The sequence below is a fragment of the Lolium perenne genome, chromosome 6 (genome assembly GCF_019359855.2).
Source record: "Lolium perenne isolate Kyuss_39 chromosome 6, Kyuss_2.0, whole genome shotgun sequence".
Classification (NCBI taxonomy): domain Eukaryota; kingdom Viridiplantae; phylum Streptophyta; class Magnoliopsida; order Poales; family Poaceae; genus Lolium; species Lolium perenne.
Window position 1 is genome coordinate 233,689,574 of NC_067249.2, and position 72,089 is coordinate 233,761,662.

At 44.2% G+C, this 72,089-nt stretch overlaps 1 protein-coding gene across 1 annotated transcript; it reads left to right on the top strand.

Annotated features, from left to right (window-relative positions):
* Positions 1–21,948: 21,948 nt before the first annotated feature.
* Positions 21,949–25,809, top strand: LOC127306010 (homeobox-leucine zipper protein ROC8). Its single transcript, XM_051336614.2, has 7 exons — positions 21,949–22,600; positions 22,708–22,825; positions 22,955–23,143; positions 23,250–23,717; positions 23,809–23,907; positions 23,999–24,763; positions 24,852–25,809. Exons 1-7 carry the CDS (start codon positions 22,503–22,505, stop codon positions 25,188–25,190), a joined length of 2,076 nt encoding a protein of 691 aa, XP_051192574.1. The 5' UTR covers positions 21,949–22,502; the 3' UTR covers positions 25,191–25,809.
* The last annotated feature ends 46,280 nt before the right edge of the window (positions 25,810–72,089 follow it).

Consider the following 72,089-nt stretch of genomic DNA (forward strand, 5'->3'; position numbering starts at 1 on the left):
AAATCTCCAATCAAGACATCAACACGCTGAAGAGGCTCGGCCTCATGACGAAGGAGGACGCCATCCGCTTTCCTAGCGAAGAAAGCTACCCCAAGCCTCCAATGGAGTATCGGGTTAGTTTTGTTGATCACCTGATCCGCGGCCTTTCAACCCCAATCCACGATTTCCTCCGCGGCCTTCTTTTCGTTTATGGGATTCAACTGCACCAGTTGACTCCCAATTCCATCCTTCACATTTCTATTTTTATCACACTTTGCGAATGCTTCCTCGGAATCCCTCCCAATTGGGCTCTGTGGAAGCGCATTTTCTGCCTCCGCCGTAATGGCTCCCACAACGTCACTTATAACATAGGTGGCGTTGTTATCTGTGTTCGGACTGATGTCGATTATTTCGACGTCAAGTTTCCTGATTCTGTCCAAGGGTGGCGCAAAAAGTGGCTCTACATCCACGAAGAAAGCGCCAATTCTGTGGAGCACAACATAGTTCCTTTTGACGGAAGTGCCAGGATTCAGCGTCGCCGTTCCTGGGATGCCGAAGCTTCTGAAGACGAGAAAAAGGCGACAGAGGCGCTCATGGCTCGTATCCGTCATCTTCAAAACACTCGAGGCAAAGAGCTATCTGGTGTTCAAATTACTGCCTACTTCCTTAGGATTAGAGTGCAGCCTCTTCAGGCTCGCAAAAATCCCCTTTGGACGTATTCTGGTGAAAATGACGCCAACAGAATCTCCAGTGATCTTTCTGTAAAGGACTTGGAAAAATTGGTTCGAAGAATTTCTCGATTAGGCAAGAAGGATCCTATTCCCTCCTCCTGTCGAGTGGAACCATACAGTGCTTCCAATCCTCTTCCCGAGGTATTTTCTCTTCTCGAAGTTCTATCTTGTTACGAATCGTTCCTCGCATCTTATTGCAGTGGTATCTCACTTATTCTCTTTTGTCACTATTTCCTTGTAGAATCATCCTACTATGGCTTCCCTTCCTCCTCTTCCTGAGGATGGAGAGGTCGAAGAAAGAGCCGTTGTCGATGATGTCAGCCAGGAGACCCCCTCTTTTGTGAATGAACCCGCAGATTCTCGAAAATCTGCGGGATCTACTGAGAAGGATGCTGCCTCTGAAGATACAACATCAGCGCAATCTCCTCCTCCTGCTGTTTCTCCGAAAAGCAAAAGGAAAAGGAGCAATGCCGAAGATTCCGGGACCTCGAAACCCGAAGAAACTGCTCCTGCACCTCGAAGAGCAGCTTATGATCCATACATCGAGAGTATCATCAGCTCGTAGGTTCCTTGCTCTTTTCCTTTTTTATTTGAAGAATTTTATTTTGTCTTGCTTTTATGCTGCCACTATTTTGTCACAGTGATGATGAAGAAACACCAACTGTAGATGTGGCTGCTCGAACGAGCACGTCACATACTTTAGTTATTTCAGAAAAACCAGTTGAAGGGGAGGAATCGTCGCCTCCTCAACAAAATGTTGATACATCTACTCCTTCGAGCCCCCGTGCCCCTTCACCAAAAAGGGCACGGGTTGAAAATATTGTTGATCCTGCCCCTCAGTTGGGCAGTTCGTCGCCCCCGCTCCTAGATGATGTAAGTTTGTCGACATCTATATTTTCTTTATTTTGTTTCTTCACATCTTTTTTTTTTTTTTTTTTTATGCCGATGTTTCTCTTACTGTGTTCACGTTGAACAGCCTATGATCAAGGATCTTCTCCGCATCGGTTCCCAATTTATTGGGTACCGTGAATATGCTAATAGAGCCGAAGGTAACGACTTTCATACTTGACGTTTTTCCTTAATTTGTCACTCCTGTTACTTGCCGCGATTTTTTGATCTTTCTTCTCTCTTTTTTCCATATCTCGACAGAGAAACTTGCAGATGCTAACGAACGCGCCGACGCACTGGCTCAAAAACTTGAGCAAAGTGAGGCGGCTCGCAAGAAAGCCGAACTCGCTGCTAGCAAAGCCAAGGTCGAAGCTGATGAAGCTAAGGCGAAAGCTGCTGGTGTCGAGGAACTACAGAAGAAACTTGAGGATGCGACAGCTGCCTTGGATGAGCACAAAGCTGCACAAGCTTCTCGTGACGAAGGAATCCTCAAGCGTTTGAAGTCGCAAAGTCGACGTACTCTGAGTAATATTATCAATCCCTTTTATTTTACTGCACTTCCTGTTTCTTGGTTGTTGACTGATGTCTTGTCTCGTGTGGCAGCCCAAACAAACCAGGATTTTGATCTGGATAATCCTGTCAACGATCCTCTCCTTGACGCACTTTCTCTTCTGGAGTTTCACGGGCGCGAAATTCGTGAAGGCGTGGCGAATGCTAATGCAGGATTGTCAGCGTTGTTCCCTTACTTCTTCCCGAAGAAAGAAGAACCCGCGACTTTCCTTAATCTTGCCAAGATGTTCAATACGTCGGAAGACCTTGGACTAAAGGTGCGCCAAGAGAATATGAAGGTTGCCGTTGAGAGCACTGTCGCATTGGTTACTGACAGTCAACAGTCTATTGACTGGATGAAAGTTGGCGACACCGAGCAGATAGAACAATCACGGTGGAGGTCGCTGATTAAGGCAGCCAAGCCCAACACAAAGAAGATCTTGGCCTATCTGGGGATCAAGCCAGCTTCGACTCCTAGCTCGTCAAGGCCGGAGGTCTAGTTGCATGCCTCTGTTTTTCTTTCTGTTTCTTTTGATCTTGTCGCCAAAGTAGTCATTTTGGCGACACGTACTTCCTTAGCTCCACTGTAATGCCCTTGTAATTACTCCAAGAAATTAATGAAAACTTCTATCCTTGCTTGTTGTTTGATGTTGTCTTGTTTAAATTTCAGTTGATATTTGATAATTATACTCCATCTTCCGCTCCTTCGAATGTTTCGCCTTCTTCTTCCCACGCGAGGAGGGCTTTTGTTGATACCGCTCCTGTCGACGATACCTTGTCGCAAGAACTGGATGAACTTCGGCAGCAACTTCAGTATGCGAAGAAACAAACACTTGTGATGATGGAGCAATCTCGTAAGTCATCTGAAGCCGAAAAAGTTGCGCTTCAGCAAGCTCGCGAAGCCGTGGCTGCCAAAGAAATTGCTGCTTCTGAAGCTGAAAAGGCGACTACTCGAGAAAATTTCATGCTCGAATTAATGAATGAAGCCAGTGTAGATATGTCGGGTATGCCTGTTTCATCCTCTGATATCTTCCATCTTCATGCTACTGTCTTTTAAAGGTTTCCACTTCTTTGTTTTGATAGGTGCCTTTGCTGATGCTGCTGCCGAAGAAGAGAGGGTAAATGCTAGGACAACCCTCCTTGTTAATCTTTCCCTGGACCATGGTTCTTTGTTTTGGGCTACCCCGGAGAGGACCCGCCAAATTGTCAGATTTCAAGATCGCGCCTCTCAAACTCGCGATTTCCTTGACTTCGTACCAAGTCCTTGTCCATGGTTTACAACTCCATGTTTCCTCGGAACGTCCAACCAAAAACTCTTCCTGAATTGATGGAAAGGTTCAAGGATGCGCGCGATATCCATGATTTTGTCAAAGCCCAATTGGTAGTCTGGCGCGCATTTGCTCTTATCATGCTCCAGATCTGCCACTCGAAGCTTGACCTTACCCAGGTTGTCGAGAGGGTTCATCAAAAGGTAAAACGTCGGAGAGTTGGTATTGACAGGATTAACACAAAGGTTACGCCTATAGCCGAAGAAATGATTGAGGACCTGCTTCGGATGGATGCCGACTTTTTTGCCGATGGCCATTATGCCGATTTCCTTGGTGCCGCTCCTGAGGAAAACAGAATTACTCTTGATGACATATTGAATCAAGACTAGTTATTTTCTTCTTGTAGATATTTCTTCTTTGTAATCCATGACTATATTGTAAAGCAATCATTATATTTCTCTGTTTGTTTAGCCCCCGAGTGTTTCGGTGACTCTTTACTATATTTGTATGTTTGCGAGGTTTTGAACCAAGGCATTTATATTTTTAAAGCGAATATGATCCCCCGAGCTTTTTATTGAGTACTATTTTGTATTTTTGTTTACTCACGAGGTATCTGAATACCAAGGCAAGGTTTTTCTTTTGTCGATGAACTATATTGAAATTCGTCGGAGCGAAGACTTTGGTCATGTCGATAAAGAAGAAAAGTTATATTGTCACTATCTTTATTATATTGCAGCACCGCGAGCCCGCCTCATTAAAAACCTTCTCCGGCCCCACTCGGTGCCCCGAAAAAGGAAAAGAGTGCGTCTGAAAACTCGCGGGCGTTTCAGTACATTGAAGCTTTACAAAGACTATATTTTGACTCTAGGCGTAAAAACGCCTAAGTTGCGCCACGTTCCAGGGGTTTGGCTCCTCCACCCCTGTCCTCTTGTCCTGTATTCTGTATGCTTCTCCTCCGATTACTTCCGTGACGATGTAAGGGCCAAGCCATGGTGACTCGAGTTTTTCATGACTTTTTTGCGTGAGTCGAAGGACTAGGTCTCCCACCTGAAAAGATCTTGGCCGCAATCGTCGGCTGTGGTAATTTTTCAAGTCCTGCTGATATTTAGTTACCCGAGATAATACTTCATCTCGAGCTTCATCAAGTGCATCGACGTCATCTTCTAGCGCTCTTCTCGACGTTTCTTCATCATATTCAGCGACACGTGGAGAGTTGTGCTCTATCTCGATTGGTAGTACTGCCTCTGCTCCATGAACCAGGAAAAACGGTGTTTCCTGCGTTGCTGTGTTTGGTGTTGTTCGGATGCTCCACAACACGCTTGGTAGTTCTTCTGGCCAGGTATGTCGAGCTTTTTCCAGTGGTCCTAACAAGCGCTTTTTGATACCATTGCAGATGATGCCATTGGCTTTCTCGACTTGCCCATTGGTTTGAGGATGTGCGACTGACGCAAAGTTCAGCTTAATACCCACCTCTTCGCAATAATCTTTGAATTCATGGGATGTGAAGTTGCTGCCGTTGTCTGTGACGATGCTGTGGGGCACTCCAAATCTGAAGACGAGGCCTTTTACGAATTTTACTGCGGATGCTCCATCTGGTGAATTTATCGGCTTCGCTTCTATCCACTTTGTAAACTTATCGACAGCTACTAGCATGTACTCCTTTCCTCCTGGCCAGGATTTGATTAACTTACCCACCATATCAAGTCCCCATTGAGCAAAGGGCCAAGACAATGGTATTGGTGCTAGCTCTGCTGCTGGAGAGTGAGGTTTTGCGGCGAACCTTTGACATGCGTCGCAAGTTCTTACTATGTCCTTGGCGTCCTCGATTGCTGTCAACCAGTAGAATCCTGCCCGAAAAACCTTGGCTGCGATAGCTCGACTACTTGCGTGGTGGCCACATATTCCTTCGTGTACATCCTTCAGGATTATTCTTCCTTCTTCGGGTGTAACGCACCTTTGCAAGACGCCTGAAATACTTCGCTTATACAATTCTCCCTTGACCACCGTAAAAGCTTTGGAGCGTCGAATTACTCGCCTTGCTTCAACTGGATCATCGGGTATTTCTTTCCTCATGATGTATGATATGTACGGCTGCATCCACGGTATCTGTATCACCATGACCAAGTCCTGATCCTCTTCTTCGTCCTCTTGCTTTTCCTTGGCAGCCCCCGAGGGTTTCTTCTCCTTCTTTTTTGACTTTGTTGGCTTAGTGGATCTCTCTGTTATCTCTTCCCAGAATACACCTGGCGGGACTGGAAGGCACTGTGACCCGATGTTTGCAAGAACGTCGGCTTCGTCATTGCTCAACCTGCTAATATGATTTACTTCGCATCCATCGAATAACTTCTCAAGCTCGTTGTACACCTCCTTGTATGCCATCATGCTATCATTGATTGCATCACATTGGTTCATAACTTGCTGAGCCACCAACTGTGAGTCGCCAAAGATTTTTAATCGAGTTGCTCCGCAGGCTTTTGCCATCTTCATCCCGTGTATGAGAGCCTCATATTCTGCTTCATTGTTAGATGCGTTAAGGAACGTCATCCGGAGGATGTACTTCAATTTGTCGCCTTCAGGTGATATGAGTACTACTCCTGCGCCAGCTCCTTCTAGTCTCTTGGACCCATCAAAGTTCATGGTCCAAGTTCTCGATAAATCTGGAGGTCCTGTATTTTGCAACTCCATCCATTCTGCGATGAAGTCTGGCAGTATTTGCGACTTTATTGCTTTTCTTTTTTCATACGTGATGTCCCGAGGGGAAAGTTCTATTCCCCAAAGGGAGACACGACCCGTAGCTTCTGGGTTATTCAGTATATTTGACAAGGGAGCTTCGTTGACCACTATGATCGGGTGTGCCGAAAAATAGTGGCGCAATTTTCGTGCTGTCGTGAACACTCCATATGCTAGCTTTTGGTACTGAGGGTACCTTTGTTTTGAAGGTGACAAGACTTCGCTCACGAAGTATACTGGCCGCTGCACTCCATAGATTTTCCCTTCTTCTTCTCTTTCGACAACTAATACTGTGCTAACCACTTGGGGCGTGGCTGCAATATACAGCAGGAGAGGTTCCTTTTCCTTTGGAGCCACCAGGATTGGTGGTGTCGAGATTTTTCGCTTCAGATCCTCGAAAGCTCTGTCGGCTTCTTCGTTCCACTGGAATTTATCTCCTTGTTTTATCAGCGCATAAAATGGTAACGCTTTTTCTCCTAACCTGGCGACGAACCTGCTCAAAGCTGCGACTACTTGATTAGCTGCTGTATTTCTTTCAACTTTGTTGGCTTTCTCATTGTTACTATGGCTTGTATTTTGTCGGGATTTGCTTCAATCCCTCTTGCTGAAACTAGAAACCCCAGAAGTTCTCCTGCTGGGACGCCAAAAGAACACTTCGTCGGGTTCAGTTTGAGGCAGAATTTGTCGAGGTTGTCAAAAGTTTCTTTGAGATCCTCGATCAATGTTGTCCCCGTTTTTGATGTTATGACGACATCATCGATGTATACTTGCACGTTTTTCCCGATCTGTGTTGCTAAACACTTCTGCATCATCCTCTGATATGTTGCTCCCGCATTTTTTAAACCAAAGGGCATTGTCTTGTAGCAAAACACGCCGTAAGGTGTAATAAACGCTGTCTTGGCTTCATCATCTTCTTTTAATCTGATCTGGTTATAACCAGAGTATGCATCCAAGAAGGAAAGACGTTCGCAACCTGCCGTGGAGTCGATAATTTGATCGATCCTTGGGAGGGGAAAGTGATCCTTAGGACAATGTTTATTGAGACACGTAAAGTCGACGCACATGCGAAGGACTGTCGTGTTTTTCTTCGGCACCATCATCGGGTTAGCTACCCATGTGGCTTCGTAGATATTTCTCTGATAAAACCAGCTTCTTCGAGTCGATTTATTTCTGAAAGCATGGCTTTGCGGTTTGGTTCCGAAAACGCCGCAAAGGTTGTCTCGATTGGTTTCGCTGTTGGATCCAAATTTAGGTGGTGCTCGGCAAGTTCCCTGGGTACTCCCTGGCATGTCAGCTGGACACCATGCAAAGATTTTCCAGTTCTCACGGAGGAACTTGACGAGCGCGCTTTCCTATGCGATATCCATATCGTTTGCGATAGATGTCGTCTTTTTGGGATCTGTCGGGTGAATCTGCACCTCCTTAGAATTTTTCTCTGTGTTGAAAGTTGATTCTTTATTTGGCCTTCCAGCGTACGCGCAAGACGTCGTAATCAGTCATGCTTTTTGACGTCAAGTACTCGGCTTGCATCCCGAAAGTTTCGCCAACCTCGTGAAAATCCTTGTCGCACTTATCGGCTAAGGCAAAGCTTCCCTTGATCGTGATTGGTCCTCTTGGTCCGGGCAACCTCCACAACAGGTATGTATAGTGTGGTACTGCCATAAATCTAGCATATGCTGGTCGTCCCAACAGAGCGTGGTATTGTGATGGAAAATCCACGACTTCAAATTCGAGCTTCTCGATTCTATAATTTTCTCGGGTCCCAAATTGAACATCGAGATTGATTTTTCCCAATGGATAACTTGGTTTCTCTGGTGTGATGCCGTGGAACCTTGTGTCTGTTGGTTTCAAGTTTGCTAAGGATATGTTCATCTTCCTCAATGTATCTGCATACATGAGGTTCAAGCTGCTGCCGCCGTCTATGAACACTCGAGAGACATCAAATCCTGCGATAATCGCCTGGCAGAATAAGTGCTGGCTGCCCTGGTCGAGGAACTTGCTGCGGATGATCTGCTATTGTGAAGCCGATATCTTGTCCTGACCAATTAAGGTACTCAACTGTTGGTGGAGGCATTTTCTCTGCCATAAACACCTGTCGTGAGATTACTTTTTGAGCTCTATTGGACGGCCTTCCCTTCTGAATCATCAACACTGCTCCGTTGGAGTTAGGATCAACATAGGGTGGTGGTGCAGGTGCTGCCGCTATTCTTAGCTGGTGTCGATTATCCTCTGTAATCGCGGGAGGTGGCGGTAGATGAACCTCGCTCCTAGGCTCCCGAGGGTTTCTCTGTGCTGCTCGAGCGTGAGCATTTTCTGCGTATCTGAACATTGCCTGAAAATTTCGACAGTCTTTCTGCAGGTGCCCTGACTGTCTTTTCCCGTTGCTGTCGAGGAAGAAGTGCATCTGGCACGGTCCGTTCAGCATTTCCTCGGGGGACACGAAAGGTCTTGGAAACCTCGGCCCACTATTTTGCCTGTTGCGTGAATCATCCCTATTATCACCTCGCTGTTCACTGCTTCTCTGGTAATCATCTCTGTTGCCTCCTGTATTTGTCCGAAAACCTGCCGAAATTTGTCCTGGGGCGTCGTAGTTCTGGTACGTCCGAGGAAATCTTCGCCTCGGTTGATAGTTTCGACCACGGTCCTCCTCTGGCGACCTGTGTCGTTTGTTGTGGACAGCGTCTTCTCCATCTGCCCATTTATTTGCTATCTCCATTAACGCGGATACAGTCCTTGGATTGGTCCTTCCCAAATCCTCGACAAAGTCTCCACGCCTGACTCCTGCGACAAACGCATCTATTGCTCTCTCGTCAGATATGTTTTCTGCCGAGTTTTTGATGATATTCCACCTCTGGATGTACTTTCTCATTGGCTCATCTGGCTTTTGTCGACACGCTCTCAACTCCTCTAATGATGCGGGTTTTTTGCACGTGGATCTGAAGTTCTTGACGAACACGTCCTCGAAACTTTCCCAGCTGTCGATGGATCCTGGAGCGAGTTTCTTTATCCATGATCGTGCGGCACCACTCAGGTGCACCTGGATGCTTTGCATGGCTGTTGCCCTAGTTCCTCCCGTCGGCTTCACCGTCTCCACATAGTCGACTATCCAATCCTCTGGATCTTGAAGGCCGTCGAATTTCTTGAAATTATCGGGTAATTTGAATCCCGAGGGGACTCGCGTTTTTCGTACTCTCCTAGTCAAGCATGGTAAGCCGCACAGCTCTTCGTCGTTAAGTTCTGGGGATTGCCGATGATCCCTTCTGCTTTGCCGCGCTCTGTCGACTCTTGCTTGTGCTGCTGTGTCTCTTGCTCCACTTGGCCCTTCAGGTGCTGCCGCTGTTGCTGCTGCGGGTCGCGGACTATTTTGCCTTGCCACTCCTTCGGGAGGCGTTGATATAAACGCTGTCCCCATAGCTCCAACTCCTGCTACCGCCATATTGTACAGTGTTTCCCTTGGGTCACCCGGAGGTGGTTTAGATGCAAGGATAAAAGCATGTGTCGCCATATACCCAGCCTCTGGTGTCTTAGGGATGATGTTTCCTCTTGTATCTATCGACATAAAGGACATGTCGAGGTTTTGAACCAAGTGTTCTCTTTCCGCTTCGGGTATGTGTTGCGCTTGACCTTGCTCGTTCCGCGCCTCCCGATGGCTATCACCCGTAGTTCTAGATTGTCGACTTAGATCTGCCCTTCTCCTGCTGGATGCAGAAGCTGCCTCCTTTCTCCTGTTCAACTCAGCTGTCTGTTTTTCCAATTCCCTGGCAGCTCGTGCGAGCCTATATTGATATGCTTGCAATTCTTCTGGTGTGGCTGTGGTAGCCATTGGTTCTGTGCCGTTCATAGCTCTCGCAGCTCTGTCCCACGCTGCTTGTGAAAGTTGAACTCTATCTCGCGGCTCTGGCCCGACGTATTTGTTGCCCAAGCCTTGTCGCAGATTGGAGGGATCGACGTATGGATTTCCCAAACTGTCGAAAGCCTCAGATGTCTCTTCTTGATCTTCAATGGCGTAAATCTGATGATACTTTGTACTCAGATCTACGTTGGGTTTGGTGACATCATCGTTAAGATTGATGAAGACCTTGCCCACTGTGAGAGATTTGTCGATGAAGTCATGACTGTCGACATCGCTTGAGCCATCGCTTATATACGAGTCCGCAGATGACTCAAACGATATGTCGTTGAAGATCTTGGCGAGTTTCTCTCTTGCTCTGATGCTGACGTAGCGTGTCGCCGAGGTTTCTTCTTCTCCTGACTCGTTTGACGATGCATAGCTTGAAAAATCGGAATCGGCCACTGATGATCCCGACGAAATCGGAATCTCGACACGATACGATCCTTCCTTCTCGACGCGAAAGTGGAACCTTCCGAACGTCATCTCCATGGGCTCCGCCAGATATGCATATGCATCCAAACGGGAGGGTGGGTGAGGAACAAAATCGACAAGACCAGTAGCGATCTGTTTACCTCGATCCATTGTGTTGCTTGCGGTTGACGATGTCGAAGATCTTGAGCGTGCCATCGAGATCAGCTCCTTACGCCTCTAATTCCCACAGACGGCGCCAATTGACAAGGGATTAACTTGTCAATGCCTATGGATTGTAGGCTAGGGTTTAGTTAGAAGTAGAGGGCAAGTAGATCTCGAAGGTTTCAGCCGAAAAGTACTCGACGATTGTGAAAACTAGGGTTTGCAGACAATGATTCGATTGATCCTTTGTCCCTCGACTCCCCCTTATATATGAGGTGAAGCCGAGGGATTCGTGCTATACAAGTTTACAGAGTCCGGGACGGTTTCTAACTCATCCCGCCAGATTACAAACAACACTTCCTATTACAACTCTATCTTTCCTTAGTAAATCTTGGGCTCCCGAATCTTCTTATTCTTCGGGTATTGGGCTTCCAGTAAACCCCGGGTACCATCTTCGGCAGGCCCATTTGGGATGCCTATGTCAAATGGGTACACTAACTACCTCGCCAACCGGACTTTCAAGAGCGGCTCCCATGAATTATTTGCATATTTATGTGGCACTCCTTCCAACCTTTCTTACACAAACCATGGCTAACCGAATCCTCGGGTGCCTGCCAACAATCTCATACCATGAAGGAGTGCCTTTTTATTTTATTTTTATTATGATGATGACACTCCCCCCAACCTTTGCTTACACAAGCCATGGCTAACCGAATCCTTCGGGTGCCGTCCAACAATCACAAACCATGGAGGAGTGTCTATTTAAGTTAATTAATTTGGGACTGGGAATCCCATTGCCAGCTCTTTTTGCAAAGTTATTGGATAAGCGGATGTGCCACTAGTCCATATGAGAGTCCGTCAAAAGTAAATGACAAGGTTGAAAGCTAAACACCACATACTTCCTCATGAGCTATGAAACATAAACACAAATTGAGAAGCATTTTGAAGGTTTTAAAGGTAGCGCATGAGAATTTACTTGGAATGGTTTGAAATGCCATGCATAGGTATTTATGGTGGACACTTTTGGAACAACTTGGTTTTCAGGTGTTTGGAAGCACGAGCAGCGTTCCCGCTCAGTACAAGTGAAGGCTAGCAATAGACTAGGGAGCGACAAATCAAGAGAGCAGTAACTGTCATAATCATGCTTGCGGCAAAATAAATTAACGGTGGCATAAAAGTGATACAAGAACTCTGAAGCAATATAAATCATCGAGGCTTAATTGACTTTTTGTTCAGTCATATGCATGCGTGAGCATGTGCCAAGTCGATATAAATGAAATATGCAGAGGAGGATACCACAATGCCATACTTACTTATGAATAAAACAATGCAAGCAAACATCCATGACATGCTACTCATATTAATAGATTGGAGCTAATCATGAGAGATCATAAACTACTAGACTTTCTCAAATAACATATACCTCACATGAACCAACTAAGCATGCTCACATGGATGAGTATATGTACAAAAATGAAAACAAATAGAGTTCATACCAGCCTCTCACCACAATCCAATTGTCGTAGATCGTCATTATTGCCTTTTCACTTGTGCAGCTTGGATAATATGAAATGAAAACCACGCTCCAGCCACCGAAGACCATTGAACTCATAAAGAACTTTACAAACCAAAGAAGAACAGCAAATATTTTTGGTGTTTTCGAATTAGAAACAAGAACAAAAGGAAACAAACAAACAAAGCAAAATCTTTTTGGGTTTTCTTATAACAAACTAGCAACAGCAAATAAAGCGAAACAAATGCAAGAAACCAAAGCAAACAAATGGTGAAGAGAAACAACAGAAATATTTTTGGTCTTTTTGTGTTTTGGGAAGGAAACAAAACAAAAACAAGAAATAGCAAACTAAAAGAAACACATAACAACAGGATGACAGAAATCTGCCAAAACCTGACAGCAGTACAGAAATCGATTTTTACAAAAATCTTACGTTGCTCAGCTCGAAAAGTGTTCAACTAATGAAAGTTAGATAACAACCTGGGGAACCTGCACAAAAATTGGCAGCTCAAAATAACGCTCTGGCTGTGCGTACGAATTTTTCTAGTAACAGTCCAGAATCTGTTTTCAGGCAGCACTTCCCCAAATATTATCCTCCTCTCATTAGAAAACCACTCAAACGAACAAAACAAGTATGTGCAAGTATCCAGCAATCATAATATGCAAAGAATGAGTGATGCCGGTATACCTCCCCCCAAGGTTAGGCTGTTGGCCTAAGTGGAATTCAACCCCAACGAGGATCGTTGTTCCTCGCCGGTGGGTAATTCATGGAGTAATCATAGTAAAGTTCCTGTGCAGAAGAAAAGCGTGGAGGCTCCACATATCCAACATGTTGATGCGAGGAACTTGCTGCATCAGATGATGAGTCGAGGTGCTCCTCGACCTCCGTGTCGTCTCTTGCATGTTGACCTCCTCTCTCTATGTGTGCATCCGGTGCACCTTCTGTGACCGACCAATCTCCCCTGGAATCAAGGTTAGACAAAACAAGCGCAGGCAATCTTACTAGTTTCTCAGTTTTTTTAGTTATTCTCCAGACTTTCTTATAAAATGTCATCTTGTAAAACAGGTTACCCAAGTTGGAGGAATCTGAAACAAATTCATGTTTAATCATAGAGGCTATGTCAAGTTTTTCTATGGGGAATGGAATATCAAAATGATGAGGTTCTACATTATGAAAAGCTAGTAAACGAGAGGCGATGAGACCTCCACAAATTCCACCTTTCTCACGGTTAGTAGCAAGTCTATAAGCTATCAATGCCCCCAAATTATAGGTCCTACTACTTTGCAGTGCCGCAGCTAGAAAAGCCAAATCCGGGATAGAAAGTTTACCACCAATCTTTTTAGCAAGAACGCATTTGGTAATAAAATAAGCAAAGTAGCGGATAGCCGGGAGCTGAATACTAGTGATTTTACCATTATCCCCTGAGAAACTCCTTCCATCGCAAATCATCTTGAAGAGGTCCAAGAGTTCTTGCGGCGATCCCCTTATCTTCTCGCATGACCCCCATTGCGGTACTCTAATTGCTGCACAAAAATCACTGAATGGCAAGTTGACAGCTTTATTGTAAATTTTATACTGGACCGTGGGGTTAGATCGCGACCAATTGAACTTGAAGTCCTGCACAAAAGACATAGTTAATTTTACATATTGTCTTGGCTCTCCTTCAACAAAGTCACTCAGCCCTGCACGAGAAATTAGACTTTGAACATCTTCAAGTATTCCCGCGCTTCTCATGAAATCCGCAAGACGGGTAATAAGAGGGGTATACTCCCTCTTCACGATTGACTCTCATAACTTGTTGGACTTCCAATTCTTGCTGGTTCAAGTGATATCTATTCCACTCCATTTTCTGAAATTTCAACAAACAATATAAAAATTTGATTTGGTGACATATAATCAAGGGAAACTACCATAGGAACTTACTAGAGTACTAATCATGCATCAAAACTAGTTTCTACCACTTAGAACAAGCATGCAAGCTCACTAAACATGTTACCTACAGCAGCAAAATATTCAAGATATACTCAACCAAACAAAATTCTGCTTGGATGGGTGGAAGAGTCACATACCAAGGAGCAAATGTGCCAAATTTCAGCAAGAAATCTGGGCTGAGCAAAGAGATCGAAAAATCTGGAGCTCTGGAGCAAAAACGCGAGAGAGAGGAACTTGGTACGAGTTTTTTCGGGAGAGAGAAAGTGCTGGGAGAAAGAGATGACAAAGTGGGGCAAGGAGGGGCCCACACCACATGGTGGCGCGGCCACCTCCTTGGCCGCGCCGGCCTGTGGTTTGGCGCCTCTCGGTGCCCCACAGGTCATCCTCTCGGTGCTCCTGTGTGCCTCGTCGAAAAATAGGACCAACGGTATAATTTTTGTGAATTTTTGAAAACTTTGAAAAATGCACATTTCTGGGTATTTAGTTTATTATTACTGGCCAGGAAAATTTTTGAAATCTCCAAATAACTAAGGGACTTTGCAAATTAAAAATGCTACAGCAACTAGAGCAAGTGGAGGAAGAAAGAGATGTTGTTTACCTCCTCTATGCATATAAAAAGTATTCGTTAACAAGGTTGATCAGGTCTTGCCACCAAATAAATTTTACATAGCATAAGAAGAAATAAACCTCAAATCAATCATGTTACCTTGAATTGTATTGATATGGATCCAATCACGAGAGTTTGATATTCTTCTTTAGGCTCATATATAGGACAATCAATAGTTCCCACTTTGATAGTTCTCACATTAGAAATAGTATTAACTCCACACGCTTTCTCAATCCTCTTGGGAAAATAAATGGTATGCTCCCTATCATCAACATTGAAAGTAACCTTTCCTTTATTGCAATCAATAACAGCCCCTGCGGTGTTAAGAAAAGGTCTCCCAAGAATAATAGACATATTATCATCTTCAGGCATTTCCAACACAACAAAATCAGTTAATATCAAGCAATTAGTAGTAACTTGAACAGGAACATTCTCACATATACCAACAGAAATAGCAGTAGATTTATCAGCCATTTGCAAAGATATATCAGTAGGTATCAACTTATCTAAGTAAAGTCTCTTATAAAGAGAAAAATGCATAACACTAACACCGGCTCCCAAGTCACATAGAGCAGTTTTAACATAATTATTCTTAATAGAACAAGGAATAGTAGGTATACCTGGGTCGCCCAACTTCTTTGGAATTTTTCCATTGAAAGAGTAATTAGCAAGCATAGTGGAAATTTCCTCATTGGGGATTTTCCTTTTGTTAGTAACAATATCTTTCATATACTTTGAATAAGAAGGCAATTTAATAGCATCAGTCAAAGGGATTTGCAAGAATAAAGGTTTCATCCAATCACAAAATTTATTATAGTGTTCCTCTTCCTTTGATTTTAGTTTCTTAGCAGGAAAAGGCATTTGCTTTTGCACCCAAGGTTCTCTTTCATTACCATGTTTCTCAGCAATAAAATCTTCTTTAGTATACTTTTTATTTTTAGCATGCTTTTCAGGTTCTTCTTCAACCTCTTCTTTATCAGGAGTATCATTCTTATCATTATCTTTATCATGTTCATTACCACTTTCAGTTTCAGCATCAGAAATAGAAATACTATTAGGATCATTAGCAGGTTTAGAGGATTCTACAACATTTTTATGCTTCTTCTTCTTTTTCTTCTTAGAATGAGCACTAGGTTCAATGTGTTGAGAATCTTGTTCAATTCTTTTGGGATGCCCTTCAGGATATAGAGGATCCTGGGTAGAGACACCACCTCTAGTTGTTACTTCATAAGCATGTTTCTCTTTAGAATTATTCCCTAACAAGTCACTTTGCACTTTAGTGAGTTGATCAATTTGAGTTTGAATCATATGAAAATGTTTAACAAGCATCTTAACATCATTGGAGGTTCTCTCCACAATATCATGCAATTCACTAATAGCTCGAGAATTTTCCATTAAATGATTCTCTACTCTCATATTAAAATTTTCTTGCTTAACAATATAATTATCAAACTCATCTAAGCATTGTGCAGGAGGTTTAGAATACGGAATATCTTCCCTAGTAAATCGTTGAAGGGAGTTTACCTCAATCATGGATGAAGGGGGAATTATCTCACATACATCTTCTATAGGAGGTAGATTCTTCACATCTTCAGATTTAATACCTTTCTCCTTGAGAGACTTCTTGGCTTCCCTCATATCTTCATCATTCAATTTAATTAAACCCCTCTTCTTCAATATTGGCGTTGGAGTTGGTTCAAAGCGTAGTCCAATCATCATGATTCCAGCTTATTTTAGCCAATAATTCTTCAAATATTGCCCTGGAGTTCTTTTCCTGAAAACACAACCAGCACAACTATCCAGGTATGCCCTAGACTCAATGGTTAGTCCGCTATAAAATATATCAAGTAAATCATGCTTTTCCAAATCATGATCAGGCCGAGCTCTAATAAGAGAGCAAAATCTCGCCCAAGCCTCAGGCAATTTCTCTTCATCTCCCTGGTCAAAATTATAAATTCTCTGCAAAGCAATATGTTGAGCACTAGCAGGAAAGTATTTGCGGAAGAAAACATCAAGCAATTCTTTCGGACTTTTAATAGAATTAGGTGGCAAATTATTATACCAAGTTTTAGCGTCATCCTTTAATGAGAATGGAAAGATTTTAGCAACAAAGTAAGTACGCATCTTGACATCATCAGAAAACAAGCTACTTAGAGTAGATAACTCAGTCATGTGTTCAACAGCACTTTCTTTTTCAGTACCACAAAAGGGTGTTTTCTCAACAATAGCTATATGAGATAGATCAAGAGAAAAATCATAATCTTTATCCTTATTGTTTCTGGGAGATGTGGCAAATTTAGGATCAGGAGACAGCTTTATATCTAATAAAGCATGTTCTGCAAGCAACTTTTTAATTTTTCTTGCATCAGTAGTAGCATTGCATTTTTCAATAAAATCATCATTAAGCTCCACATAATCTTCATCAGGATCATCACTAAAATAATCAAGTTCAGGTGAATTAACAGGTGTAGTAGCATTAGGAGTTTTAGTATTTTCAATTTGTCTAGACCTAGTAATCGTAGCGTCTAGAAAAGATCCCAATGAACCACTATCATCAAGCACAGCAGAAATATTATCAATATTATGAGAGTTTTCAGATTCAGCAGAAGTACCCGCATGTGAAGCATGCGGCGGTGAAACAAGTTTATCAATCACAGATGGTGAATCAAGTGTAGCGGAGGTATTCAGAATTGTACCTTTTCTTGTAGTGGATGGTAATATGGCGATCTTAGTATCACGAGGTTTACCCATGATGGAGAATTTGCAGCGAACAATATTAATCCAAGTGAACTTCCAAATAAAGCTATGCTCCCCGGCAACGGCGCCAGAAAATAGTCTTGATGACCCACAAGTATAGGGGATCGCAACAGTCTTCGAGGGAAGTAAAACCCAATTTATTGATTCGACACAAGGGGAGACAAAGAACACTTGGAAGCCTTAACAGCGGAGTTGTCAATTCAGCTGCACCTGGAAACAGACTTGCTCGCAAGAGTTTATCGGTAGTAACAGTTTTATAGCAGTAGCAGTAGTGAAATAACAGCAGCAGAGTAACAAAGACAGCAGTAGTGATTTTAGTAAACAGCAGGATTAAAATACTGTAGGCACGGGGACGGATGAACGGGCGTTGCATGGATGAGAGAAACTCATGTAACAATCATAGCAGGGCATTTGCAGATAATGATAAAACGGTATCCAAGTACAAAGCAATCAATAGGCATGTGTTCCATATATAGTCGTGCGTGCTCGCAATGAGAAACTTGCACAACATCTTTTGTCCTACCAGCCGGTGGCAGCCGGGCCTCAAGGGAAACTACTGGATATTAAGGTACTCCTTTTAATAGAGTACCGGAGCAAAGCATTAACACTCCGTGAACACATGTGATCCTCACATCGCTACCATTCCCTCCGGTTGTCCCGATTTCTGTCACTTCGGGGCCATCGGTTCCGGACAGCGACATGTGTATACAACTTATAGGTAAGACCATAAACAATGAATATCATGATGAAACAATAACATGTTCAGATCTGAGATCATGGCACTCGGGCCCTAGTGACAAGCATTAAGCATAACAAGTTGCAACAATATCATCAAAGTACCAATTACGGACACTAGGCACTATGCCCTAACAATCTTATGCTATTACATGACCAATCTCATCCAATCCCTACCATCCCCTTCGGCCTACAGCGGGGGAATTACTCACACATGGATGGGGGAAACATGGCTGGTTGATGTAGAGGCGTTGGCGGTGATGGCGGCGATGATCTCCTCCAATTCCCCGTCCCGGCGGAGTGCCAGAACGGAGACTTCTGGCTCCCGCGACGGAGTTTCGCGATGTGGCGGTGTTCTGGAGGGTTTCTGGCGACTTCGACTTCTCCCCGTGCGTTTTTAGGTCGAGGCCGATAAATAGTCCGAAGGAGGGCGTCGGAGGCCGGCCGAGGGGGCCACACCACAGGGCCGCGCGGGCCCCCCCTGGGCCGCGCCGCCCTATGGTGTGGGGCCCTCGGGCCTCCACCTGGTTCGTCCTTCTGGCTCCATCAGTTCTCTGGGAAAATAGGGCCTTCTGCATAAATTCCGAGGATTTTCCCGAAAGTTGGATTTCTGCACAAAAACGAGACACCAGAGCAATTCTGCTGAAAACAGCGTTAGTCCGTGTTAGTTGCATCCAAAATACACAAATTAGAGGCAAAACAATAGCAAAAGTGTTCGGGAAAGTAGATACGTTTTGGACGTATCAATCCTCAGCCTATGCATGGCTTGCATGGTGTTCCTGCTGCTGCCTCGGGATCTGCGCCTGTGCATGGCGTGGAATCCTCCGCAGCGATGCGCCCGCCCGTCGCTGACTCGAGCTGCTCACCTGACTCGGCTCCCTCCACTCCAGTATCTGCACGTGGTCACGCGGACCCGTCCTCTGACCCGCTGGATTCCTCGCCTGGAGCGCCGTCTCCTCTGTCGGCTACTGCTCCTGCTGGTTCGCCTGGTGCACCACCTGGTTCGCCTGTCGCTGCAGCGCCTGCTGCTCCCGTCAACCCGACAGTGGCGGACCCGTCTGCTGTTGCCGCCACCGGACCTACGACGCGCGCCCGGCGTGGTATTCATCAGCCCAAGATTCGCACGGATGGGACTGTCACTTGGAGTGCTATTTTGTCCGCACGTGATGCTTCTAAGGACACTGTTGAACCCTCGGATTATCGTGCAGCGCTTCGTCTACCGCACTGGCGTGCTGCTATGGAGACAGAATTCTCAGCCTTGCAGCGCAATGGCACATGGAACCTTGTTCCCCCTGTCTCTGGTGTTAATTTGATTGACTCTCGGTGGGTGTTCAAGGTGAAGCTCCATGCAGATGGTTCCATTGAGCGGTATAAAGCTCGCTTAGTGGCCAAAGGGTTCAAGCAGCGCTATGGTCTGGATTATGATGAGACATTCAGTCCTGTGGTTTAGCCTGCGACAGTTCGCTTGTTGTTGTCTTTGGCTCTCTCTCACAGATGGCACATTCGTCAGCTGGACATTCAGAATGCTTTTCTTAATGGCTTTCTTGATGAGCAGGTCTATATGCGGCAGCCACCAGGTTTTGTTGATCCTGACAAACCTGATCATTACTGTCACCTTGTCAAGTCCCTCTATGGTCTGAAGCAAGCGCCTCGTGCTTGGCATGCTCGTCTCAGTTCTGTTCTTGGCTCATTGGGCTTCTTGCCATCGGTCGCTGATACTTCACTCTTTATACTTCAGCGCCATGATCTTACCATGTATCTGCTGGTCTATGTGGATGATATCATTGTTCTCAGCTCGTCTCCTGGTGCTATTCCTAGGTTGATTGCTCAGTTGAGGTCTGAATTCTCTGTCAAGGATCTTGGTGTGTTACATTATTTTCTGGGCATTGAGGTACAGTCACCGTCACCTGGATGTCTCCTTCTTCGCCAACGCAAGTATGCTCTTGAGCTCTTGGCGTGGGCCGGCATGCTTAAATGCAGTCCTGCTACTACTCCCATGTCATCCTCTGAGCGCTTGTGCAGTGTTGATGGTGATGCTCTTTCGTCTGAGGAGGCTACTCGCTATCGCAGTATTGTTGGTGGCCTTCAGTACCTCACTGTGACACGTCCAGATCTGTCCTTTGTTGTCAACAAGGTGTGCCAGTACCTTCATGAGCCTCGTACTCCTCATTGGTCTGCTGTTAAGCGGATACTTCGCTATGTGCGTTACACCATTGACTGTGGTCTACAGTTTTGGGCTTCTCCTTCCACATTGCTATCTGCCTTTTCTGATGCTGACTGAGCTGGCAATATGGATGATCGTCGCTCCACGGGGGGATATGCTATCTTCTATGGGGGAAATCTTATTGCTTGGAGTGCTCGCAAGCAGTCTACGGTCTCCAGGTCGAGTACGGAGTCTGAGTATAAAGCTCTTGCGGATGCTACAGCAGAGCTTGTCTGGGTTCAGTCGTTGCTACGAGAGCTTGGTCGTCCTCAAGCTCAACCGCCAGTGTTGTGGTGTGATAACATTGGTGCTACATATTTGTCATTGAACCCAGTTTTCCACGCGCGAACGAAGCACATTGAGGTGGACTTCCATTTTGTTCGTGAACGTGTGGCTCGGAAACAGCTCCAGATTCGATTTATTTCCTCCAAGGATCAAGTTGCAGATATCTTCACCAAGCCTCTTCCCTTGCCGTTGTATGTACATTGTAGGCGCAATCTCAACTTGTCTCAACCGGTTGAGATTGAGGGAGGGTGATAGAATACGTGTTTGTTACGTATTAGGTGTTGTAACGTGTAATCATGTAACTCTTGTAATCTCCTATATATATATACATCATATGGAGGCCGGCCGGTTTGTGCCGTGCAACTCACCCAAAACCAATCTTCCCTAAATTCTTTCACAAGATCCTCCGAAACGGCATCGAGGCCAGGAGGAAGAAATAGCTCTGGCTATGCGTCCAACTGAGTTTGGAATGCTCCAATAGCCAAGGATAATGACTTCACAAGGTTGTTGTTGTAGAGGAGCTCCGTAAGTCGACGTCGCAGCTTCCGGGGCACACACGACATGCACATCCCCATCACGCAGAGCGCCAGCTCCAACACCAAAAGGAAGGTGATTCTAAGAGGAGACTGGAGCTTCACCATCGCATGTCGATTCCAACCTCATGAGCACTACAAGTACCAGCAACATCACCACCACCACAGGAGGACGCTTGTAGGCTCCGACGATGAACTCCCAGACGGCATGACGCCATACGCCACATGGGCAACACCTATACCGAGATAAACCTTGACCCTACTACTAATATTGTTCACAGGAGGCCAACCTCCTCTTCCGCGTCGTCGATGAGAGGAGGAGATCAGCCGGGAGCGGGGGCGGCACGAGGCTCTCAGAGAAGCAACGAGGAGGGAGAAGACAAAGCGGAATTGAGATTTGAGAGTCTGTGTTTTCATAGCCAAAAACTAGTATGCTGTGAGAAAAGATGACCGAAAATGGTCTAAATAGACTTAGAAAAATGTGTTTAATAATTTGTACTAGTACCGGGATGCTAGCGTTTTTTTTTTTTTTTTGAAAAATTGGGACTACTACAGGCTAACAGTACTGTGAAGCATAGTGTAGCAACAGTGGGCAAGGCCGGAGTGTTTCGCGGGCTGACGGAAAAGTCAACATGTGCGACCCGACCCGTTTTGGGCCATAAATGGCTCCAGCTGTTCCCACCCAAACCCGAGGGAGAGAGTAGGGTGCGGGAGGGGCCCTTTTAAATACTCCGCCTCTTAATTCGCATCGGTTATTGCTCCTCCTTCCAACAGTGCTCCAGTGTACCATACTCCTCCCCCCTCCATCTCCATCTCCATCTCCATAGAGATCAGAGAGGAGGAGAAAACTTTGGCAATCCAAGAGGGAGGAGGCCATAGATTTCTCCCTGTTTCAGCCCATGCCATGCTTGCGTACGTTAGCCTAGCTAGCTCCGAGGAGAGAGAAGGGAGGTAGCGGCAGTTAAGGAAGGCAGGCAGGCGCAGCAATGGTGGAGGCCTGATTGCTGAATCCCAGAACTTCCCTGTAGCTCCGCTCAGTTCCTCCTGGCTCCTGAGCTGTATCTACGTTTACTGCTTCTGCTTCGCCAGGACCAGACTCCAGAGAGATTACTGCTCCTACCACGCCCTGCCCTGCCCTCTCTTCTCTCTTCTCTCTTCTTCCTTCCTTAGCCTACGCGCGAGGCTACCTATATAGAACCGCCTAGCGGTAGACCTCGGTCGTAGCACCGCTTACTTACTGGAGCAACCAGCCTTCTATTCCTTCGCCGGATTGCACGCGCTCGAACCAAACGACAGCCGAGGTCGAGGCCGGCGCCGATCGGGGCCATGGAATTCGGCGACGACCTCATGCCGGGCTCCGACGCCCACCGCCGGAAGAAGCGCTACCACCGCCACACACCGCGCCAGATTCAGCAGCTCGAGGCGTAAGCGCACGCCACGATTTCAGTTCATGTTCTTGTTTTCTCTCTCTGAAATCTGAATAATGCGCTACGTGTTTGATCTGATGTAATTTCCTGTCGATGTGCCGCAGGATGTTCAAGGAGTGCCCCCACCCGGACGAGAACCAGAGGATGCACCTCAGCCGGGAGCTGTCCCTGGAGCCCAGGCAGATCAAGTTCTGGTTCCAGAACCGCAGGACGCAGATGAAGGTACCATCCATGGCTGTCGTCATGCATCCCTTTTATTTCACGTTTTCTTGTCTGTGGTTCCTCGTGTTAGTTCCCGAGTGAGCGAGCCCGACGACGGCTCTTCTGATTTGACTGGTTGGGTGATTGCAGGCGCAGCACGAGCGCGCCGACAACTGCTTCCTCCGCGCCGAGAACGACAAGATCCGCTGCGAGAACATCGCCATGCGCGAGGCACTCAAGAACGTCATCTGCCCCACATGCGGCGGACCGCACTCCGGCGCCGACGACTACTTCGACGAGCACAAGCTGCGCATGGAGAACGCGCACCTCAAGGAAGAGGCGAGTTTCATTCCTCTTCCACATTTCGCATTCCTTGCATGTACCGCGATGGCAATGGGCACTGAGCCACTGAGACTGACACGGTCGATCCATGGTGATGTTGCAGCTTGACCGGGTGTCCAGCCTGACGTCCAAGTACCTGGGGCGGCCCATCACGCAGATGCCGTCCATGCACCAGCCGCTGTCCATGTCCTCGCTCGAGCTCTCTGTCGGCGGGCTCGGCAGCCCGGTGTCGGCGCTCGGCCCGTCGCTAGACCTGGACCCGTTCAGCGGCGGCGGCGGCTCGTCGTCGTTTCAGCTCCCGGCGCCCGTGTCCGAGATGGAGCGGCCGATGATGGCCGAGATGGCCACGCGGGCCATGGACGAGCTCATCAGGCTCGCGCAGGCCGGCGAGCACCTCTGGGCCAAGGCGGCCGGCGGACGGGAGGTGCTCAACGTCGACACCTACGACAGCGTCTTCGCCAAGCCCGGGAGCAGCGCGTTCCGCGGGCCCGACGTGCACGTCGAGGGCTCCCGCGACTCCTGCCTCGTCCTCTCCAGCGCCGTCGGCCTCGTCGACGTCTTCATGGACTCGGTGAGTCATGTCTCCTTGCATTTTCGTTATGCATCGATTGGCCGAGGCTATCATTGCGTGACGTACGATGGACATTGTTGTTATAATGCAGAGCAAGTGGACGGAGTTCTTCCCTACCATCGTGTCCACGGCGCGCACGGTGGACGTCCTCGTGAACGGCATGGCTGGCCGGAGCGAGTCGCTGGTGCTGGTAAGACCAAACCACCGTGCGCATCACTTTTTGGCGCGCAGTCGATTGATCAATGCAGCATTACTTACTTACATTTGTGTACCGCGCGCAGATGTACGAGGAGCTGCACGTGATGACGCCGGTGGTGCCGACGCGCGAGCTCTGCTTCCTCCGCTACTGCCGGCAGATCGAGCAGGGCCTGTGGGCGATCGCCGACGTGTCCGTGGACCTGCAACGTGACACACGCTACGGAGCGCCCCCGCCCCGCTCCCGCCGTCTCCCTTCCGGCTGCCTCATCGCAGACATGTCGAACGGATACTCCAAGGTGACCTGGGTCGAACACGTGGAGACGGAGGACAAGGTGCCCATCAACATGCTCTACCGTGACCTTGTGGCTAGCGGGGCGGCATTCGGGGCGCACCGGTGGCTGGCCGCACTGCAGCGCGCCTGCGAGCGGCACGCGTGCCTCGTGGCGCCGCCGCTCGGCCGGGATATGGCCGTGGCAGGGGTGACGGCTGAGGGCAGGAGGAGCATGATGAGGCTGTCGCAGCGGATGGTGGTCAGCTTCTGCGCGAGCCTGAGCGCGTCGCAGCTGCACCGGTGGACGACGCTGTCGGGCCCGGGCGCCGGGTCGGACGACGCGGCGGGCGTGCGCGTCATGGTGCACCGCAGCACGGACCCCGGGCAGCCCAGCGGCGTGGTGCTCAGCGCCGCCACCTCCATCTGGCTCCCCGTCTCCTGCGAGCGTGTGTTCGCATTCGTGCGCGACGAGAACACGCGCTCCCAGTGGGACGTGCTGTCGCACGGCAACCCTGTGCAGGAGGTGTCGCGCATCTCCAACGGCTCCCACCCCGGCAACTCCATCTCCTTGCTCAGAGTAAGCTTTGTCAATGGCATCCGTAGTTCCGTACTAGCATGTACGTTGTGTTAGAACATGTTTGATGGAATGCGTGCGTAATGTGCAGGGCCTGAACGCGAGCCAGAACAGCATGCTGATCCTGCAGGAGAGCTGCGCGGACGCGACGGGTTCGCTGGTGGTGTACGCGCCGATCGACCTGCCGGCGGCGAACGTGGTGATGAGCGGCGAGGACCCGTCGGCGATCCCGCTGCTGCCTTCGGGGTTCACCATCGTGCCCGACGGGCGCGGGTCGGCGGGGTCGGTGGTGACGGTGGCGTTCCAGATCCTTGTGAGCAGCCTGCCGTCGTCGCGGCTGAACGCGGAGTCGGTGGCGACTGTGAACAGCCTGATCAGCACCACCGTGGAGCAGATCAAGGCGGCCTTGAATTGCGGCAGCGGCCATTGATGGCGCCCGGCCCGCCCTCCGTCAGCGGGGAGCGATCAATTCGATTCCCCTCCTCCACATTCATTCACTCGTCCATTCATGGCGACCGGCCCGAGTATTTTTGGTTGGTTGGAACCTTGAATGCTGGTGCATGCATTCATGGAGGAGTGTCGCTGGGTTGGGGTTCATCTGCTGCCGCCGCCGCTGTCACCGCGCCGTCCGGTCGACGGATCCATCGGCCGGCGCCCACGCATGCAGGCAGCCTACCATACCTGCCAGATCCACCGTCTTCTTCCTCCTCGTTTAGGTGTACGTATACTACGTCTATGATGATCACTTCATTTGCAGGGTCGTCACGTTCGGATCGAGTTTTCTTTGCATGCAATATGCACGTGTCTCGAAGTGGAGGCTTTGCATGAACCCGAAGGAGTCAAGAACGCACCATGCTTGTCCCGTTTCCTCTCGCTGCTGCCACTTTCTTCATTTTCTTCTCCTGCTTTTGTTCCTCCTCCATCAACCATGGCAGTACTCCACTAGCTTCTTGTACTAGTTGCAGCAGAGGATGAATGGTTCGGGTATTGACTTCTGTCCATCAATGTAATAGCCTTCACTTTGTTAATGAAACATTCAATTTCCTTCACCCCAAGAATCCAAGAAAGTTTCTGTGTACTTAAAGCTATTGCGCTTGTTTGGCCTGTGGAATTGATCTCTCTCATCATTGCTTATGTAGTTATTATGTGATCTGCTTACTTCCTTCCCCTGCGATGTGTACGGTTGTGATAGTAGATACCCACTCTGTTTCGAATTAAGTGTCGCATGCATCTTTGGTTAGGGAAAATGATAGTATCCCCCTAGGATGGCAATCCAGAGCACCGGCCTCCTTCTTAGGGCATCTCCAGCGGCACGATGTATTTTATTATTCGCGCGCGTCCGTTTGCGTCGCGCGGCGGACGCTGAAATGACCGTTTTCGTCCGTGCATCCGTTTGCGTCTGGGGGTGGCTCCAGCGGCCCGACGTATTTTTTTTGTTTTTCTTTTTTTTTCTCTTTTTCGAACATAGTTCCAAATATTACATATTGGAAGATTATTTTACACAAACTAATACATAGTTTGGAACATGGTTTACACGAACTAAATTTGAACCATGGTGGACACAAATAAAACGTTGCAAAATGAGGAAACCAGTTGTGTTGATTTCCGTATGTTCGCTGCCAAGAAAGAACATTAGAGGGCACACTCAGTCACCCAAACTGGAAAATCTAGCCGGAGACGGTGCCCTTGTTGGTTCTACCGAGGAAGAACAGACAGAAACCTCCATTACTGGCTTCGTCTGGCCCGTAGCCAGATTCGCTGCAAAGAAAGAACACTCTAAGTTCTAACTATCGGTGTCCGAGCCGGATTCGCCGGTGTGGTAGTGCCTGCGGCAGGCTGTGTCGTCGAACACCTTGACGATCATCTCGCCGTCCCCCTCGTAGAGGAAGGTGAGCTGGCAGCCGGGCTCGAGCGCGAGGTCACGGGCGAACTTTTCCCACCCCGTGTGCAAGTACATCTTGCCCTGCCCGTCGAACAATACCTCCACGGTCCAGTGGCAGAAGTTGCAGGTGGTCTCCCGTAGCCGCAAATGTGCCGGCTCGACACCATCGACGAACTCGGCGAAATTGTCCGGGGGCTTTGATGCCGAGTGGGTCGTCATCGATGCGGAGGAGGAACTCGAAGCAGCGGTCCTCCTGCGAAGACGAGGAGGGCGCAGGCGACGGCGAGCGTGGGGCCGTAGTGCTCCACCACGGCGGCCCCTGCCCCGGCCCCGGGGGCGCCCAGGGCCGCGGCCTCGACCGCCTCGTCGGCCACCAGGACTGGCCATGCACTTCCTCGCGGGCCTGGCTGCGTCGCAGGAACACCTAGGCGGCGCTACGGTGGAGCTTTGTGGCGGCTAGGGTTTCTTTGTAGGAGTGGATGAGCAAGAAGAACGCGCGCCCCCTTTATATAGGCCGGAGGCATGCGGTGGCCGCGGGACGCGTGGCGAGGCGCATATTTGGGCCAGGTTTGCATCTCCGCGGACGGCCCGGTCATTTTGCGTCGCCCCGCTGGAGGTGGTGCCAGACGCATTTCCGGTCACGGCGGACGAAATCGGTCGCTCAGCATCCGTTTGCGTCGCGCTGCTGGAGATGCCCTTAGTGCGACACAAGTCGCCAGCGGGATCCACATACGGTGGGAGTCCTTCGTCCTTTTTTTCTCTTTATGTGTCTTGTCTCTCTGTGACCACCACCAATCCACATCTTTCCGAACCCCAACCAAAATGCCCCTCTGGCTTGGCTCTGGCGCCGACCTGTCGGGATATTCGGTCGACCTCCCACATCTGGATGGCCCAGCGTGCTCTGCCGCCATACTCTAGCCTCGCGCTTCCCCAGTAATCCTTATGAACCCTATGCTTCCCGGCGCCCCACCCTCGGCAGAGGTGGAGGAGCGCACTCACACGGGAGAATGTTGTTGAATATAAATATAGTGCGTAGCCTATTTCCATCAGATCGGTCCTATGGCTAAACTGGCTAAAGCATGCATTTCGACATGGTATCAAACCTACAAGTTCATGGGTTCAAATCCTAGCCAACGCAATATTTAAAATAAATATTTGTGGCCTCCCTAAAACAGTCTAAGCCATCTTCCATCAGGGGCTAGGGTAATGTGCCCATGAGTAGAAGTGCGTCTTCATGCCCATAGGTGTTGTTTCTTTGATGTTTTCTGTGTTGTCCATGCTCCAAATTAAGTCAGTGAGCAGTGAGGTTCTATTTCGCCCGCGGTGATGTGTGCCAAAAAAAGAGGATGCTACAAGCGTTGGACAACACTGCTACCAACGAACGACATCGATGCTACCATCAGCGGTGGGCGGTGTTGGGTGGTTGCTGCCATAAGTAGGTGGCTTTGCTACCAACAGGGTTTTGTGTTGCTACCAACGGGGTCATATTTGATGTTTTTTTTCTTCTTGCGACATTACATTGTTGTTACGGAAATGTTGTAGTGCTTTCTTTGCATGTTTTCAACCCACGGGGAAAATTTTCTGCGACAATGGTACCAATATTTTTTGCGGTTTTGTACCATACATTTTGTGGATTTAAAACACATGAATTTTTTTGGCTACTTCTTTTCTGCAGATTTGCAATAAAGGCAGAATGTTTCTGCTGCGGGATCTGCTACGAGGTACTAGGCGAAGTCTCGAACGAAATCATCTATTCTACGGTAGCACACTTCTTTTTTTTTTTGCCAGTGGCGAGACCTCCTTCAAACTCAGTCTTTTTTCCTTTTTTTTTTAGATATGGAAGCATAGCCCGGCCTCTGCATCAATCGATGCACACAGCCATTTATTAAATAAAAACGTCACAGTGTAGTACTTATTACATAGCGAAAGTCTGGGAACCGGAGAAAACTAAAATATCGAAACAGAACAAGTGCCGATGGAAGGTATACAAAGAACTATCCATCTAGAATTCTGCTAATGTGTCGCTATCCAGTAGCCTGGAAATAGCAGTCCTGAGTGACCTCCAGGAGCCGGTTGCATCCAGTAACCATGGTATCCCGCTGGTCCACCGGGAGCAAACATGACCATAGTTGTAGACAATGCGCGCACGAAGGATAACCTGCAAAAAAATTGTGCCTTTTTGTTTATTAAAGATAATATCATTCCGGCTAGTCCAAATCGACCAACAAATTGCCGAAATACCAATTCGAATAAATGTTTTATTTTTCTTATTCACTCCATTTAGCCAATTACCAAACATATTAGTTATATTGGAAGGAGGTGGAATATTATATGCAAAGAATATCATTCGCCAAACAATTCTTGCAAAAGGACAATGAAGAAATAGATGATCAACAGTTTCATTGTTGCTACAAAAACAACATTTTGGACATCTTGTCCATTTTCTCTTTGCTAAATTATCCTGTCCATTTTCTCTTTGCCAAATTATCAGTCTTTTTTCCTTTAGTAATCATTTTTACTACATAAAAGCAACTGCAAGGCTTGGTGAAAATAAGACACGTGTTAACACGGGCCCTTGGGGCCTGAAAATCAAATCCCTAGACTTTCGCAAAAAATAAATAATCAAACCCCGAGAGAACGCTCATTGTCATTCGGTTACATTTTTTTTAGATAAAGGAAATATATTAATAACGAAAGGGATTACACCCAGCCTCTGCAACAACGCACCATCCTAATGGCACTACGGATGCACACAGAAGAAAAATAAAAAATAAAAGTCCTGCTACAGTATCTCTGATCTAACAACAGCAATATATCTGCCACCAAGACAACACCTGAAATACAGACTCTCCAAAAGCGACGCCTTCAAGAAGGGAATAGTGCTCTAACACCATCGTCTCCCGATCAAAGATTTTAGATTTTCACCCTGAAAAACAAAAGTCATCTGGTTACATATATATACATATGTATCTATACGCAAGCTGGGACTCTTAATGAAATGGAGGTTGTATTTTTTTTTTTACAAACATGAAGGTTGTAGTAGTAGTTTGTTTCCGACGCTTGCATGAGAAGACGGACGTATGTACGCCGTGCGGTGTGGTGTTTCAATATAAGTACGGGATAGCTAGATTGGAAGAAACTGAAAATTTAAAAGTTCAAATTTCATACTCAACATCGTCCTTATCGCTGTCCTCATCGTCATCAGCAAAGGATATACACAACGTAGGCAGCGGTGAGGCGGAGCGGCCTCTCGGAGACGGTGCAGACAGCGACGCAGAAGGCGGAGTGGAGAGGGAAGGCGCAGCAGTGCCGGAAAGCTGGGCGATGAGGGCGCAGCCGTCAAGGCCTCCAACTGCAGCCCGGCTCCTCCAACACTCGGAGCAGCACAAGCCAGCGCTGCGGAAGGCCAACCCCCAAGAGGCAGCTAGGCCGACTACGGTAAAAGGCCGGAGACGTCTTCGGCAGAGGCAGCCGACCACGAGCAGGCGCTGCAGGGACGGGGACGTCCGCTGACGACACCGACGCTCCGCAATTCTCCATGCGAAACCGTCCAGTCGGGGGCAGCCGCGTTGACCTGCGAGAGGCAGCAGAGGGCGGGGGCGCCCGGGGTCGAGGACGGAGTGGGGGTGAGTCCCGGCGACGAGCTTGCGCGGGATGAGGAGCCGGCGACATGGCGGCGCTACAGAGCAGGGTGGCTGCTGCGACTCGGCGGTGGACGCGGCGAACCTCGGGCTGGGCGGGGAGAGGACGCCGAGGAGGAACTGGATCTGGCCGCGGCATCGGCGGAGCAGGACGGAGGTCAGAGATCAACGCGGCGGCGGCGGCCGGGGCAGCTTCGTCACGGATATGGTCGCGAGACCTACTAGTGTCTTTTCCTGGATCCCATGACGCCGCCAGATGTCATCAAGACCTGCTGTGGGTCTGATGTATCGTGTTCTGCTGTTGTCGATGGTGTGGCGGGAAATGGGGCGCCGCCCCTCGCTGCCATGTCATGGCCTCCATCTTGGACGTCCGCTGTGGACAACGTCGACAAGGACGGCGAAGAGAAACTAGTCCCCCAGACGCCACCGGCCACCAAGACCTTCAACACTGCTGCTGTTGTCATGGTTGATGGCGTGGAGGTGGATTGTGTGGCGGGTGAGTGTGATGGTTGGAAGGAGGTGTTGCCGCGGTGCGGCCTGCGCCGCCCGGTTCCACCGGCCTCGACTTTTGCTCGCCCCCTGTCCCTGCTTGGCTCAAGGGTAGATGTTGTAGGTGTCTTGCTCCTGGTCACCGCGCTGCAGTTTGCTGTGAACCCTTCAGGTGCTCTTGATACCTCGAGAACGGTCATCGGGTGCGTGTTTCCCGCAACGTTTGGCGTCCTCTCAGTTGGTTGGCTGGCCATGTCGCATTGTCGCCACACCAGGCGAATGCTCCTCGCCGGGCCCAGACTGAGGTCTCGCTCCCGTTCGTTGTGCCTTGTCGTCGTTCCTGGGCGTCACTTTTTGCTTCTCCTGTTAGCTCTTTGGCCTCAGCGGATGCAAAATCTGCCTTTGAGGTGCAAGCTAAGTTGCTTCAGGAGGCCGCCCGTCCTCTTCAAGAGGCTGTTGACTCCTTGCACGGTTGGATGCTTGCGGTTGGGGGCTTTCTGGAGCGGGCGGAAGTTGTGTTGGGTAGGCTCTCCCAGACATCTGTTGATCCATTGGCTCCTCTTGTTGTTGGCAAAGTGGGCACGAGCGGAGCGGGCCTTCATGGTTGTTTCTCTCCTCGAGCTAGGGCGAGCTCGGCAATCACGGCTCCGGTCATGCATATCTTGCATGAGCTATTGGAGTTGTGTGGTGGTGTTCTTACGCCTCCTTCCGTCGAGGAAGTGAGGCCCGACTCACATGAGTCCTCGGATGTGGCTTCTCCGCCGTGTCTTGACTTTGAGAAGTGTGATATTGTTGATGCTGCAGTCTTTCTCTCACCTGAGTTTGACAGGCAGGTGGTTCCTATTGGTGATGAGGTTTCGGAGTCTGGACTGTTGTCAGCGGTGACTGGAGCGGTCGTAGCCAGAGAAGTTTGCGATTTTGCAGCTACCTTGGCTATTGCCTACCCTGGACCTGCAGTTGGCTGATGGGTGCTCCCTATGTCGTAGCTTGTCCTTTATGGCTCGATGTTGGAGTGTCGTGTTTGAGTGTTTGTTAGTGTCGCGATATTGGAGTGTTTTGGTCGTGGGTGTGTGTGGGTATGTTGTTTGTGTGGGCTTGGCCCTATTGCAGTTTTTCGCTCGATTTTCTCCTAAAAATTGAACACACTCTTCTTAATTAATAGACGAGGCAAAGCTTTTGCCTCCATTTAAAAAAAATTATACCCAAAAATTGTTCAAACAAAAATTCCCCACAACCCATCCCACGTTTAGTGGAGATAGGGTTTATGTCAACGAGATACGGTTCGCGTTGAGCGTAAAATAGGAATCGCCCGGATTCCTGCTGCGTGGTTAGAGCATCTCTTGATGGGATTCGTAGCATAGAAAAAAATTCCTACCGCAATAACGAAAACCAAGCCAAGATGCAATCTAGAAGATGGGAGCAACGAGAAGATCGTGAGACTAACCCTCGAAGATTTCCAAAGCCTACGAGATTAGATCTCATTGTTGCTGTAGTCGATCACTTGCCGCTTTCGAAAGCGCGTAGAAGATCTTGATGGTGCCTGATACGTCTCAAACGTATCTATAATTTCTTATGTTCCATGCTACTTTTATGACAATACTCACATGTTTTATACACATTTTGTGTCATTATTATGCATTTCCCGGCATTAACCTATTGACAAGATGCCGAAGCGCCAGTGCCTGTTTTCTGCTGTTTTTGGTTTCAGAAATCCTAAAAACGAAATATTCTCGGAATTGGACGAAATCAACGCCCAGGGTCTTATTTTTCCACGGAGCTTCCAGAAGACCGAGAGCCACGATACAAAAATAGTTCCAGAGACACAGCCGACGCCAATCCCATCTCAGAGGATTCAGGAGATCGCCTCCGGCACCCTGCCGGAGAGGGGAATCATCTCCCGGAGGACTCTTCATCACCATGATCGCCTCCGGACTGATGTGTGAGTAGTTCATCCTTGGACTATGGGTCCATAGCAGTAGCTAGATGGTTGTCTTCTCCTCATTGTGCTATCATGTTAGATCTTGTGAGCTGCCTATCATGATCAAGATCATCTATTTATAATGCTACATGTTGTGTTTGTTGGGATCCGATGAATATGGAATACTATGTCAAGTTGATTATCAATCTATCATATATGTGTTGTTTATGATCTTGCATGCGATCCGTTGCTAGTAGAGGATCTGGCCAAGTTGATACTTGTAACTCCAAGAGGGAGTATTTATGCTCGATAGTGGGTTCATGCCTCCATTGAATCTGGGACAGTGACAGAAAGTTCTAAGGTTGTGGATGTGCTGTTCCCACTAGGGATAAAACATCGATGCTTTGTCTAAGGATATTTGTGTTGATTACATTACGCACCATACTTAATGCAATTGTCTGTTGTTTGCAACTTAATACTGGAAGGGGTGCGGATGCTAACCCGAAGGTGGACTTTTTAGGCATAGATGCATGCTGGATAGCGGTTGATACGTCTCCGACGTATCGATAATTTCTTATGTTCCATGCCACATTATTGATGATATCTACATGTTTTATGCATACTTTATGTCATATTTATGCATTTTCCGGCACTAACCTATTAACGAGATGCCGAAGAGCCAGTTGCTATTTTCTGCTGTTTTTGGTTTCAGAAATGCTAGTAAGGAAATATTCTTGGAGTTGCACGAAATCAACGCCCAGGGGCCTATTTTCACACGAAGCTTCCAGAAGACCGAAGATGATACGAAGTGGGGCCACGAGGTGGCGACACACTAGGGCGGCGCGGCCTGGGCCTTGGCCGCGCCGGCCTGTCGTGTGGGGCCCTCGTGTGGCCCCCTGACCTATCTCCTCCGCCTACTTATAGCCTTCGTCGCGAAACCCCCAGTACCGAGAGCCACGATACGGAAAACCTTCCAGAGACGCCGCCGCCGCCAATCCCATCTCGGGGGATTCAGGAGATCGCCTCCGGCACCCTGCCGGAGAGGGGAATCATCTCCCGAAGGACTCTTCACCGCCATGGTCACCTCCGGAGTGATGAGTGAGTAGTTTACCCCTGGACTATGGGTCCATAGCAGTAGCTAGATGGTCGTCTTCTCCTTATGTGCTTCATTGTCGGGTCTTGTGAGCTGCCTAACATGATCAAGATCATCTATCTGTAATGCTATATGTTGTGTTTGTTGGGATCCGATGGATAGAGAATACTATGTTATGTTGATTATCAATTTATATCTATGTGTTGTTTATGATCTTGCATGCTCTCCGTTATTAGTAGAGGCTCTGGCCAAGTTTTTACTCTTAACTCTAAGAGGGAGTATTTATGCTCGATAGTGGGTTCATGCCTCCATTAAATGCAGGACAAGTGAGAAAGTTCTAAGGTTGTGGATGTGCTGTTGCCACTAGGGATAAAACATCGATGCTATGTCCGAGGATGTAGTTATTGATTACATTACGCACCATACTTAATGCAATTGTCTGTTGTTTGCAACTTAATACTGGAAGGGGTTCGGATGATAACCTGAAGGTGGACTTTTTAGGCATAGATGCATGCTGGATAGCGGTCTATGTACTTTGTCGTAATGCCCAATTAAATCTCACTATACTCATCATATCATGTATGTGCATTGTCATGCCCTCTCTATTTGTCAATTTCCCAACTGTAATTTGTTCACCCAACATGCTATTTATCTTATGGGAGAGACACCTCTAGTGAACTGTGGACCCCGGTCCATTCTTTTACATCCAATACAATCTACTGCAATACTTGTTCTACTGTTTTCTGCAAACAATCATCATCCACTCTATACATCTAATCCTTTGTTACAGCAAGCCGGTGAGATTGGCAACCCCACTGTTTCGTTGGGGCAAAGTACTTTGGTTGTGTTGTGCAGGTTCCACGTTGGCATCGGAATCCCTGGTGTTGCGCCGCACTACATCTCGCCGCCATCAACCTTCAACGTGCTTCTTGGCTCCTACTGGTTCAATAAACCTTGGTTTCTTACTGAGGGAAAACTTGCCGCTGTACGCATCACACCTTCCTCTTGGGGTTCCCAACGGACGCGTGCTGTATGCGTATCAGCGGTCTATGTACTTTGTCGTAATGCCCTAAGTAAATCTCATAGTAGTCATCATGATATGTATGTGCATTGTTATGGCCTCTCTATTTGTCAATTCCCCAACTGTAATTTGTTCACCCAACATGCTATTTCTTATTGGAGAGACACCACTAGTGAACTGTGGACCCCGGTCCATTCTTTTACATCTGAATACAATCTACTGCAATCATTGTTCTCTACTGTTCTTTGCAAACAAACATCATTTTCCACACCATACGTTTAATCCTTTGTTTACAGCAAGCCGGTGAGATTGACAACCTCACTGTTAAGTTGGGGCAAAATATTTTGATTGTGTTGTGCAGGTTCCACGTTGGCGCCGAAATCCCTGGTGTTGCGCCGCACTACACTCCTCCGCCAACAACCTTCACGTGGCCCTTGACTCCTACTGGTTCGATAACCTTGGTTTCTGACTGAGGGAAAACTTGCTGCTGTACGCATCACACCTTCCTCTTGGGGTTCCCAACGGACGTGTGCTTCACGTGTATCAAGACTATTTTCTGGCGCCGTTGCCGGGAAGATCAAGACACGCTGCAAGGGGAGTCTCCCACATCCAATCTCTTTACTTTGTTTTTGTCTTGCTTTACTTTACTTTATTTACTACTTTGTTTGTTCTCTATATCTAAAATACAAAAAATTAGCTACTTTCATTACCTTATTTACTGTCTTGTTTGCGTTCTCTATATTAAAAACACAAAAAAATTAGTTACTTGCATTTACTTTATTTAGTTTGCTTTATTTACCACTAAAATGAGTAATCCTGAAGTTGAAGTTCGTTCGTTTAAGCAACAAGGGGGAGAAAGTTTTAAAGATGCTTGGTATAGAATTAGTGATGCTCATCACAGATGCACTAAGAAATACTCCACTATTATCCTATTTAGGAACTTTTATGTTGGTATCTCTAGCTGGAATAGGTATGTTCTTGATACTCTTGCGGGAGGTAATTTCCTAGGCACTCCTGCTTTAGAAGCTAGTTGCATTATTGAGAGTCTAGTTGGAATACCACATGTTAATGAAATTAAAATTGAAATCTCTCTTGAAGATGTCATGAAAAAGTTGGAGACCATAGAGCAATATCTTCATAGTATTAAGACTAAATTGGGAATATTACTTAATAACACTGATAAACTTGATAAATCTCTAGGTGGAATTAATGAGAGAATTGCTGTCTTAGAAACCTGTGCTACTCATGATAATCAATACCATAGGATTAGTGAACTTGAAGAAGCTATGGGAATCTTGGGTTCAACTTTTTCTTCTCTTAAGTTTAAGGAGAAAGCTTATTATGTAGGTAAGGAGCAGAAGTTCATGTATGTCTCTAAGGTGCCTAAGCCAAAAAAAACTATTATAGGCCTAAAATTGACAAAGCCCTTAGTACCACTATGGATGATGGAGCATCTAATATACCTATTGTGATAAAATTTGAAAATTATGATGTTGATGCTTCATCTCTTGATAATACTTGATTCACACTTTCTGCGCCTATCTGAAAGGCGTTAAAGAAAAGCGCTTATGGGAGACAACCCATTATTTTACTTCTGCACTTTTATTTTGTATTTGAGTCTTGGAAGTTGTTACTACTGTAGCAACCTCTCCTTATCTTTATTTTATTGCATTGTTGTGCCAAGTAAAGTCTTTGATAGTAGGGTTGATACTAGATTTGGATTACTGCGCAGAAACAGATTTCTTGCTGTCACGAAATTGAGTAGCCCCGTCTGTGGGTAACTCAGAAAAATTTGCCAATTTACGTGCGTGATCCTCAGATATGTACGCAACTTTCATTAAATTTGAGCTTTTTCATCTGAGCAAGTTAAGTGCCCCAGAAAAATTCGTCTTTACAGACTGTTCTGTTTTGACAGATTCTGCCTTTTATTTCGCATTGCCTATTTTGCTATGTTGGATGGATTTTCTTTGTTCCATTAACTTTCAGAGCTTTGTGCAATGTCCAGAAGTGTTAAGAATTATTATGTCACCTCTGAATATGTGAATTTTTGATTATGCACTAACCCTCTAATGAGTTTGTTTTGAGTTTGGTGTGGAGGAAGTTTTCAAGGGTCAAGAGAGGAGGATGATACAATATGATCAAGAAGAGTGAAAAGTCTAAGCTTGGGGATGCCCCCGTGGTTCATCCCTGCATATTTTAAGAAGACTCAAGCATCTAAGCATGGGGATGCCCAAGGCATCCATTCTTCATCGACAACTTATCAGGTCACCTCTAGTGAAACTATATTTTTATTTCGTCACATCTTATGTGCTTTACTTGGAGCGTCTGTATGTTTTTATTTTTGTTTTTGTTTGAATAAAATCGGATCCTAGCATTCTTTGTTTGGGAAAGAGACACGCTCAGCTGTTTCATATGAACACTGGTGTTCTTAGCGTTACTTTTAATGTTCATGCCGAAGGTTGAAACTGCTTCGTTCATTGTTATATGGTTGGAAACAGAAAATGCTTCATGTGGTAATTGGTATAATGTCTTGAATAATCTGATACTTGGCAATTGTTGTGCTCAAATAGATCATGTTTAAGCTCTTGCATCATGTACTTTGCACCTATTAATGAAGAACTACCATAGATCTTGTTGGAATTTGGTTTGCATGATTGGTCTCTCTAAAGTCTAGATATTTTCTGGTGAGGTGTTTGAACAACAAGGAAGACAGTGTAGAGTCTTATAATTCTTGCAATATGTTCTTATGTAAGTTTTGCTGTACCGGTTCATACTTGTGTTTGCTTCAAACAACCTTGCTAGCCAAAGCCTTGTATTGAGAGGGAATTCTTCTCGTGCATCCAAATCCTTGAGCCAAAAACTATGCCATTTGTGTCCACCATACCTACCTACTACATGGTATTTCTCTGCCATTCCAAAGTAAATTACTTGAGTGCTACCTTTAAAATTTCATTCTTTGTCTTTGCAATATATAGCTCATGGGAAAATAGCTTAAAAACTATTGTGGTAAAGAATATGTAGCTTATGTTTCTTATTTCTTATAAGTTGCTTGTCGAGCAGTAACCATGTTTCTGGGGACGCCATCAACTATTACACCTTTGTTGAATATCATGTGATTTGCTATGCATGTTCGTCTTGTCTGAAGTAAGGGTGATTTATGATGATCAAATGGTTTGAGTATGCATATTGTTAAAGAACATTGGGCCGCTAACTAAAGCCATGAAACATGGTGGAAGTTTCAGTTTGGACATCAATCCTCAATCTCTTATGAGAATATTATCTGTTGTTGAATGCTTATGCATTAAATAGGAGTCCATTATCTGTTTTCTATGTTGTCCCGGTATGGATGTCCTTAGTTGAGATAATCAAAAACGAGAAATCAAATGCGATCTATCTGCTTGGACCTTTGTACAGGCGGCATAGAGGTACCCCTTTGTGACACTTGGTTGAAACATATGTTATGCAATGATAATCCATGTAAATCCAAGCTAATTAGGACAAGGTGCGAGCACTATTGGTATTCTATGCATGAGGCTTGCAACTTATAGGTTGTCTTATGCATAACACATATGAATTATTACTACCGTTGACAAAATTGTTTCTATGTTTTTAAAATAAAAGCTCTAGCACAAAAATAGCAATCCATGCTTCCCTCTGCGAAGGGCCATTCTTTTACTTTATGTTGAGTCAGTTTACCTACTTCTTTCTATCTTAGAAGCAAACACTTGTGTCAACTGTGTGCATTGATTCCTACATACTTGCTTATTTGCATTCATCATATTACTTTGTGTTGACAATTATCCATGAGATATACATGTTGAAGTTGAAAGCAAATGCTGAAACTTATATCTTCCTTTGTGTTGCTTCAAAACTTTCTACTAATAATTTATTGCTTTATGAGTTAACTCCTATGCAAGTCTTATTGATGCTTGTCTTGGTACTATTCATGAAAAGTCTTTGCTATATGATTTAGTTGTTTAATCTTTGTCTTTACCATTGCTTCGAATCACTTCATTCATCTCATATGCTTTACAATAGTATTGATCAAGATTATGATAACATGTCACTTCAGAAATTATCCTCGTTATCATTTACCTACTCGAGGGCGAATAGGAACTAAGCTTGGGGATGGTTGATACGTCTCAAACGTATCTATAATTTCTTAGGTTCCATGCTACTTTTATGACAATACTCACATGTTTTATACACATTTTGTGTCATTATTATGCATTTTCCGGCACTAACCTATTGACAAGATGCCGAAGCGCCAGTGCCTGTTTTCTGTTGTTTTTGGTTTCAGAAATCCTACAAAGGAAATATTCTCGGAATTGGACGAAATCAACGCCCATGGTCTTATTTTTCCACGGAGCTTCCAGAAGACCGAGAGCCACAATACGGAAATAGTTCCAGAGACGCCGCCGCCACCAATCCCATCTCGGGGGATTCAGGAGATCGCCTCCGGCACCCTGCCGGAGAGGGGAATCATCTCCCGGAGGACTCTTCATCACCATGATCGCCTCCGGACTGATGTGTGAGTAGTTCATCCTTGGACTATGGGTCCGTAGCAGTAGCTAGATGATTGTCTTCTCCTCATTGTGCTATCATGTTAGATCTTGTGAGCTGCCTATCATGATCAAGATCATCTATTTATAATGCTACATGTTGTGTTTGTTGGGATCCGATGAATATGGAATACTATGTCAAGTTGATTATCAATCTATCATATATGTGTTGTTTATGATCTTGCATGCTCTCCGTTGCTAGCAGAGGCTCTGGCCAAGTTGATACTTGTAACTCCAAGAGGGAGTATTTATGCTCGATAGTGGGTTCATGCCTCCATTGAATCTGGGACAGTGACAGAAAGTTCTAAGGTTGTGGATGTGATGTTGCCACTAGGGATAAAACATCGATGCTTTGTCTAAGGATATTTGTGTTGATTACATTACGCACCATACTTAATGCAATTGTCTGTTGTTTGCAACTTAATACTGGAAGGGGTGCGGATGCTAACCCGAAGGTGGACTTTTTAGGAATAGATGCATGCTGGATAGCGGTCTATGTACTTTGTCGTAATGTCCTAAGTAAATCTCATAGTAGTCATCATGATATGTATGTGCATTGTTATGCCCTTTCTATTTGTCAATTGCCCAACTGTAATTTGTTCACCCAACATGCTATTTCTTATTGGAGAGACACCAGTAGTGAACTGTGGACCCCGGTCCATTCTTTTACATCTGAATACAATCTACTGCAATCATTTTTCTCTACTGTTCTTTGCAAACAAACATCATTTTCCACACCATACGTTTAATCCTTTGTTTACAGCAAGCCGGTGAGATTGACAACCTCACTGTTAAGTTGGGGCAAAGTATTTTGATTGTGTTGTGCAGGTTCCACGTTGGCGCCAGAATCCCTGGTGTTGCGCCGCACTACACTCCTCCGCCAACAATCTTCACGTGGCCCTTGACTCCTACTGGTTCGATAACCTTGGTTTCTTACTGAGGGAAAACTTGCTGCTGTACGCATCACACCTTCCTCTTGGGGTTCCCAACGGACGTGTGCTTCACGCGTATCAGTGCCACAGTTGGGCAGCACCTCCGTACTCGGTCACACGTACGGTGTTGATGACGACGTCCTTCTCCCCGTTCCAGCGGGCAGCAGATGTAGTAGATCCTCCTCAGAATTCCGCCAGCACGACGGCGTGGTGACGGTGGTGGTGGAGATCTCCGGCAGGGCTTCGCCGTAAGCGCTGTGGGAGAAGATGGAGGAGGAGAGGCTAGGGTTTGGGAGAGAGGGGGTCATGGGCGCCGGCCTTGGGGGGTCCTAGGTGGTGCGACCAACTGTAGGCAGCCCCTACCTCTCCTCCTCATTATATAGGTGGAACACCCAAGGGTTTGCCCAAAGATCTGAATAAGACCCCAATTCAAAAACTGCCTTATGGACGAAACCTAGAGGGACAAGGACTCTCCCCTTCCCCCCTTGCTTGGCCGGCCAAGGAGGTGGAGTCCACCATGGACTCCACCCTCCCACTTGGTTGGCTGGTTAGGGTTGGTGGAGTCCAACCGGGACTCCACCTTCCATGGTGATTTCTTCCGGAAGGTTCTAGAACATTCTAGCGCCTTCCATAAATGCACCGGATCATTTCCAAACTTGGAAAGTGACTTCCTATATATGAATCTTATTCTCCGGACCATTCCGGACCTCCTCGTGATGTCCTGGATCCCATCCGAGACTCCGAACAAAACTTCGAACTCCATTCTATATTCCATATCTACTTAAAACGACATCAAACCTTAAGTGTGTCACCCTACGGTTCGTGAACTATGCAGACATGGTTGAGACTTCTCTCCGACCAATAACCAATAGTGGGATCTGGAGATCCATAATGGCTCCCACATATTCAACGATGACTTAGTGATCGATTGAACCATTTACATACGATACTGATTCCCTTTGTCACGCGATATTTTACTTGTCCGAGGTTTGATCATCGGTATCTCTATAACTTGTTCAACCTCTTCTCCGACAAGTACTCTTTACTCGTACCGTGGTATGTCATCTCTTATGAACCATTCATATGCTTGCAAGCTAATCAGACGACATCTATCCGTCATCGGGATGGACAATATCCCACTCTTGATCCATATGCCTCAACTCGTACTTTCTGAATAATTAATCCCACCTTTATAACCACCCATTTACGCCGTGGTGTTTGATGTAATCAAAGTACCCTTCCGGTATAAGTGATTTATATGATCTCATGGTCGAAGGACTAGGTAACTATGTATCAAAAGCGAGTAGCAAACTGAACTTAATGACAAGATCTTATGCTACGCTTATTTGGGTGTGTGTCCATTATATCATTCACCTAATGACATAACCTTGTTATTAATAACATCCAATGTTCATGATCACGAAACCATTGATACGCGTGAAGCACACGTCCGTTGGGAACCCCAAGAGGAAGGTGTGATGCGTACAACAGCAAGTTTTCCCTCAGTAAGAAACCAAGGTTATCGAACCAGTAGGAGTCAAGGATCACGTGAAGGTTGTTGGTGGCGGAGTGTAGTGCGGCGCAACACCAGGGATTCCGGCGCCAACGTGGAACCTGCACAACACAATCAAAATACTTTGCCCCAACTTAACAGTGAGGTTGTCAATCTCACCGGCTTGCTGTAAACAAAGGATTAAATGTATAGTGTGGAAGATGATGTTTGTTTGCGAAGAATAGTAAAGAACAAGTATTGCAGTAGATTGTATTTCAGATGTAAAAGAATGGACCGGGGTCCACAGTTCACTAGTGGTGTCTCTCCAATAAGATAAAATAGCATGTTGGGTGAACAAATTACAGTTGGGCAATTGACAAATAGAGAGGGCATAAGAATGCACATACATATCATGATGACTACTATGAGATTTAATCAGGGCATTACGACAAAGTACATAGACCGCTATCCAGCATGCATCTATGCCTAAAAAGTCCACCTTCGGGTTAGCATCCGCACCCCTTCCAGTATTAAGTTGCAAACAACAGACAATTGCATTAAGTATGGTGCGTAATGTAATCAACACAAATATCCTTAGACAATGCATTGATGTTTTATCCCTAGTGGCAACAGCACATCCACAACCTTAGAACTTTCTGTCACTATCCCAGATTCAATGGAGGCATGAACCCACTATCGAGCATAAATACTCCCTCTTGGAGTTACAAGTATCAACTTGGCCAAAGCCTCTACTAGCAACGGAGAGCATGCAAGAACATAAACAACACATATATGATAGATTGATAATCAACTTGACATAGTATTCCATATTCATCGGTGTAACACCCCAAATTTTAAAACAAAGATAAAATGAATTTCCTTTTTCCAAAAATGAGAACCAACAAAAACTTTTCTTAAATAGAGTGCTATGCTTAATGCTCATACCTATTACTTGTGTTTTTACCATAATGAGTTTTATTATACTTAGGTGATAAAATTTAAAACCCTAAAGTGATCAAGTGAAGATCACAAACCAAATAAAATTAAAAGAGAAAGAAATCAAATAAGAGGAACCCTAAACCCTAACCTTCTCAAAAATACTTTGGATCTATTTTGAGAAAACCCAAAATAAAGAAAAAGACATATGTGGGCATATAGCCCTAATATGGAGATTTTGAACTCTACCTTTCTTACTTTGCTAAATGGTGGTGAACCATGGCAAAAATTACTAAACCCTAAACCTCATCCATCTTGTCATAAATCTTTGAAAAATAAAATAAAAAGAAAAGATCTTATTTAAGAAAAAGGCATATGCAAGCCTATGGATACTTTTTGAAAATGATGAGCTTTGCCTTGTCTACCTTGAGTAGATGAATTGAAATACCTCAACACACTCAACAAAGCACTTACCAACCAATTCAAGTAAGAAACAAAATAAAATCAAACATATGCGTAGAGGCATATGTGGCACTTAGCCAAATTATCAAATCTTGACCTAGCCTTTTCCATTGTCTCAAAATGGGTTGAACCTTTCACCTAACTCAATCTAACACTAAATGAACCTCACTCTTGTCAAAATGAAGCAAAGAAAAATAAAAGAATAAAAGTTAGAAATTCACAAAACCCTCACATATGGCTTGGGCCATTTTTATAAATTTTGACCCTAGACCAATTTGGTCTTCACCATTGATTGTAATATGATACCAAACACCTATTACAACTTTTGGAATCAAAGAAACACAATTCAAATGATTTTCAAACTCAAATTGTGATCACATGTGATAATGGTCAAATCTGCCATTAATAGCCTGATCACTACTTTGAGCCTCTCTATTTCAAAATTTTCAAACTAAACTCTCTCAACTCTTTGCACCTCATCCAAGACAACATCAAGGTGAACACTTTTTGTAAAGACCACCATGCCAAATTCTTTTTAGATCAAATACTATGCTCATCCAAAGTTGGAACATTTTATCATATTCAACAATCTCACACTTAGCAATTTTTGCAATATTGTGAATTGGAAATTTCCACCACCACACCTCATCTTCTCTGGTCATTTGTAACTTAACCAAACACACACCATTCAAGTTTTGCCACCATTTTGAACTCACTTAAATTTGGGCAAATTTGCAAATTTAAATTATGGCACTATTTGACACTATGTCAAATAGTGATCCACTCAACCCTACCCTGCCCCAATTCACTCCATTTGGTTCCCTTGACCATTCTCACCCTAGCCAACCCACAGAAACCCTAGGAGGGCTAGCCAAGCTAGCATGACATGGCCATGCCGGCCATGTTCCTCTCCCTCTACTCTCCTTCCTCTCTCACTCTGGCCACCATGTCCCCTGGCTCCACAGCACCACCCTACCTCTCCTAGCTTCATCACTTGTCGAGGAGGACGACGACACTCACCGGAATCCGTGCGCCCAAATCTGCCGAGCATGCCACTCGCGTCGCACAGCGTGCACGCCACGGCGAGCTCTGGCCACGTGCAACCCCGACGAGCCACGCCTTCCCCGGACCCCATTTCTTCGCCATCAGCTTCGCCGTAGCAGCGCCAACCCGTGTGACACGCGCCCGTGCTCTCGCGCTGCCCGTCGCCGACGACCAGCTCGCCGGATCCCCGTGATCTTGCCGCCAGCACCTCGCCTCTCGCGCGCTCGCCAGACCGTCCCCCACCTCATTCTCTAGCTCCCTAGCACCGCCTGGACGCCGCCTAGCTCGCGCTGACGTCGCCGACCCACTTCCTTCGCCGGAGTTGCCGTGCCACTGTCACCCTCGCCGCACACCACATGGCCATCTCGCCATTATAAATAGAGCCATCCCCGCGCTTTCATCTCCACACCAAACCTGCTCGCCTCCTTCTCCTCGATCCCCTCGACCCATTTCCCCTCTCCAATTCTCACCGGAGCTCGCCAGTTGCTCCATCGATCGCCGAAACCCGACGCAGAAGCCGCCGTCGATTGACGCCTCCCCGAGCGACGCCACTGGTACCAGCGCACTCCTCATCGTCGACAACGCCGTCCTGCACCGTCGCTGACCCTCGCTGGAGCTCCAGCTCGCCGCCGACCCCCTACCTCCGCCGCGGCAGCAAGCCCTTCCCCTCGACGGAGACGACGCGCCTCGACCGCACGATCTGCATCTAATCCAACCGCCCACATTCATCTGTACCGCTTCGGTAAGATAGAGTCGCTGACGTGCGGGCCCTCCCTGTCAGCTGGCCCGCAGCGTTACTGGGCTGGCCATTCGGGCATTTTAAATCTTTCGGCCCACTCAGTTTCCCGCCGGCCCATTTTTTTCAAATCCTGTTAAATAAATGGGGCATAAATTTAAATACTGAACCTGTTTTAGAAATTGAATAGTTTCAAATCTACCCAACCAAATTTGATGAATTTTATATTGTTAGAAAGCTATGAAAAAGATCTACAATATGCCACTGGTCCCATCTCCAAATTATTTGTAGAATTAATCTGATAAAAAGAATAAGGCAGGGACATTTTCATACTCAAATAATTATTAAAAATCAACCAAAATAGATATAAAGTTAATTCCAATTCCAACAGCTCACATTTGACTTACACTAATTGTTTCTACAAGAAAATGGTGTGGTCACTTTGCATGATCAAGCCATAGTTTAAGTAATAGACAATATGGCTAGTTTGTTTAAATGATATTGTCCAAAACTATTATGCAAACTATATGAAGTGCTTCACTTCATTTAAACCTTGTCCCAAATACTTTCATATGAAGTATTGACCCCTGGTCAAATACTATCAAATGAAATGCTTGGTGAATTTAAATCATAATAGGCATTATTAAATGGTATGAGGTATTCTACCTCATTTAAATCAATTCCTCAAATAATGATGGTGAATGGTTGACCTAGGTCAACATGATTTCATGTATAATTGTTTGAGGAAATTAAATCTTAAGAAGATTCAATGAGAGGAAATTATTTCTCAAAAACTATATGGAAACTATCATTTACATATGTAAGGAGAGAAATTATTTCTCTAACACTAAGTAAGAAACCTTAGATTAATTTTAAGTAGCAATGTTAGGTGATGATTCTAGATCATTTGGAGTGGGCCATTAAGGCTAATTAAGGCTACTTAAGTGTTGTTTGGTGATTGTATCCTCGTATTCGTGTATAGACGCTAGTGCTGGAGAATACCAGGAAGCGGAAGGATTCTACCCAGAAGAAGAAGAGCACTTTGACCACCTCAACAACCAAGGCAAGCTAACACCAATGCAAGCTAATATTCTTGCAAAGTGCAAAGCCCCTTGGGGCAAGGCACCATAAATCTTACCTTTTCTTACATAAGCCTATCCCAAGTTTATACATTACAAGTTTTTACTTGTTTTCTCAATAAGTTGCTTTTATAGTTAACTTTGGTCAAAGTAAAGAAGTTCACTAGAGTAGTAAAGTTAGTCTCCATCAAGCAAAGCAAGATAGCACCCCTCATGATTTAGAGCTAGTGCTAATGAATAAAACTTGACTACTCTAGATGGGAACAATGTGAATCGAAATGAATTTGAAACCTTGGAATGATGAAGCATTCCATTGAATGATTTTTGAAGGTGAATATGACCAAGAGAAGATGGTGATTTTTGATAAACATGATGTTGGTTTGAATGCGATACCTTTCCAATTAGTAAGTACCCCCACAATACCTGATTATGGGTAGGGCTTAACTGGAAGTTTATGCATCTTAGTATGGGTTCCCTCTGAACACACATCATAGGGGTTATGCTTGAGGCTGCCTCCGTTGTTGCGAAATGATGTGAAATTGAGGTGAATTGTACGGCCAAGCCCTGTGCAGTTCCCAGGTTGACAGTTGGTCTTCACTGGGAGGCCAAGCTCATGGGGAGAGGTGCTCATACTAGGATTTATAAGTGAATGGTTATGGTTGATGATCCGCGTACTGTGTTACGATGATTCGGGGTAATCCCGACGGATGAAATCAAATGTTGTGGCACAAGTGTGCAACCTCTGCAGAGTGTCAATCTATTCGAATAGCCGCGTCCACGGTTACGGACGGTTGGAAAGGCCATACAGTTTCCGATGTCATATCTTTGAAAATGATGTTGAAAGATGATGGTGAAATGACTTGTGGTGAATTGAATTGAAATCACCACTTGAATGGTGGGAATGACACTAATGTTCCCACTTGAGTTAGTTAGCACTTGAATAAGCTTTTCTCAAATACTTGTGAACTAAAATTAGCTTCATGCAAATAAACTAGAGCTTAGCACCCCCTTACTAGAATTGTTAGCACTTACATTAGTATTAGTTTGCGAGTACTTTAAAGTACTCACGGCTGTGTCCCTGGCTATTCAAATGGCCAGACTATGAAGAAGAGCAGAACTACCAAGATGACGACAACCGAGATGTCTACGACAACTAGGGAATCTTCTGACGTCAGACGTTGGCCTGTGGACTAGAGAGTCCCTTCTACTTACGCTTCCGCTATGAAACGATGAACTTTGTGTCTGTTGATCAATAGATCAACTATTTGTGTAATATGGATCATGTGATCTGAATTTGTAAGACGACTATGGTATGTAATGAATGATGACTTATGATATTCAACTGTTATGTCTCGCAACAACAATATTCCTGGGATTGCGATGTATGGCATAACAGGCATCTGGACTTAAAAATCCGGGTGTTGACAAGTTGGTATCAGAGCCATTCTTTGACCTTAGGAGACCCTAGGTAGAATGGACGTCTGAAAAACTTAGTTTCAAAACAAAGGAAGTGAATATTTATGAAAACTTATTCTCCCTCTTATCCTTGAGATCTGTTTCAAAATGAGAATTTCATGCTCTACTTTTTCCTTGAGAACTACATAAAACTTTACACACTTGACCACTCTTTAACTTACTCATCCTCATTGCTCACAGATGGAGTACAAATGGGAGTGCTATCAGCTTGTTCACGGAGGAAACATAATGTTCGAGAAAGACTTGAAGCAACTAGTGGAATACCTAGGACGCCCGTATCCCGAGTTCTTCGGAACACCCCTCAACAATCACTCCGGAGAACCACCTCGGTGGGAAGTTTCTGCTGATATACGACGAAAGCTTGGAGCCCCGGTATGGGAAACCATATGGTTTTCTGTAACGGGAAACACCTGGAAGGAAGGACTAGTCAGAGCAATGCAAGAAGCAATTTCCCGTCTGTGTGGACAAAATGAGAACAAGATCAAGAACACTCGCTTCATCTACTACCCAAGACATGACCCCATGGGAAGACCAATGACCATGCCCCCGCACCCAGAGATGAACCACTATGTAGCACACCTCGACCTCATGCTGTACAAGACCCGCAAGGAGTTGGACAATGCCCTCGCCTCTCGCCAAGCACATTACCCGTGACGACGAAGACTCCACCCCAAAGAGTAGTATCACTCCAGCACTTAAGTAGGTGTGAGTCGTATCAGGACCCCCTTGTATCGTAGAACGAATGAATGGTTCTTCAAGCCAACGGTGTGTTAGATGTGTAATGTGTGATGTTTGGTATGAATGAAAAAGTGTTGTTGGTTTGACCCCCTCAACACTACTCACGTTTTCAAGTTTTGAACTCTGTGAACTTTAATTCAAACAAACCGTAGAAATTTCCCTCTTATCTGATCAACCACTCCGATGTTCAGATGGCCCCTCCCAATCGCACCAACGACGCGATGATGCAACTGCTGCAAACCCTACTTGCCGACCAAGAAGCCGAGAGAGCTGAACGTCAAGCCAACATTGCTGCACTGCAACAGCTCGCTCAGAACAACAACGGCCATGGAAACCACGACCACCCTGGGTCAAAACTGAAGAACTTTCAGAACACCAACCCACCTATCTTCAACAAGACCGAAGAGCCCCTCGATGCCGATGAATGGCTCCAGACAATGGAGAACAACCTGGAAGTGGCAGGAGTGGAAGCCGCAGAGAAAGTACTGTTCGCCACCCACTATCTCGCCGGACCAGCCCGAGCCTGGTGGACTAGCACCCGTGCCATGAACGGAGGTCAGTTCATGACTTGGGAGGACTTCAAGCTGAAGTTTAGCAAGTACCATGTGCCCCAAGGACTGATCAAAATGATGAGAGACAAGTTCCGCGAACTCAAGCAAGGCAGAATGTCCGTGGTAGAATACCGCGACTGATTTCTTACTCTGTCAAGGTACGCCCCGGACGAGACCGACACCAATGAGAAGAGGAAGGAAAGATTTCTGAACGGATTACATGACGAGATGCAGACCGTACTGGTCAACATTCCCTTTGCTTACCTAGAAGCCCTGGTGGACTCCGCCATCCAGATGGAGGGCAAGCTTCACCAAGCCAACGAGAATCGCAAGCGTCGGACGATGAATCAGCATGGGTCCGGCAATACCCAGAAGTACCGCAACAACTCATCTGGAGGATATACTCCAAAATACAACAAGCCCCCTGCCCAGAACTACCGCCCAAACTACACCACCAACCACGGAGGACCCTCGAAGCCCGGAGGCAACAACAACAATAACAATCACACCAGCAACAACAACCCCAACAACAACAACAGTGGGAACAACAACAACAACAACAACAACAACAACAACAACACTGGCCCTAGGACTGGAAGCAACGCGATCCCCGTTGCGAACAAGCAGGACAAGACCACCATCACTTGTTATGAGTGTGGTGTAGTGGGGCACTACTCCAACGAGTGTCCCAAGCGTCTCGCCAAGCTCGCCGGCAACCCCGCGGCACCTGCTCAGAACCAACGCCGCTTTGCCGCAAGAAAGAACCAGAACAACAACGGCCGCTACTACAACATGACTGCCACTGAAGCCCAAGAATCACCTCAGGCCATGCCAAGTATGTCTTCCTGTTAAATCATATCGCCCAATCTCTCTTAGGAACCTAACTTTTCTTAAAATCTCGGGACGAGATTTGTTTAAGGGGGAAGGGTTTGTAACACCCCAAATTTTAAAACAAAGAGAAAATGAATTTCCTTTTTCCAAAAATGAGAACCAACAAAAACTTTTCTTAAATAGAGTGCTATGCTTAATGCTCATACCTATTACTTGTGTTTTTACCATAATGAGTGTTATTATACTTAGGTGATAAAATTTAAAACCCTAAAGTGATCAAGTGAAGATCACAAACCAAATAAAATTAAAAGATAAAGAAATCAAATAAGAGGAACCCTAAACCCTAACCTTCTCAAAAATACTTTGGATCTATTTTGAGAAAACCCAAAATAAAGAAAAAGACATATGTGGGCATATAGCCCTAATATGGAGATTTTGAACTCTACCTTTCTTACTTTGCTAAATGGTGGTGAACCATGGCAAAAATTACTAAACCCTAAACCTCATCCATCTTGTCATAAATCTTTGAAAAATAAAATAAAAAGAAAAGATCTTATTTAAGAAAAAGGCATATGCAAGCCTATGGATACTTTTTGAAAATGATGAGTTTTGCCTTGTCTACCTTGAGTAGATGAATTGAAATACCTCAACACACTCAACAAAGCACTTACCAACCAATTCAAGTAAGAAACAAAATAAAATCAAACATATGCATAGAGGCATATGTGGCACTTAGCCAAATTATCAAATCTTGACCTAGCCTTTTCCATTGTCTCAAAATGGGTTGAACCTTTCACCTAACTCAATCTAACACTAAATGAACCTCACTCTTGTCAAAATGAAGCAAAGAAAAATAAAAGAATAAAAGTTAGAAATTCACAAAACCCTCACATATGGCTTGGGCCATTTTTATAAATTTTGACCCTAGACCAATTTGGTCTTCACCATTGATTGTAATATGATACCAAACACCTATTACAACTTTTGGAATCAAAGAAACACAATTCAAACGATTTTCAAACTCAAATTGTGATCACATGTGATAATGGTCAAATCTGCCATTAATAGCCTGATCACTACTTTGAGCCTCTCTATTTCAAAATTTTCAAACTAAACTCTTGTTGGAGATATGCCCAAGAGGCAATAATAAAAAGGTTATTATAATATATCTTTGTGTTTATGATAATGTTTACATACCATGCTATAATTGTATTAACCGAAACATTGATACATGTGTGTTATGTGAACAACAAAGAGTCCCTAGTATGCCTCTTAACTAGCTTGTTGATTAATGGATGATTAGTTTCATAATCATGAACATTGGATGTTATTAATAACAAGGTTATATCATTGTATGAATAATGTAATGGACACACCAAATTAAGCGTAGCATAAGATCACGTCATTAAGTTTTTTGCTATAAGCTTTCAATACATAGTTACCTAGTCCTTATGACCATGAGATCATATAAATCACTTATACCGGAAAGGTACTTTGATTACATCAAACACCACTGCGTAAATGGGTGGTTATAAAGGTGGTATTAAGTATCCGGAATGTATGAGTTGAGGCATATGGATCAACAGTGGGATTTGTCCATCCCGATGACGGATAGATATACTCTGGGCCCTCTCGGTGGAATGTCGTCTAATGTCTTGCAAGCATATGAATAAGTTCATAAGAGACCACATACCACGGTACGAGTAAAGAGTACTTGTCAGGAGATGAGGTTGAACAAGGTATAGAGTAATACCGATGATCAAACCTCGGACAAGTAAAATATCGCGTGACAAAGGGAATTGGTATCGTATGTGAATGGTTCATTCGATCACTGAAGTCATCATTGAATATGTGGGAGCCATTATGGATCTCCAGATCCCGCTATTGGTTATTGGTCGGAGAGAGTACTCAACCATGTCCGCATAGTTCGCGAACCGTAGGGTGACACACTTAAGGTTTGATGTCGTTTAAGTAGATATGGAATAAGGAATGGAGTTCGAAGTTTTGTTCGGAGTCTCGGATGGGATCCAGGACATCACGAGGAGGTCTGGAATGGTCCGGAGAATAAGATTCATATATAGGAAGTCATATTCCAAGTTTGGAAATAATCCGGTGCATTTATGGCAGGTTCTAGAAGGTTCTAGAAAAGTCCGGAAGAAATCACCATGGAAAGTGGAGTCCCGAAGGGACTCCACCTTGCATGGCCAGCCAAACCCTAAGGGGTGGAGTCCCAGGTGGACTCCACCATAGGTGGCCAGCCACCCCACCTAAGGGAAAGGTGGGAGTCCCACCTTGGGTAGGACTCCCCCCTTGAGTAGGTTTCCCACCTATGGGAGGTTTTGTTGTTGGGGTCTTATTCGAAGACTTGGACTACAACTCTTGGGGATTTCCACCTATATAATGAGGAGGAGAGGGAAGGGGCAGCCACTCTTGGCCGCACAACCTAGGGCTGCCCATGGCCGGCGCCCTAGCCACCCCCTCTCCCCAAACCCTAGCCTCTCCTCCTCCACCACTTCTCCCGCATACGCTTAGGCGAAGCCCTGCCGGAGTTCTCCATCGACACCGCCACCACGCCGTCGTGCTATCGGGATTCCGAGGAGGATCTACTACTTCCGCTGCCCGCTGGAACAGGGAGAAGGATGTCGTCTTCATCAACACCGAACGTGTGACCGAGTACGGAGGTGCTGCCCGATCGTGGCACCGTGATCAAGATCTTCTACGTGCTTTTGCAAGCGGCAAGTGATCGTCTACCGCAGCAATAAGAGCCTACTCTTATAGGCTTTGGAAATCTTCAAGGGTGAGTCTTGATCATCCCCTCGTTGCTCCCGTCTTCTAGATTGCATCTTGGCTTGGATTGCGTTCTCGCGGTAGGAAATTTTTTGTTTTCTATGCAATGAATCCCTACAGTGGTATCAGAGCCGTGTCTATGCATAGATGGTTGCACGAGTAGAACACAATTGTTTTGTGGGCGTTGATGCTTATGTTGTCTTTAGTTCGAGTACTTTGCATCTTTGTGGCATGGTGGGATGAAGCGGCTCGGGCTAACTTTACATGACCGCGTTCATGAGACTTGCTCCACGTTCGACATGCAACTTGTATTGCATAAGTGGCTTTGCGGGTGTCTGTCTCTCCCACCATAGTGAAGATTCAATTTATTCTTTCTATTGACAACACTAGTATCACCGTTGTGGTTCATGTTCGTAGGTAGATTAGATCTTAATCGAAAACCCTAAACCACGTAAAATATGCAAACCAAATTAGAGACGTCTAACTTGTTTTGCAGGGTTTGGTGATGTGATATGGCCATGATGTGATGATGAATATGTATGAGATGATCATTATTGTATTGTGGCAACCGGCAGGAGCCTTATGGTTGTCTTTAAATTTCATGTTGAGTAGTATTTCAAAGTAGTTGTAATAGTTGCTACATGAGGTGAACAATCATGAAGACGGCGCCATGGACCTTGACGCTACGCCGACGATGATGGAGATCATGCCCGTTGATGATGGAGATCATGTCCTTGCTTTGGAGATGAAGATCGAAGGCGCAAAGACTAAAGGGCCATATCATATCACATATGAATTGCATGTGATGTTAATCCTTTATGCATCTTATTTTGCTTAGAACGCGACGGTAGCATTATAAGATGATCCCTCACATTAATATCAAGATAATAAAGTGTTCTCCCCTCGTATGCACCGTTGCACAGTTCGTCGTTTTGAAGCATCTCGTGATGATCGGATGTGATAGATTCAACGTTCACATACAACGGGTGTAAGCCATGTTGCACACGCGGAATACTAGGGTTTGCTTGACGAGCCTAATATGTACAGACATGGCCTCGGGACAACGGAAACCGAAAGGTTGAACACGAGTCATATGGATGATATGATCAACATGTTGATGTTCACCATTGAAGCTACATCATCTCACATGATGATCGGTTTTGGTGTAGTGGATGTGGATCGTGTACCACTTAACAACTATGAGGGATGTTGTATTAAGTGGGAGTTCATTAGTAATTAGATTAAAACATGAACTAATTATCATAAACATAGTCTGAGTAGTATTTTGAATTAATTTGTAGTATTGGCATCCGTTTTCTACCAAGCGCTAGTCTTGTAATTTAGATAGAAATACTGTTAAAATCTGACAAGAAACTTTACGGACTGGTACCGTATTGTTAAAGAATCAAGAAATGATTAAGTCCTATTGCAAACTTTTAGTAAACCTCACATTGTTGATTCAAAGAGCTATGGTTTCAATTAGTACCTAAAGTTATCTTGTCTCCGTGAAACTTGAAGTTCAAATCTGTTTGAAAAGTAAGGAGCTGAAAATTTTGTTTTCAGAAATAATCAAGGTATGAGATATATGTGATATCTAAAACCTTATTGCAAGATGATAGAATATAATTTGGTGAGACTACATGAACTCATAAGTTTTATGGGAATGTATGAAGGTTGAAGACGCCAGGCGTCCCAATTCTCCAACTTTTGGGGCACTAACAATATTCGCATATCCATGAAGTGATCGTCCTTAGTATGCACCGTTGCTAAGACTCGTCGTTTCGTAGCATCACGTGATGATCGTGTGTTATAGATTCTACGTGCGCATACAACGGGTGCAAGCTAGATTTGCACATGCGAATACTGAGGTTAAACTTTACGAGCCTAGCATGTACAGACATGGTCTCGGAAAAGTCATCATGATATGATAAAATTATGAGTGAAATTGTTCATCATATTACAAAGTTACTAATAGTGAAATCTGAAACACTTGTCATATGATGATCAACTTCAAAGTAAGAACCTCAAGGTTATTGGTATTTGACCAACAAACCTAGAAGTTATTGAAGGTGAAGTATTTTCTGAATAATGAGGAAAGCTAAAAGAGAAACTACAAAAGATATTTTGGCATAAAGAAAAGAGAAGACTAGAAAGTCTAGCTCAGGTGTATATACATGATATACATGTTACGGTTGTATTCCTAGTTTGGTCACAAAATGAAATTCTTGGGCATTAGTACCATATTGGTTGGTATGAAATGTCATACAAAACAACGCAATACAAGAATACAATGGCCTAAGTGACTGACAAGGAATATGATAGGAATGCACTTCTGGAACAAAAATAAAGTGTTATTATGTTCGTCATTGGCATCCTATCTAGCCCTTAGAATTTATAATAAAGAACTTAATAATTGTTATTTTGCTCTGGTCAAATGAAAACAATGAGTTGTTCAAATTATGACATTACTCCATGTACGATGGATAAGTTATTATAAATCTTAATGGTGAAACACACATACATAATACTGACGCTAAAATGCTATAAGGCAAATGATTTGAATTCCACTTATTTGCGGAACCGCAATTTAGGTCATATTAGAAAGGAACGCATGAAGGAACTCCATGCAAATGGATTTTTGGAGTAATTCGATTTTTTGAATCGTTTGGCGCTTGCAAATCTTTTCTAAAGAGAATGACTAAAATACCGTTCATAGGCCAAGAGTTGAACGGGCAACTAACTTAGTGGAAACATACATGATGATATATGTGGTTCACTGGGCATAGTTGTGTGCGGGAGATTCTTCTACTTCATGAAAACTTCCAACAATGAATTGAGTATATATGTGGATATATTCGATAAGGAAGAAGTTTGAAACATTTGAATGGATTCAAATAAATTTCAGCATGAAGTGGAAATCATCGTAATAGAAAAGTCAAATATCTATGATTGGATTATGGGGGAAATATTTGAATTACGAGTTTTAGCGAACATCTAAGAGAGTTATGAAATTGTTCTACAACTCACGTTTCTTGGAGTATCATAATGATGATGGAGTATCCGAGAGATGTATCCAAACCTTGTTGGATCAATGATGAGATAAAATATTGATGCCATTATATTTTTGTGGATTATGCTTTAGAGACTACCGCTTTTACACTGAATAGAGCATCATCATGATCCGTTGAAATGACACCATACGAGTTATGGCATGGGTATGAAACCTAATAGTCATCTCTTAAAATTTTGGTATGCATAGCATAAGGTAAATAAGTTTACAACCAAAATCGGATGAATGTTTTTGTTGGTTATCCCAAAGAATTAATTGGGAATTCTTCCACCATGGAAACAAAGACAAAAGTGTTTGTCGATGTTTCTTACTTATTTCCAAGAAATTGTTTCTAGTGAAGTATTTGAGTGGGAGGACAATATAACTCGATAAGGTTTATGAACCTGAGCATAATGATCAGAGTAGCGCAGCATTGGAATTGGTTCCGGAAGCGGCCACGACGATCATGGCTCCCATGTCTACAAAATGTTATAGTCATGGAGATCGAAGTACTTATTGAACCTTGTAGGTATGGTTTACTTTGTGATCAAATAAATGATTTGTGAACAAAGGATTGTTTTTGAACAATGATAAACCAACTACATACAAAGAAGTTATGATGGGCCCTGACTCCGTTAAAATGGCTATACGTCATGAAATCCAAGATAGATGAATACTTTTTGAAAGTAAACGGATCTATAAAATTGATGGACTTGGATGGAATATCCTTGAATAAGCTCGACTTGTCGAAAAGTTGTTTACAACAAAGTTCAAAGAGTTGACTATGATAAGATTAGATCTTTCGTAGCAATGCTTATAGTCTATGTGGATTATTCTAGTAATCGCTACATATTTCTTTCATGAGATATGATAGTAGGATGGCAAAATACATTACTTAACAGAAGTGTGTATTAAAGGTGTATACAAGATACAACCAATTGTTTTGCTAGTCCGTGGAATACTAGATAGGTAAACGAACTTCAATTGGATGAAGTGAGTATCACGGAGTTGGAATCTTCACCAGATGAAATAGTCAAAAAGTTTTTGATTTCATCAGAAACGATGAAGAGGCTTGCATTTGCAAGAAATTAAGTGGGAGCGCTGAGACATATTTATAATACTTTATGTAGATACATATAGTTGGTTATAAATGATGTAATTATATACTTGATTATAAAAGGTTTCATTGAGAATTAACTTCAATGAAAGGATATGGACTGAAACATATTTAGTGTCAAGATCTATGAAGATAGATTGAAACACACAATAAGTTTAAGTCAAAGTACATAGAAAGGATATTGAAGTAGTTCAATATAGAAATATTAAGAAAATATTCTTGTCATGTGAAGTTTTAACAAAACTTGAGTGTATCTGACACTCAATGAGTAAAAACACATGAGTGATTTAGATCACAATTAATATGTACACAATCAGATGTCCTGTGCTCTAAAATGTTAGGAGCATATACCAGAATGATTCATGTGATGATCATTGGACAAACAGTAAAGATATCCCTGTGTACTTTAGAAGAACCAAGGATATATAAATAGTTTTGTATGGAGAAATGACAAACAAATCGCTGTAAGGTGTTGCACCGATATTGGTTTTGTCACATATAAAAATAAAATTTCAATCTCAAAATTAGGCTAAGTGTTGTTTAAAAGGTAGCACAATGCTAGATTTAGAAGAGTTCTAAATGTTGTGACGGATTCTACAAACGAAGGCAGAATATGTCATTGTTTTGACAATGACTGAGGATGTTAAGTCAAGAGGTTCTTTGAGAACTTGGTGTAGTTCCGACAGAGTCAGAACTTTGAAGCTATATTGTGTGTGACAATATTAGTGACATATTTCAGACCGCAGAATTAAGGTTCCACCAGAAGACCAAACATATTTAATGCCGACTCATTTGGAAATGAGTGGTGCGTTGAGACGCAAATGAATTACAAAATACATACGTTTCTGAGCATGTCAGATCCGTTGACTAAAACCTCTCCCGTGAGAAAAACATGATAAAGCACCAGAAGGCCAAGGTGTTATATCTTTACAAATGTAAACTATATTATTGACTCTAGTGCAAGTGGGAGACTGTTGGAGATATGCCCAAGAGGCAATAATAAAAAGGTTATTATAATATATCTTTGTGTTTATGATAATGTTTACATACCATGCTATAATTGTATTAACCGAAACATTGATACATGTGTGTTATGTGAACAACAAAGAGTCCCTAGTATGCCTCTTAACTAGCTTGTTGATTAATGGATGATTAGTTTCATAATCATGAACATTGGATGTTATTAATAACAAGGTTATATCATTGTATGAATGATGTAATGGACACACCAAATTAAGCGTAGCATAAGATCACGTCATTAAGTTTTTGCTATAAGCTTTCAATACATAGTTACCTAGTCCTTATGACCATGAGATCATATAAATCACTTATACCGGAAAGGTACTTTGATTACATCAAACACCACTGCGTAAATGGGTGGTTATAAAGGTGGGATTAAGTATCCGGAAAGTATGAGTTGAGGCATATGGATCAACAGTGGGATTTGTCCATCCCGATGATGGATAGATATACTCTGGGCCCTCTCGGTGGAATGTCGTCTAATGTCTTGCAAGCATATGAATAAGTTCATAAGAGACCACATACCACGGTACGAGTAAAGAGTACTTGTCAGGAGACGAGGTTGAACAAGGTATAGAGTAATACCGATGATCAAACCTCGGACAAGTAAAATATCGCGTGACAAAGGGAATTGGTATCGTATGTGAATGGTTCATTCGATCACTGAAGTCATCGTTGGATATGTGGGAGCCATTATGGATCTCCAGATCCCGCTATTGGTTATTGGTCGGAGAGAATACTCAACCATGTCCGCATAGTTCGCGAACCGTAGGGTGACACACTTAAGGTTTGATGTCGTTTAAGTAGATATGGAATAAGGAATGGAGTTCGAAGTTTTGTTTGGAGTCTCGGATGGGATCCAGGACATCACGAGGAGGTCCGGAATGGTCCGGAGAATAAGATTCATATATAGGAAGTCATATTCCAAGTTTGGAAATAATCCGGTGCATTTATGGCAGGTTATAGAAGGTTCTAGAAAAGTCCGGAAGAAATCACCATGGAAAGTGGAGTCCCTCCACCTTGCATGGCCAGCCAAACCCTAAGGGGTGGAGTCCCAGGTGGACTCCACCATAGGTGGCCGGCCACCCCACCTAAGGGAAAGGTGGGAGTCCCACCTTGGGTAGGACTCCCCCCTTGAGTAGGTTTCCCACCCATGGGAGGTTTTGTTGTTGGGGTCTTATTCGAAGACTTGGACTACAACTCTTGGGGATTTCCACCTATATAATGAGGAGGAGAGGGAGGGGGCAGCCACTCTTGGCCGCACAACCTAGGGCTGCCCATGGCCGGCGCCCTAGCCACCCCATCTCCCCAAACCCTAGCCTCTCCTCCTCCACCACTTCTCCCGCATACGCTTAGGCGAAGCCCTGCCGGAGTTCTCCATCGACACCGCCACCACGCCGTCGTGCTATCGGGATTCCGAGGAGGATCTACTACTTCCGCTGCCCGCTGGAACGGGGAGAAGGATGTCGTCTTCATCAACACCGAACGTGTGACCGAGTACGGAGGTGCTGCCCGATCGTGCCACCGTGATCAAGATCTTCTACGCGCTTTTGCAAGCGGCAAGTGATCGTCTACCGCAGCAATAAGAGCCTACTCTTATAGGCTTTGGAAATCTTCAAGGGTGAGTCTTGATCATCCCCTCATTGCTCCCGTCTTCTAGATTGCATCTTGGCTTGGATTGCGTTCTCGCGGTAGGAATTTTTTTGTTTTCTATGCAACGAATCCCTACAACTCTCTCAACTCTTTGCACCTCATCCAAGACAACATCAAGGTGAACACTTTTTGTAAAGACCACCATGCCAAATTCTTTTTAGATCAAATACTATGCTCATCCAAAGTTGGAACATTTTATCATATTCAACAATCTCACACTTAGCAATTTTTGCAATATTGTGAATTGGAAATTTCCACCACCACACCTCATCTTCTCTGGTCATTTGTAACTTAACCAAACACACACCATTCAAGTTTTGCCACCATTTTGAACTCACTTAAATTTGGGAAAATTTGCAAATTTCAATTATGGCACTATTTGACACTATGTCAAATAGTGATCCACTCAACCCTACCCTGCCCCAATTCACTCCATTTGGTTCCCTTGACCATTCTCACCCTAGCCAACCCACAGAAACCCTAGGAGGGCTAGCCAAGCTAGCATGACATGGCCATGCCGGCCATGTTCCTCTCCCTCTCCTCTCCTTCCTCTCTCACTCTGGCCACCATGTCCCCTGGCTCCACAGCACCACCCTACCTCTCCTAGCTTCATCACTTGTCGAGGAGGACGACGACACTCGCCGGAATCCGCGCGCCCAAATCTGCCGAGCATGCCGCTCGTGTCGCACAGCGTGCACGCCACGGCGAGCTCTGGCCACGTGCAACCCCGACGAGCCACGCCTTCCCCGGACCCCATTTCTTCGCCATCAGCTTCGCCGTAGCAGCGCCAACCCGTGTGACACGCGCCCGTGCTCTCGCGCTGCCCGTCGCCGACGACCAGCTCGCCGGATCCCCGTGATCTTGCCGCCAGCACCTCGCCTCTCGCGCGCTCGCCAGACCGTCCCCCACCTCATTCTCTAGCTCCCTAGCACCGCCTGGACGCCGCCTAGCTCGCGCTGACATCGCCGACCCACTTCCTTTGCCGGAGTTGCCGTGCCACTGTCACCCTCGCCGCACACCACACGGCCATCTCGCCATTATAAATAGAGCCATCCCCGTGCTTTCATCTCCACACCAAACCTGCTCGCCTCCTTCTCCTCGATCTCCTCGACCCATTTCCCCTCTCCAATTCTCACCGGAGCTTGCCAGTTGCTCCGTCGATCGCCGAAACCCGACGCAGAAGCCGCCGTCGATTGACGCCTCCCCGAGCGACGCCACTGGTACCAACGCACTCCTCATCGTCGACAACGCTGTCCTGCACCGTCGCTGACCCTCGCCGGAGCTCCAGCTCGCCGCCGACCCCCTACCTCCGCCGCGGCAGCAAGCCCTTCCCCTCGACGGAGACGACGCGCCTCGACCGCACGATCTGCATCTAATCCAACCGCCCACATTCATCTGTACCGCTTCGGTAAGATAGAGTCGCTGACGTGCGGGCCCTCCCTGTCAGCTAGCCCGCAGCGTTACTGGGCTGGCCATTCGGGCATTTTAAATCTTTCGGCCCACTCAGTTTCCCGCCGGCCAATTTTTTTCAAATCCTGTTAAATAAATGGGACATAAATTTAAATACTGAACCTATTTTAGAAATTGAATAGTTTCAAATCTACCCAACCAAATTTGATGAATTTTATATTGTTAGAAAGCTATGAAAAAGATCTACAATATGCCACTGGTCCCATCTCCAAATTATTTGTAGAATTAATCTGATAAAAAGAATAAGGCAGGGACATTTTCATACTCAAATAATTATTAAAAATCAACCAAAATAGATATAAAGTTAATTCCAATTCCAATAGCTCACATTTGACTTACACTAATTGTTTCTACAAGAAAATGGTGTGATCACTTTGCATGATCATGCCATAGTTTAAGTAATAGACAATATGGCTAGTTTGTTTAAATGATATTGTCCAAAACTATTATGCAAACTATATGAAATGCTTCACTTCATTTAAACCTTGTCCCAAATACTTTCATATGAAGTATTGACCCCTGGTCAAATACTATCAAATGAAATGCTTGGTGAATTTAAATCATAATAGGCATTATTAAATGGTATGAGGTATTCTACCTCATTTAAATCAATTCCTCAAATAATGATGGTGAATGGTTGACCTAGGTCAACATGATTTCATGTATAATTGTTTGAGGAAATTAAATCTTAAGAAGATTCAATGAGAGGAAATTATTTCTCAAAAACTATATGGAAACTATCATTTACATATGTAAGGAGAGAAATTATTTCTCTAACACTAAGTTAGAAACCTTAGATTAATTTTAAGTAGCAATGTTAGGTGATGATGCTAGATCATTTGGAGTGGGCCATTAAGGCTAATTAAGGCTACTTAAGTGTTGTTTGGTGATTGTATCCTCGTATTCGTGTATAGACGCTAGTGCTGGAGAATACCAGGAAGAGGAAGGATTCTACCCAGAAGAAGAAGAGCACTTTGACCACCTCAACAACCAAGGCAAGCTAACACCAATGCAAGCTAATATTCTTGCAAAGTGCAAAGCCCCTTGGGGCAAGGCACCATAAATCTTACCTTTTCTTACATAAGCCTATCCCAAGTTTATACATTACAAGTTTTTACTTGTTTTCTCAATAAGTTGCTTTTATAGTTAACTTTGGTCAAAGTAAAGAAGTTCACTAGAGTAGTAAAGTTAGTCTCCATCAAGCAAAGCAAGATAGCACCCCTCATGATTTAGAGCTAGTGCTAATGAATAAAACTTGACTACTCTAGATGGGAACAATGTGAATCGAAATGAATTTGAAACCTTGGAATGATGAAGCATTCCATTGAATGATTTTTGAAGGTGAATATGACCAAGAGAAGATGGTGATTTTTGATAAACATGATGTTGGTTTGAATGCGATACCTTTCCAATTAGTAAGTACCCCCACAATACCTGATTATGGGTAGGGCTTAACTGGAAGTTTATGCATCTTAGTATGGGTTCTCTCTGAACACACGTCATAGGGGTTATGCTTGAGGCTGCCTCCGTTGTTGAGAAATGATGTGAAATTGAGGTGAATTGTACGGCCAAGCCCTGTGCAGTTCCCAGGTTGACAGTTGGTCTTCACTGGGAGGCCAAGCTCATGGGGAGAGGTGCTCATACTAGGATTTATAAGTGAAAGGTTATGGTTGATGATCCGCGTACTGTGTTACGATGATTTGGGGTAATCCCGACGGATGAAATCAAATGTTGTGGCACAATTGTGCAACCTCTGCAGAGTGTCAATCTATTCGAATAGCCGCGTCCACGGTTACGGACGGTTGGAAAGGCCATACAGTTTCTGATGTCATATCTTTGAAAATGATGTTGAAAGATGATGGTGAAATGACTTGTGGTGAATTGAATTGAAATCACCACTTGAATGGTGGGAATGACACTAATGTTCCCACTTGAGTTAGTTAGCACTTGAATAAGCTTTTCTCAAATACTTGTGAACTAAAATTAGCTTCATGCAAATAAACTAGAGCTTAGCACCCCCTTACTAGAATTGTTAGCACTTACATTAGTATTAGTTTGCGAGTACTTTAAAATACGCACGGCTGTGTCCCTGGCTATTCAAATGGCCAGACTATGAAGAAGAGCAGAACTACCAAGATGACGGCAACCCAGATGTCTACGACAACTAGGGAATCTTCCAACGTCAGACGTTGGCCTGTGGACTAGAGAGTCCCTTCTACTTACGCTTCCGCTATGAAACGATGAACTTTGTGTCTCTTGATCAATAGATCAACTATTTGTGTAATATGGATCATGTGATCTGAATTTGTAAGACGACTATGGTATGTAATGAATGATGACTTATGATATTCAACTATTATGTCTCGCAACAACAATATTCCTGGGATTGCGATGTATGGCATAACAGGCATCTGGACTTAAAAATCCGGGTGTTGACAATCGGATCCCAACAAACACAACATGTAGCATTACAAATAGATGATCTTGATCATGATAGGCAGCTCACAAGATCTAACATGATAGCACAATGAGGAGAAGACAAGCATCTAGCTACTGCTATGGACCCATAGTACAAGGATGAACTACTCACACATCAATCCGGAGGCGATCATGGGGATGAAGAGTCCTCCGGGAGATGATTCCCCTCTCCGGCAGGGTGCCGGAGGCGATCTCCTGAATCCCCCGAGATGGGATTGGCGGCGGCTACGTCTCTGGAAGTATTTCCGTATCGTGGCTCTCGGTAATAGGGTTTTCGCGACGGAGAGTATATGTAGGCGGAAGGGCAGAGTCGGAGAGCTGACGAGGGGGCCACACCATAGGGCGGCGCGGGCCCCTCCCTGGACGCGCGGCCCTATGGTGGCGGCGCCTCGTCGCCCCACTTCGTAACCCCTTCGGTCTTCTGGAAGCTCCGTGGAAAAATAAGACCCTGGGCGTTGATTTCGTCCAATTCCGAGAATATTTCCTTTGTAGGATTTTTGAAACCAAAAACAGCAGAAAACAGCAACTGGCTCTTCGGCATCTCGTCAATAGGTTAGTGCCGGAAAATGCATAATAATGACATAAAGTGTGTATAAAACATGTGAGTATTGTCATAAAAGTAGCATGGAACATAAGAAATTATAGATACGTTTGAGACGTATCAAGCATCCCCAAGCTTAGTTCCTACTCGCCCTCGAGTAGGTAAACGAGAACAAAGATAATTTATGAAGTGACATGCTATCATAATCTTGATCAATACTATTGTAAAGCATATGAGATGAATGCAGTGATTCGAAGCAATGGTAAAGACAATGATTAAACAACTGAATCATGTAGCAAAGACTTTTCATGAATAGTACTTTCAAGACAAGCATCAATAAGACTTGCATAGGAGTTAACTCATAAAGCAATAAATTCTTAGTAGAAAGTTTTGAAGCAACACAAAGGAAGATATAAGTTTCAGCGGTTGCTTTCAACTTCAACATGTATATCTCATGGATAATTGTCAACACAAAGTAATATGATGAATGCAAATAAGCAAGTATGTAGGAATCAATGCACACAGTTGACACAAGTGTTTGCTTCTAAGATAGAAAGAAGTAGGCAAACTGACTCAACATAAAGTAAAAGAAAGGCCCTTCGCAGAGGGAAGCATGGATTACTATTTTTGTGCTAGAGCTTTTATTTTGAAAACATAGAAACAATTTTGTCAACGGTAGTAATAAATCATATGTGTTATGCATAAGACATCCTATAAGTTGCAAGCCTCATGCATAGAATACCAATAGTGCTCGCACCTTGTCCTAATTAGCTTGGATTTACATGGATTATCATTGCATAGCATATGTTTCAACCAAGTGTCACAAAGGGGTACCTCTATGCCGCCTGTACAAAGGTCTAAGGAGAAGGTTCGCATTGGATTTCTCGCTTTTGATTGTTCTCAACTTAGACATCCATATCGGGACAACATAGAAAATAGATAATGGACTCCTCTTTAATGCATAAGCATTCAACAACAGATAATATTCTCATAAGAGATTGAGGATTGATGTCCAAACTGAAACTTCCACCATGATTCATGACTTTAGTTAGCGGCCCAATGTTCTTCTCTAACAGTATGCATACTCAAACCATTTGATCATGATAAATCGCCCTTACTTCAGACAAGACGAACATGCATAGCAACTCACATGATATTCAACAAAGGTGTAATAGTTGATGGCGTCCCCAGAAACATGGTTACCGCTCAACAAGCAACTTATAAGAAATAAGATACATAAGCTACATATTCTTTACCACAATAGTTTTTAAGGCTATTTTCCCATGAGCTATATATTGCAAAGACAAGGAATGAAATTTTAAAGGTAGCACTCAAGTAATTTACTTTGGAATGGCAGAGAAATACCATGTAGTAGGTAGGTATGGTGGACACAAATGGCATAGTTTTTGGCTCAAGGATTTGGATGCACGAGAAGTATTCCCTCTCAATACAAGGCTTAGGCTAGCAAGGTTGTTTGAAGCAAAAAAAAGTATGAACCGGTACAGCAAAACTTACATAAGAACATATTGCAAGCATTATAAGACTCTACATTGTCTTCCTTGTTGTTCAAACACCTCACCAGAAAATATCTAGACTCTAGAGAGACCAATCATGCAAACCAAATTTCAACAAGCTCTATGTAGTTCTTCATTAATAGGTGCAAAGTACATGATGCAAGAGCTTAAACATGATCTATTTGAGCACAACAATTGCCAAGTATCAAATTATTCAAGACATGTAATATCCCAGGTAATGGGGTTACAAAAATAGAGGAAACAGATGTGTGCATTGCATTCATGCATAGAAAATCTGGGGAATTTTTGCGCTTTAAAGTAAAACAGTCACAGTAACTGAAGTTTCACTTGACCTTGGTGGAATTGAAGTAGCTCATCAAGTCAAGCGCTATAAACCTCAATGTGACTCTGTTAAAACCTTGTTTTAGGTAGAGATGATTTGATCTAAGGGGTTAGATCAAATGGAACTAATAATCACAACAACACTTCACTCAATGATCAATTGCTTGATCCTATAAAAGATTATAATATGGTAATCCTTGTCATAACATATGAACATCCATTTAATTAGAAATCAAGTAACAATAATTGGAGAAACTATTCTTCACTTATCTTCTCCATGTCTTAAACTAATCCATGCTCTTATCATAAATCCTATTATATCCATTCTACTTTAATCTTGGAAACAAGACAAGGAGATCCAACTAAGGAATATAAATCTTCTCTATTCCAAATTATTAAGCATCAAACCTAGAGAGGTGAGAGTTCTATATTATTTATTACAGAAGCAATAAAAAACCTGGAGCTAAACCTTGGATATACATCCAAGTATTCAAATCATCATCTTTAAGAGGAACACTAGGATATTATTCAAGACAATTCCTAGAGAGAGAACCTAATTATGTTAAACCTAGATATTGATGATCACATCAACCTCTAGGGAGCCTAACCTTAGGTTATCATTGAATTCCTTCCCAAATGAGAGAGACCATTCATACTAACCTTAGCTTTACCTACTTAAGAATAAAGGACAACCTTTGAACTAAATTATAGGTTGAAAACCATTTCCCTTGGAATGGTGAGATAACCTAATATCACATGGAATAATAACATATCCATGAATTGATAAAGTAAGGAGGAGATTTATTCAACCAAGATAGCCAAGTGGAGTTTTAGACTTGATATCTAATGAGATATGGTGAATACACCATAAACCCTAGAATAGACCATTCCTTTATAAGAGAGCTCAAGTTATGGTGTTACACTCAAGTTAATGAGGCAACACTTGGACTTGGGGAAGAGAATTATCTATATAACCAGATGATTATATCATCATTGATTAAGTAGAACCCTAACATAATATCTCAGGCATTCTCCTGGGATATAAACTTTAGAGGCAACCATAGTAGTCCCATTCAAGAAGGTAAATTAGAAGTACTATACCCTAGTTGATCAAGACAATGCTTGATCATGGAAGTGAGAAACCTATTTAATGAGAGATATCTTAGGAAGCCAAACTTTGATCATTATAAATTGAGTGATGATCATAAACCCTAAGAAATTGAGGTAGAGATATTAAGAACAAGTTGATCATGCCTAATCCATGATCATGCTCTTGAGGTATGTGAGGATAAGTTAAGTCCTAATAGGATTAGTAGATGTTATTCACCACATGAAATCATAGGGAGGTAACTAGTAAGCAACCCTAAGCTTATATCCCAACCTTAACTTGTGGTTCACTTGGTGATCATAAGTAGAATCCTACCACATTTATATTCCACTTACCCCTCAAATAAAGAACATAAGAAAGCTATAGAGTTAAGCCCTACACTTTATATGGTAAGAAACCATTCATCATTATAACCAAAGTTAACTATAAAAAGAACCATAACCACTTTAGTTAATTTAACAATAGATTAAGGATATAATAGAAATCTATTGGTATAAGATAAAACAAACTCTCAAGTCCTTAGCAACTAAAGGAGAACATAAAATGTTAAGTAATCCACCACCTTATCATGGTTAGGAGAGATTAAACCCTAGCAAATACAATATAGTGTCATCTCAATTCTACAACCCAGAATTATATCTCAAACCTAGTTGTGAATCACTTGGGTTATTACAATTATAAAACCAGACCATAATTGAGATTTGAACCAAGTACCATTAGGTGAATATAATTAGAACCCTAGAATTGCTCCTTAGCTAAATTCTATGCTTCACTAATTAAACCTAAGAAATATCTAGTGCTTAAACTCATAATTAAACTATATGTGTAGTGATCAACCATTTATCTTTGTAACCAAGATAAACTATGATGGAAACAATATCTACTGAGATACTTTCAAATGTAGTGATAGTATTAACCTTAATAAGAGGGTTATACTAGAAATGATAAAACCCTAATAAATATGTGCTCACATAAAATCATATGCAAGTGACAAAATCCTCAAAATATAAACCAAGCCCTAATAACAATCTCTGTATTACTTTGAGTTCAAAGTATCAACTCTAATCATTCCAAAGAATTTGATTCATAAGAAAAAGGAAATTAAAATGAGAATATAACCCCATGTCTAATCACCATTTGGAATAAGTCCACATGTATGAAATTAACCAAATATAAAATACTTTCTTCAATTGGAGAATGGTGAAATAGTCATTGCATTACACCTTCATTGAATTAACATAATGGAGACACCTACAGAATAGAAAAGAGTTAAAAATATGAATTCAAATTTGAAGTCAAAATAGAATTGTAAAACAGAAAAGAAAAGAGAAAATAGAAAAGGTGCTTACCTAGGCAGGCCATGGCAGCCCAGCACAAACCACCCAAGCAGCCCAGCAGTAGCCTGCAGAGCAGCCCAGCACCACGGCTCAAGTCGCAGCCCACACAACCCATTTACCCCTTCGCGAGGATAAGACCGAAGACAACGTCTTCGTCTTCGTCTCCAACTCTAGACGCCCAGGAGCTCGCCACCGCGACGCCCAGGGCCACGTCCCGCGGTCGCCGCCGGCATTGTGGACCGCCAGCACATGCCGGAGGTCGTATAAAAGGCGAGGAAGTCCTCAATTTACTTCCCCTTCGTCTCAATCGACCAACAAGCCGAAACCCTAGCTCCCGGACCTCCATCTCTCACCGGCGATTGAGGCAGCCCCGTGCCTCGCCGTGGATACTCCCATCACCACCGTATTCTCCTCGTTCTTCTCCGTCGCGTGCTTGCGGGGAGGGTCTAGTGATGACGAATTTGGCCTTCTTCTCCGACTACCGCCGCCACGGCCATGGACGATATCGTCGCCGTCCGGCCAGCTCTGCACCAACGGAGCACACCATCACGCTCATGGTAAGCTGGGGGTCCTCCTGAGCTTCCTAGTGCATCAATTCGAGGACCGTAGCCACCTAGCGCCATGTGACCATGTCCGCCGTCGCAGCATCCCGTCGGCGACCACGCTCCGGTGACCAAACCGGAGCGGCGCCACCGCCAAGAGGTTCGCCTCGGCACGCTCGTCCCAACGCATACACACACACCCCGCGGGAGCCCCGATTCGCCGCCGTCGACGGCAACTGGCCGTCGGCCAGAAGCTCCCCTAGCCACGTCCCAATTTTGACTCAGTCCACGCCTAAGTGGCGTATGACGTGGACCTTGGCCCACTCGTCAGTGTCCCTGTGGGTAGCCAACCCGTGTAGATTTAGCATTTCTTTTGTTTAAAATTCAATTCAATAATTATTGCAACTTTGTAAATTCATATGAAATCCATTATAACTCAGAAAAAGGTAAATAATATATCAAAATTCTTAGAAAAGAAAAATCTATCCAATAAAAATATAATATGAAATTTTTATTCTTAATAAAAATTTAATTGTTTTATACTTAATAATTAAGTCTTTTCTTTTAAATATAAATGCAATTAAAATTCAATAATTAGGAAAACTTTCTAAATTAAATAAAACCAGTAAATAAATAAAGAAAACATTAAAATTTATTTTCTTTATTTGTTAATTTGTTAAATCTTTATTAGAGAGATTTAAACCCTAATTTATAATTACCTAATTATTAATTGTTTAAAAAATAATAAAATGCTAAATTCAATATTATTTTTATTCCCAAGTTATTAATAACTTCAACTTTAAATTGAAGTTATTAACCATAGAACTATAACAATTAGGAAACCCTAATTCCTTATGAAATGACATTACAACCTTATCATTTCATGTGGTTCCTAAAACCCTAATCCAAATAGGAACCCTAGCTCCACTATTTCATTTGAACCCTAATTTACTTCTAAAACCTAAAACCTAGATCCTCACATGTAATCATGGTGTTCTATTTTCATACTTAGAATCATAATAGCGATTAAATACTTGCCATGCCACATAAAATTGTAGGATCCCTATTATCAATAATTTAGTAGTCCATGTAGGCATACCTATCCAACCTAGTTGATCAAATAAGGGCAACCAAATGCAAACCCTAGCTCCTATCCTTAGAGATATCAATCTTAATTAACCATGCTTAGCATCACACCATTATGATGAACCCTAATAGCAACCATGCCCATTATCTTGCACCACCTAACCTTACTCCACTAAACCCTATTAGTGTAAGATAATTATTAAACATCCTATTTAGGAAACCACTATTCCTTACTTAGTGAATCCAATAGCAAACCCTAGACATCCTCAAACCTAATTGCAATACTTCTTATTATTTAAGAAGTATGTTCTTCAAAGGTTATTCTTTCGAGGTAAATAAAGAATCATCATCAACCCTGCTTATAAGGACCTATAAACCCTAGCTAGCTATCACCAATAAGATAAACCAATCCTGATAGCAACCTTGTATGAATAATTACTTAGAATGCTCAGGCTTAATTCAACTTTACAAGCCCTAGGTGTCGATGAATCCAACTATGTTGTGATCCATCTAATCCTTACTCCAGAAACCAATTGGAACCATAGAAAACCAAAGAACCCCACAAACCTAATTATCATACTTGTTCTTTATCAAAGAACATGTTCTTCAAAAGTTATTCTTTTGAAGTATATGATAATTAATCATTAACCATGTCATATAGTGCTAAAACCAACCACTATTCATTCCATGTTAGGATTATACCACATGTTATTGTTGTGTGCCATTAGTGTTATTATTATGAAATAATACAGCACCTGTTTATGATACCAAGCAACCAATCCTTAATAAGAACCTTGTTTGTGAATCACTCCAAAAGTGAAACACACCCTTAACCAATCATTAAAACTCACTGATCCTAAATCATCGGGGTTAGGTCACGCTTAGAGCGATTGCATCTCATACTTATGCATTAATGCATCCTTGCCAATCTTTTAAACATCGTCCTTACCGGACGATGATGCTATTTTAGAATTTGGAGTTATTGCGTATCGAAGACCTTGCCTGCATAATCTTGCAGTCAAGAAAGGCAAGTTCATCACTTGCTCATGTCATTTGAGTATTTTTATCAAATTACTTGCAAAGTACTATGTTTATCACTATTGCATAAAAACCAAAACCACTATTTTCATAACTATGAATATGACTATGTGGTGGGCAATGGAACCATGGATTGTGTTGATATGGTGGAGGTTCCATTGCAAGGGTTTATATCCATCTAGGATTAAACAACAAATGTCGTCCAGTGATTCTTGTGCCGTAATAACCGTGTTAACCATAAGATCTGGAGTGGGACGAAATAGTCAATTGTATTTCCACCTCTTGTACATCAACGGATGCGCTTTACCGTAGAACACTTGTATTCCAACGGGGCAAGCGGTAGGCTGGGGAAGCCTTAAGTCCCCACGGCAGAGACCGTAGTTACACTTGTCACCCGAGGATCAGGTTGTAGGGTGGGGGTCCCAACAAAGTCCCCACGGTATTGCGGTCTATGATGGGTTGCAGCTACCGGCGAAGGAGTTTATGGTATGAGCCCAGAACTGTTGTCGTGGCCAGGGTCCATCCTTAATTGGTATAACGGGACTGGCAAGGATCCAGGGTCGGGGTATGCAACAAAGGGTGGGTGTGCGAGGTAGCGGAGGAATATGATTGGCTATGACCTTCTACCGGGCCTCACACCAAAGGAAGTGTGGACGAGAACTAGACTCGGTTGGCACCAAGGTTAAGATCTCTTATGGGTAAAGCAACACACCTCTGCAGAGTGTAATGAATCGTGACCTGTCACTCCCTGTTCCGGGATTTGGAACTGCGAACGCTGCCGGAAAGGAGCTCCATGAAGTTCTAGTAAACCGGTGAAGGCTGACGGACATAGTTCTTCTGAATAAAAGCAACCTTTTGAAGAAATGTTTATGAAAACTTGCATTGGTATTAGACTTTCTGGTCTAATGCTGTAGCTAGTGCATTAAACACCTCTTTCCTATAATGAACTTGTTGAGTACGCTCGTACTCATCCCACTCTTAAATCCCCTGCTTAGATATGGAGGCATCGAAGGAGGATCTACAGTGCAACTTGAAGGCCGAGGAGTCAACAAATACTTCAAGAGACAGGACCCTGTCAGAGGAGTCAGATACAACATCCAACAAGGAGAAAACCTAGTTTAGCCATAGAAGGGAACTAGCTTCCTAAACCTAGCTCCTATTTAGCTAGAATCTATTCTTAGCCTCTATAGCTAAATAAATACTCTACAAATAGAGTTCGTGATAAGTCTAGGCTACGAGTCGTTCTTCTGGAGTTTATTTGCAGTTTTACCTCACTGTAAAGTAGGAGGCTGTGCTGATCTTATGTAACAGAGTATGTATGTAATTCTATAGACATGCCTTGGACCCGCATATGTTTCTGTTGT

What these genes read in the sequence shown, in the direction of transcription:
- LOC127306010 (XM_051336614.2), top strand. Translation starts at nt 22,503, where the DNA reads ATGGAATTCGGCGACGACCTCATGCCGGGCTCCGACGCCCACCGCCGG. An exon ending in TCGACGTCTTCATGGACTCG is followed by an intron (nt 23,718 to 23,808) that starts GTGAGTCATGTC and finishes GTTATAATGCAG; the next exon opens with AGCAAGTGGACGGAGTTCTT. An exon ending in GGAGCGAGTCGCTGGTGCTG is followed by an intron (nt 23,908 to 23,998) that starts GTAAGACCAAAC and finishes TACCGCGCGCAG; the next exon opens with ATGTACGAGGAGCTGCACGT.